Raw genomic sequence first — 72,089 nt, 5'->3', positions numbered from 1 at the left:
ATCGCCCCCAATGCCTCCACTGCGGACGCCACCCATACGGTGTTGGCCTGGGTGGCAGGCATTGTCGGCACCACCTTCTGCTGCTGTACACAATTGGATTCATCCAACTGCACCTGCAGATACTGATTGTTCGCCGAAAACCCCTCATGTGGTCTCTGACTCTGGCTGCATCTCCACAATCGATAGGACTATCTGTTGCAAAACACTGAGACCCATCTGGACAGCAGCTAGTTCCTCGAGTCAGCCTGCCCTTCGACCGTCCGTACCCTTGGGAGTTCCTACCTCCACCTGCTGGTCAACTGTGTTGTGAGCACCCGAGAGTGTCCCAGGAGCCTCTCCACCAACATGGCCAACTGAGGTGAGTGTCTCTGGGATGGTGGTGAGTGTTGGAGACAGCTGTGATGGAAAGTCTGTGTCATCCGCTGGCCCAAGCTCCGAGGCGACCTGAGTCTCGGGCAAAGGGCTACTGTCCGAGCTGCTCCCATCGCTGCTCGGCTCACGGGGGGTACTCCCGCTGTGGCACTGGCTGAGGGAGGGGATGTGATGGACCCGCCCCATCTCCAGCAGAACCTGCAAGACGCACAACAAAACCTATGATTAGACCGCGGGCCGGGAGGAGTGGGGGTGGGCATGGTGGCGGGTGAGGGTATGGGTGGGGGTTGTGTTGGAGGTGGGGTTGTTACACTTGTCACAGGGAACCGCAATCATGCGGGGTCTCACTTCCTTGCCCATGGCCAATCTTGACCCGGGACCTCCATAAGACCATAAGACATAGGAGCAGGATTAGACCACTCGGTCCATTGAGTCTGCTCCACCATTCAATCATGGCTGATATATTTCTCATCCCCATTCTCCTGCCTTCTTCCCATAACCCCTGATCCCCTTATTAGCCAAGAACTTATTTATCTCTGTCTTAAAGACACTCAGTGATTTTGCCTCCACAGCCGTCTGCGGCAAAGAGTTCCACAGATTCACCACTCTCTGGCTGAAGAAATTCCTCCTCATCGCTGTTTTAAAGGATCATCCATTTAGTCTGAAATTGTGTCCTCTGCTTCTAATTTTTCCTACAAGTGAAAACATCCTCCCCACATCCACTCTGTCCAGGCCTCGCAGTATCCTGTAAGTTTCAATAAGATCCCCCTCATCCTTCCAAACTCCAACGAGTACAGACCCAGAGTCCTCAACCGTTCCTTATACGACAAGCTCTTCATTCCAGGGATCATTCTTGTGAACCTCCTCTGGACCTTTTCCAAGGCCAGCACATCCTTCCTTTGATACGGGGTCCATAACTGCTCACAATACTCTAAATGGGGTCTGACCAGAGCCTTATAGAGCCTCAGAAGTACATCCCTGGCCTTGTATTCTCTCGACATGAATGCTAACATTGCATGTGCCTTCCTAACTGCCGACTGAACCTGCACGTTAACCTTAAGAGAATCATGAACAAGGACTCCCAAGTCCCTTTGTGCTTCTGATTTCCTAGGCATCTCCCCATTTAGAAAATAGTCTATGCCTCCATTTCTCCTTCCAAAGTGCACAACATCACACTTTTCCACATTGCATTCCATCTGCCACTTCTTTGTCCACTCTCCTAGCCTGTCCAAGTCTTTCTGCAGCCCACCTGCTTCCTCAATACTACCTGCCCCTCTTTGTATCACCAGCAAACTTAGCAACAGTGCCTTCAGTTCCTTCTTCCAGATCATTAATGTATATTGTGAAAAGTTGTGGTTGCAGCACCGACCCCTGAGCCACAACGCTAGTCACTGGCTGTCATCCTGAAAAAGACCCCTTTATCCCCTGATGCACCATCGATTGCACGTGAGGCGAGTGATTTACCAATGTCAGGCTTTAATTAACTAGAACACAGCCTGGCGATCGTCTACAGTGGAAAGGGACGATCGTCAGGCTTCTGAGCATTTATACCTCGTTGATAGAGGCGTGGTTAACTCAGCCTCTCGGCCAATCGGTCGGGGGGGGGTGAACGAGACCCGGGGTGGGGGGGGTGGGGAAGAACTGATGATATGAGTAGCCGTCGGGAGAATAATTTTCTCTCCGTACCCTTGTCGAATTTGGGGGCTTGCCACTGGCCCAGACATAACAATATTTACAAAAGGAAGTCCATGGGACCGTACAACTCTAGAAGGATTCGATCAGTCGTTTGGTGGTCCTTGACGTCCTGGCCGAGCGCCGTAGTGGAGGAGGTGTCGTCGGATCGGCTGATGGTCCTGCTGATGTCCTGGAGTCCGGGAGCGATAGACCTCGAGTAGTCTCCGTCACCTGAGCTGGCCGCGGAGACGCCATGGATGAGGGATGGGGAAGCTGAGTGGGGTGCTGGGGTGAAAAAGGGGAGGGGGGGTCTGTGGTGGGGGGGGGCTGCACGCCGGCAGGTGCCAGGTCCCGGAGGGAGACCGTGTCCTGCCGACCGTCGGGGTACTCCACATACGCGTACTGCGGGTTAGCGTGGAGTAACTGGACATGCTCCACCAACGGGTCGGACTTGTGCACCCGCACATGCTTCCGGAGCAAGATGGGTCCGGGGGCGGCCAGCCACGTCGGGAGAGGGGATCCGGAGGACAACTTCCTGGGAAAAACAAGAAGACGTTCATGAGGTGTCTGATTAGTAGCAGTACAGAGCAGTGAGCGGATAGAGTGCAGCGCATCGGGGATCACCTCTTGCCATCGGGAAATAGGGAGATTTCTAGACCAGTAGTATGGTCTTCCAGATGGTACCATTCTCCCGCTCGACCTGTCCGTTACCCCGAGGGTTATAGCTGGTCGTCCTGCTAGAGGCGATGCCCCTGTCGAGCAGGAATTGACGCAGCTCGTCGCTCATAAATGAGGACCCCCGGTCGCTGTGAATGTACTCGGGGTAGCCAAACAGCGAGAAGATGGAGAGTAGGCCCTTAATGACGGTCGATGTGGTCATGTCGGGACAGGGAATGGCAAAAGGGAAGCGGGAGTGTTCGTCGACAACCGCCAGGAAGTAAATGTTGCGGTTGTTAGAGGGAAGGGGCCCCTTGAAGTCAATGCTGAGACGTTCAAAGGGGCGGGATGCTTTGATCAGGTAGAAGTGCGGTTTGCACTCGGCGCAGATGTGGCAGTCACGGGTTACTGTCCTGACTTCCTCGATAGAGTAGGGCAGGTTGCGGGCCTTAATGAAGTGGTATAGGCGGGTCACCCCTGGATGGCAGAGGTCCGCGTGGAGGAGGCGGAGGCGGTCTATCTGCGCGCTGGCGCAGGTACCGCGGGACAGGGCATCAGGAGGCTCATTGAGCTTCCCAGGACGATACAAGATATCGTAGTTGCACGTGGACAACTCGATCCGTCACCGTAAAATCTTGTCATTTTTGATCTTGCCGCTTTGTGCTTTATCAAACATGAAGGCTACTGACCGTTGGTCTGTGAGGAGGGTAAACCTCCTGCCGGCCAAATAGTGCCTCCAATGTCGCACGGCTTCGACTATGGCCTGGGCTTCCTTTTCCACAGCGGGGTGGCGGAGTTCGGAAGCCTGGAGGGTTCTGGAGAAGAAGGCCACGGGTCTGCCCGCTTGGTTCAGGGTGGCCGCCAGAGCTACTTCAGATGCGTCACTCTCGACCTGGAAGGGGAGGGCCTCGTCAATGGCGCGCATCGTGGCCTTTGCGATGTCCGCTTTGATGCGGCTAAAGGCCTGACAGGCCTCCGTCGACGGCGGGAAGGTCGTGGTTTGCATGAGGGGACGGGCCTTGTCCGCGTAGTTGGGAACCCATTGGGCATAGTATGCGAAAAACCCCAGGCAGCGTTTGAGAGATTTGGGGGTATTGGGGAGAGGGAGTTCCATCAGGGGGCGCATGCGTTCGGGATCGGGGCCTATCACTCCGTTACGCACTACGTAGCCGAGGATGGCTAGGCGGTCGGTGCTGAACACGCATTTATCCTTATTGTACGTGAGGTTAAGGAGTTTTGCGGTTTGGAGGAATTTCTGGAGGTTGGCGTCATGGTCCTCCTGGTCGTGGCCGCAGATGGTGACATTATCAAGGTACGGGAAGGTAGCCTGTAATCCGTACTTGTCGACCATTCGGTCCATCTCCCGTTGGAAGACCGAGACCCCATTCGTGACACCAAACGGAACCCTAAGGAAGTGGTAGAGGCGCCCGTCAGCCTCGAACGCGGTGTACAGTCGGTCACTCGCGCGGATGGGGAGCTGGTGGTAAGCGGACTTAAGGTCCACCGTTGAGAAGACCTTGTATCTCGCGATCTCGTTTACCATGGTAGAGATACGGGGGAGAGGATACGCGTCCAGTTGCGTAAACCGATTGATGGTTTGGCTATAATCGATGACCATCCGGTTTTTCTCCCCCGTCCGGACCACCAGCACTTGGGCTCGCCAGGGACTGTTGCTGGCCTCGATGACCCCTTCCGTCAGCAACCTCTGGACCTCGGACCTGATGAAGGATCGGTCCTGGGCGCTGTACCGTCTGCTCCGTGTGGCGACGGGTTTGCAATCGGGGGTGAGGTTAGCAAACAGGGAGGGAGGGTCTACTTTGAGGGACGCGAGGCTGCAGACAGTGAGTGGGGGTATAGGGCCGCCGAATTGAAAAGTCAAGCTCTGCAGGTTGCACTGGAAGTCCAGTCCTAGGAGTGCCGGTGCGCAAAGGTCAGGGAGGACAAGGAATTTATAATTTTTTAAAACCTTCCCTTGGACCGTGAGGTCCGCGACGCAGCACCCGGTGATGTGGACGGAGTGCGAACCTGAGGCTAAACCGATTTTGCGTGTTACGGGATGGACAGGGAGCGCGCAGCGTCTTACCGTGTCAGGGTGAACGAAGCTTTCCGTGCTCCCGGAGTCCAGCAGGCAGTCCGTCTTGTGGCCGTTGAGGTGGATCAGCGTAGTTGTTTTGGCGAGCGTGCGTGGATGAGACTGGTCGAGCTGAACGGCCGCGAGCCGTGGAGAAAATTCGTCGTCGCTGTCCGATTCGATGCTGGAGGGACCTTGCGTGGCAGATGTGGAAGCCGGTGGCCAGGATCCCCAGGTGAGGTCTGTTCCCCAAGATGGCGGTGACCAGGACCCGCACGTGGGGTCGGGGCCCCAAGATGACGGCGCCCAGGACCCGCACGTGGGGTCGACACCCCAAGAAGCCCACGTGGCCGCTGGAGGCGGAGCTAGCGTTGCCGGCGCTGTAAGCGGAGAGGCGCGCAGGCCGGCTCCAGGAGGTGAGTAACAAGCATCAGCGGTGGGGATGCACAAGCCGGCTCCAGGACGCCGGCTAGGTGCATCAGCTGTGGGGATGCGGAAGCCGGCTCCAGGACGCCGGCTAGGTGCATCAGCTGTGGGAGGAGGTAAGGCGCGCGGGCCGGGTGCAGGGGGCCGGGGGCGGGTTGAGCCGAGTCGCGCTGCGGGCAGGCAGGGACCGGGGGGCCCCGGAGAGGCGAGCCGGTCGGGCGCCGGGGCCCGGGGGTGGGGGGAGCCGGGGTCCGGGAGCGGGGGAAGCAGGGCCGCTGCGGGCAGGCAGGGACCAGGGGGGCCCGGAGAGGCGAGCCGGTCGGGCGCCGGGGCCCGGGGGCGGGGGGGAGAAACGTGCGCGGCGGGCAGGCAGAGGCCTGGAGGGGCCGGGGAGGTGCGCATGTCGGCCGGCGGGGCGCGAGTCGGGAGCGGCTGGAGGGGCCCTGGGGGAGAGAGAGAGGCACACAGGCCGTTCGCAGAGGCCTGGGGGAGGGGGGGGAGAGTGCTGCGCAGCTTCCAGAAACGCTGCAGCCAGCGTTTTGGCCTGGCAGACCGTGGAGTAGTGGCCCTTCTTCCCGCAGCTCTTACAGAGGGCGGAGCGGGCTGGGCAGCGCGAGCGAGGGTGCTTAGCGTACCCACAAAAGTAGCAGCGGGGCCCCGCGGATTTATCGGGGCGCCCCGCGGCACAAGCCTGAGGGAGGCCGGGAGCGGTGGGTAGCTGGTGGGAAGCGTGCCAGGAGGCGCCCTGGCCAGGGTCATAGGTGCGAGCGCTTAGATCTGCGACCTCCAGGGAGGCGGTGAGAGTCAGCGTCTCCGTTAAACTGAGTTCGTCTCTTTCCAGCATCCGCTGGCGGATCACGGGAGACAGCATCCCAGCCACGTAAGCGTCTCTGACGAGTAGCTCCATGTGCTCTGTAGCGGACACCGCTTCACAGGCGCAACCTCTCCCCAGGGCACAGAGGGCCCGGGCGTATTGGTCTAGAGACTCACCGGGGACCTGCTTTCTGGTGGCCAGCAGATGTCGAGCGAATACCCTGTTAATCGGTTTGATGAATTGTCCTTTTAGCTTCCGTATAGCGTCATCATAATCTGTTTCGTCTTCGATTATTGAGTAAGCGTCAATACCCACGCTGGAGTGGAGGACGTGCAGCTTCTGTGCCCCGGTGGGGTGGGGTGGTTGTAGATGCCAGGAACCCTTCGAGGCAAGTCAGCCAGAGTTTGAAAAGTTCTGTAGAGTTCGGAGTTTGCGGGCTGATGCGGAGGCATTCGGGCTTGATGCGGAACTCCATCTTCAAAGTTGTAGTTAATTAAATTGATGCACCATCGATTGCACGTGAGGCGAGTGATTTACCAATGTCAGGCTTTAATTAACTAGAACACAGCCTGGCGATCGTCTACAGTGGAAAGGGACGATCGTCAGGCTTCTGAGCATTTATACCTCGTTGATAGAGGCGTGGTTAACTCAGCCTCTCGGCCAATCGGTCGAGAGGCACATGACCGACCAGGGCCAATGGTAAGCCGACGTTCTTACCCAATGGCAGACGAGTATGCAGATCATATCATCACATCCCCACTCTCTGCTTTTTGCCAGTCAGCCAATCCTCGATTCATGCCAGGATTTTACCCTTAACACCATGGGTTCTTAACTTATTTAAGTCTCCTATGCGGCACCTTGTCAAAGGCCTTCTAGAAATCTAAATAAATCATGTCTACTGGTTATCCTTTGTCTAAATTCCTTGTTACTTCCTCAAAGAACTTTAACAGATTTGTCAGATATGATCTCCCATTGACGAAGCCGTGCTGGCTCAGTCCTATTTTTAAAAAAATAATTTTTATTGAAATTTTTACAAAATACAAAATATAGACATCTTAGCTCTATTATCATACAACCGCGGTAACACCCCATGAACAATACCCCCCAGCTTCAAGAGCAACTTCAAACAAAAAGAAAGAACAACAACAAAGAAAAAGAACAAAAAAAAAACAAACAAGAGAGAGATAGCACCCTCCACAAACCCATGTGCACAGTTCTCCCTCCCCCCAATCCTTACCCCCCCCCCTCCTCCTCTCCCCCCCCCCCCCCCGGGCTGCTGCTGCTGTCGGCCTATTTCCCTACCGTTCAGCCAAGAAGTCCAGAAAGGGCTGCCACCGCCTGAAAAACCCTTGTACTGATCCCCTCAGGGCAAATTTCACCCTCTCCAATTTAATGAACCCCGCCATATCCGAGATCCAGGCCTCCACACTTGGGGGCCTCGCATCCTTCCATTGGAGCAAGATCCTCCGCCGGGCTACTAGGGACGCAAAGGCCAGGACCCCGGCCTCTATCGCCTCCTGCACTCCCGGCTCCACTGCAACCCCAAAAATTGCGAGTCCCCAGCCTGGCTCGACCCTGGACCCCACCACCCTCGACACCATCTTTGCTACCCCCTTCCAAAACTCCCCTAACGTTGGGCATGCCCAAAGCATATGGGCATGGTTCGCTGGGCTCCCCGAGCACCCAGCACACCTGTCCTCGCCCCCGAAAAACCTACTCATTCTCGTCCCAGTCATGTGGGCCCTTTGCAGCACCTTGAACTGTACGAGGCTAAGCCTCGCACAGGAAGAGGAGGAATTCACTCTCTCCAGGGCATCCGCCCACGTCCCCTCCTCAATCTCATCCCCCAGCTCCTCTTCCCACTTCCCCTTCAGTTCCTCCACCAAGGCCTCGTCTACCTCCTGCATTACCCGGTATTTGTCCGAGATCCTCCCTCCTCCGACCCACACCCCCGAGAGCACCCTATCCCGCACCCCTCGTACGGGTAGAAAGGGGAACCCCTCCACCTGCTGCCTGGCAAACGCCCTCACCTGGATGTACCTAAACATGTTCCCGGGGGGAGCCCAAACTTCCCCTCCAACTCCCCCAGGCTCGCAAACCTCCCCTCCACAAACAGGTCCCTCAACCTCCTAACCCCTGCCCTGTGCCAGCCCAGAAATCAGCCATCAATCCTCCCTGGGACAAACCGATGGTTCCCCCGTATCGGGGCCTCCATCGAGCCCCCCATTTCTCCCCTGTGCCGTCTCCATTGCCCCCAAATTTTGAGGGTAGCCGCCATCACCGGGCTCGTGGTATACCTCATTGGAGGGAGCGGCAACGGCGCCGTTACTAGCGCTTCCAGGCTCGCGCCCACACAAGACGCCGCCTCCATCCTCTTCAATGCTGCCCCCTCCTCGTCCATTACCCACTTACGCACCATCACTGCGTTGGCCGCCCAGTAGTACCCACAGAGATTGGGCAACGCCAGCCCCCCCCATCCCTGCCTCGCTCCAGGAACACTCTTCGAACCCTCGGAGTCCCATGCGCCCACACAAATCCCGCGATACTGCTGTTGACCCTCCTGAAAAAGGCCTTCGGGATAAGGATGGAGAGGCACTGGAAAAAGAACAAAAACCTCGGGAGCACCGTCATCTTGACGGACTGCACCCTCCCCGCCAGTGACAGCGGTAACATATCCCATCTCTTAAACTCCTCCTCCATCTGCTCCACCAATCTTGTGAGGTTGAGCTTGTGCAGGGCCCCCAAGCTCCCCGCCACCTGGACCCCTAGGTACCTAAAACTCTTCCCTGCCTGTTTCAATGGGAGCCTACCAATCCCCTCCTCTTGATCCCCCGGATGCACCACAAACACCTCACTCTTGCCCAGGTTCAGCTTATACCCCGAGAAACCCCCGAATTCCCCAAGAATCCTCATCACCTCCGGCATCCCCCCCCCCACCGTTCCGCCACATACAGCAACAGGTCGTCCGCGTACAGTGACACTCGATGCTCCTCCCCACCCCGCACCAGGCCCCTCCAGTTCCCTGACTCCCTCAGTGCCATGGCCAGTGGCTCAATCGCCAACGCGAAGAGCAAGGGGGACGGGGGCACCCCTGTCTCGTCCCCCGATGCAGCCGAAAGTACTCCGACCTCCTCCTATTCGTGGCTACACTTGCCATCGGGGCCTCGTAGAGCAGCCTCACCCACCGGATAAACCCCTCCCCAAACCCAAACTTCTCCAACACCTCCCACAAGTACTCCCACTCCACCCTATCGAAGGCCTTCTCCGTGTCCAACGCCACCACTATCTCCGCCTCCCTTTCCACCGCCGGCATCATAATGACATTGAGGAGTCTTCGCACGTTTGTGTTCAGCTGCCTTCCCTTCACAAACCCCGTCTGGTCCTCATGTATGACCCCCGGCACACAATCCTCTATTCTAGTGGCCAGGATCTTTGCCAGCAGCTTAGCATCGGCGTTCAGCAGCGAAATCGGCCTATATGATCCACACTGCAGAGGGTCCTTGTCCCGCTTCAGGATCAAGGAAATCAGCGCCCGTGACATAGTTGGGGGCAGAGCCCCCCCCCCCCCCCCCCTGCCTCGTTAAAGGTCCGGACCAACAGGGGGCCCAACAGGTCCAAATACTTTTTATAGAATTCAGCCAGAAACCCGTCCGGCCCCAGCGCCTTCCCCGACTGCATGCTCCCTATCCCTTTGACCACCTCCTCCAACTCGATCGGCGCCCCGACTCAGTCCTATTTTATCATGCACTTCCAAGTACTCCACAAACTCATCTTTAATAATGGACTCTACGGCAGCACGGTGGTGCAGTGGTTAGCCCTGCTGCCTCACGGCGCCGAGGTCTCAGGTTTGATCCCGGCTCTAGGTCACTGTCCATGTGGAGTTTGCACATTCTCCCCGTGTTTGCGTGGGTTTTGCCTCCACAAGACAAAAATGTGCAGGCTAGGTGGATTGGCCACTCTAAATTGCCCCTTAATTGGAAAAAAATTGATTAAAAAAAAATAATAATGGTATCTAAAATCTTACCAATGACGAAGTCAGGCTAACCAGCCTATAATTTCCCGACTTCTGCCTCCCTCCCTTCTTAAACAGTGGTGTTACATTAGCCACTTTCCAGTCCTCTGGGGCCCTTCCTGCCTCCAGTGGTTCTTGAAAGATCATCACCAATGCCTCCAAAATCCCCTCAGCTATCTCTTTTAGAACCCTGGGGTGTAGTCCATCCGGTCCAGGTGATTTGTCCACCTTCAGACCTCGCGGCATCCCCAGAACCTTCTCCTTAGTGATGGCCATGACACTCATCTCTGGCCCCTGGTTCTCTTGGAGCTTTGGCATCCCACTGGTGTCTTCCACCGTGACGACTGAAAGTAACTATTCAGTTCCTCTGCCATTTCTTTGTTTCCTATTATTACTTCTCCAGCCACATTTTCCAGTGGTCCAATGTCTATTTTTGCCTCTCTCTCATCTTTTATATATTGAAAAAGAAACTCTTCCTATCTTCCTTTATATTACTAGCTGGCTTGCACTCGTATTTCATCTTCTCCCCCTTTATTGCTTTTTTAGTTGTCCTCTGCTCACTTTTAAGGGCTTCCCAATCCTCTGGCTTCCCACTAACCCTCGCCACTTTGTATGTTTTTTTTTTGCTTTTATGCTGTCCTTGACTTCCTTCGTCAACCATGGATTCCTTGTCCTCCCCTTAGCATGTTTTCTCCTCCTTGGGATGAATTTCTCTTGTGCCTCCCGAAAAACCTCCAAAAACCACTGCCATTGCTGTTCCACTGTCTTCCCTGGTAGGTTCCTTTTCCAATCAACATGGCCAGCTCCTCCCTTATTTAATTGTAATACCGTTACATCTGATTACAGCTTCTCCCTCTCAAACTGCAGGGTAAATTCAATCATATTATGGCCACTGCTCCCTCAGGGTTCCTTAACCTTAAGTTCCCTAATCAAGTCTGCCTCATTACACATCACCAAATCCAGAATTGCCTGTTCCCTAGTAGGCTCTATCACAAGCTGCTCCAAAAAACCATCTCTTAGACATTCCACAAATACCTTTTCTTGGGATCCACTACCAACCTCATTTTCCCAGTCCACCTGCAAAATGTAGTCCCCCATGATTATTATAATATTGCCTTGACCACCTCCCTTCTCACACTCGTAACCTTTTTTGCTCTGCCCGAGGGTGATGTTGTTCTTTTATTTTGGTTCTCTATTTCTCCTTCAGTTATTACACCATCTAAGCTCACATTCTGGTTCCCACCCCCCTGCCATACTAGTTTAAATCCTCCCGAGTGACTCTAGCAAACCTCCCAGCCAGGTTATCAGTGCCCCTCCAGTTTAGATGCAACACAACCTTCTTGTACCGGTCCCAGCTGCCCCGGAGGAGATCCCAATGGTCCAAAAATCTGAAACTCTCCCTCCTACACCACCAGTTTAGCCACGTGTTTAGCTGCACTATCCTCCTATTTCTAGCCTCATTCGCACGTGGCACAGGGAGTAATCCTGAGATTGCAACCCCAGAGGTCCTGCTTTTTAGCTCACTGCCTAACTCCCTGAACTCCTTCGGCAGCATCTCCCAGCATATTACCAGTTAAAAAGCCAGGAGAAAGAAAACAACACGAAAAGGGGAAAAGCACCTCGTTCCACTCTGCACTGAATTATCAGTGTTCCAAATTAGCAAGTCCCAATCCCCACATGGCTGTCTCACTCACTCAGGCTGTCTTGAACTTCACCTGCGCAAAGCTTATTGAGTGTGCGCTAGCCCCTTAATGGTAGGGGAATTGATCCGGGTGCGGTACCAGTTTTTCTGTCTCGAACTTCACCTGCTCAAGCTTACTGAGAGTGCACTTTATACCTCCCTTTCTCTCGGGCTGGCAACCATGTCCTGGGTCTTCTGCTCTGCCACAGTGAGGGGCCACAGGCCTGGCTGTCCCTCTTCTGCCTTCTCCCGCTCCCGGTGGTTGTGCGCCGCCTTCTCCTGGGGGAAGGGGGAGTAGACAATCCGACGCATGCACCCCAGGGGGTGGGTAAGTGATGGCCTCAGTGGCCAGGTCATCCGGCCATGGCATCTGGTATGGGTGCCTGAATGTGGTGCAGGGTGAGGGTTTTGCCTTCCTCCGGGGGGGGTGGAGTTGGGTCACGGGTGTATTGGACGGGGTTTAGTGCCAGGGGCACAGTGCTGCCTACTCACCCTGTCTGACCTGAGGAGGTTGTGCAGTTTTTTCCGGCACTGCTGTCCCATCCGGACGGTGTTGCTGGTGGCGCTCACGGCCTTTGCCACCTGCGCCCAAGCACGACGCACAGCGTCAGCTGGCAGCCTCCTTCCAGGACCAGGGTACATTGTTGTCATCCACTGCTCCTCCATCGCATCCCACAGAGTCTCCAGCTCGGCGTCTGTGAACCTCAGGGCTGCTGTCCCCGCTGCCATCTTGTTGGCTGGGATGGTGTGTGTGGGGGGGGGGGGGGGGGGGGGGGGGGGAGAGAGAGAGAGAATTGTTTATATGCGGCTACAGCTTGTCAGCCTTTGGCTTTCAATTGCAAAACTGGAAAATCCGGCACCGTTTCCCATTAGTGTTCCATGTGGAGCCGCTGCTAGCCCCTTATTGGTAAGGGAATTGGTCCAGATGCGGTGCCGAAGTTTCTGTCGTAAAAGTCCACGGATTCTGCGCTTGCGTCAACACTTAGTCTCAGAAACAGAGAATCCCGCCCAGTGTCTTTCTTGATTGTATCTGAGGTACAAATTTGCTGCGAGATTAGGAATAAATTTTCCAACAAAATTTATCATTGCTAACACTCTAAGTATACCTTTTTTGTTATTGGGACGTGGAATATTCAAGATTGCCTTTATTTTTTCTTGATCAGGCTGTATACCTTTTGTAGAAGGCTTATCTCCCAGGAATGTGATATTGTCAACACCCAAATTGGCATTTGGTTTTATTCAACTTTTAGCCATTCTTTTTAATGCTCTTCAGCACTTTGAGAACCCTTTTGTCATGTTCTTCTCGTGTTGAACCCCAGACGATTATATCGTCAACATACACTCTGACTCCTGGAATTCCTTCCACGATGTGTTCCATTGCCCGATGGAAAATTTCTGGTGCAAAAATTACACCGAATGGCATCCTGAAAAAACAATATCACCCGAATGGAATATTAAAAGTACACAGCTTTGTGCTCTCCTTATCCAATCCCAGCTGGCAACAATCTTGAGATGCATCTAATTTGCTCCTGACATCTCACATGTGATTTCTTCCCTCTTTGGAATCGGATAATGTTCTCTTTTAATGTTGAGGTACAGATCTTTGGGGTCCATACAGATTCTTAGGTCATTATTTCTCTTCTTAACACAGACCATAGCGTTGACCCAATCTGTCGGTTCTTCAATGTGTTTGATTATGCCTAAAGCCGTCATCCTTTCTAGCTCAAACTTCAATCTGTCTTTTAATGGAGCTGATGCTTGTCTTGGTGCGTGTATGACTGGTGGCACATTCTCTTTTAACTTGATTATATATGTGAAAGGTAAATGTGCCAAAGCCTTAAAGTATCCCATGACATTCCTTAATAAGGTATCTACTGATGCATATTGTCTGGTTACAGCAGAGTCTGCACTGTCAACTCGCTTAACTAGCTCACGTGCTTCACATGGTTCCACTCCCAGTAGAGATTCACGTTCGGCCTCTATAATGGAGAATTTTACTGTGCAAACTTTGTTCTTAACATTTACATCGAGCTTGCATGTTCCTAGCATAGCAATTTCATTTCTGTTATAGTATTTCAGTAGTACTGCTTTATAAACAATTGAGGTTTAATTCTCAACTTTTTTAAATCTGAAAAACTGATAAGATTGATCCCGTGTCAAGTTTGAAGTTAGTTAATGCTTCATTAATCATCAAAGGAACTGTCCATTTGTCTTTTGGAGTATTTGCATTTACTTCACTGTTGCTGCAGATCGTGAATAAAATGGTGTCTTTCTGCATGCCTTCACTATCGGTGTCCTCACTAGGAACCCACGTCTATGAAGAACGTGTCTCCGAGGCTTACTTCATCAACCATGTTGACTGATTTTGTTTGTTCCGCTTTTTTACCGGTAAAGCATTGCTTAGCAAAATGATTGTTGCCTTTACATTTGGAGCATATCTTACCGAATGCTGGACATTGCCGTGGCAAATGTCTATTGCTGCATCGCTTGCATGAAATGGAGGTTTCGGTCGATAACTTAAATTGGTCACCGGTATGGGACCACATTTTGCACTCAAGTGCGTCACAACATTAATGGTGCCGGCTGCCTCAATCTTTGCGCAAAATGCTTGAAAATGAAAGTGCTAATTTGCTGTACAGCTAGCTTGCTGGCATGACATATTTTAATAGCATCATCAAGCTGAAGCTAGTTTTCTCTTTACAGCTTCCCGTATACCTTGTCATTACAAATCCCAAACACGATTTGGTTGCGTATCATTGACGCTTGTAGGACAGCAAAATTACATGACTGAGCCTTCAATCGCAAATTGGTCAGAAAACTATCAAACTATTCGCTTGTCTTCTGAGTGTAATGCCGATCAAATTGCTTCACAACTTCCTCAAAGTTCTTGCTATCCGTCTCACTATCGAAAGAAAATGTATTAAATATTTCTATCGCTTGTGGACCTGCTGCAGTGAGCAGCAACGCTATACGCCTCTCATCCAGTTGTGCCTGCAGACCAAGAGCTGCAACGTAGAGTGTGAATTGCTGTTTGAATACACACCAATTCTCATCTACATTATCAGTGATTCAAAGCTAACGTGGTGCCTTCAGACCTTACAGCCTAGATTTTGAAGTCCAGAAGTGCGTTGAGTACGATTTGGCAGTAGTTCATGAGGTTAGTAGAAGATTTTTTCTTTTTTTCTTGTTCCTCTTTGGAGTTATCTTTAGTAGTTCAGATCTTCAAAGAAGCTTAGTAGCTTTCTGAGTAGATCTTCAAACCTGGTACCATTTTACATTCTGGTGCTTGGCCGGCAGGAATGATGCACAGTAGAACGCCTAGTTCTTGACTAGTTAAAGTGTTTTATTATAAAATAAATGCGTGGTTAAGGTAACTATGAGAAATATATTCCAACTACTAATACTGATAAATTATCCTAGAGCTACTGCAAATATGACTATCCACTGACACGACTATCTCCAGACTCCTCGAGGTACAGAGTCACATGGTAGATTTACCCTGCAACCTGCTGGTCGGAGGTTGTTTACATCATTATATACATAATTGCTTATGCATATCATCAACCTTTTGTCAGAACTGGTCAAAACCATTTGCTCATTTTACCCATCTATGTACTCCTGAAGTCTGGTACTATCCTTCTTAGTGTTTACTAAGTTTTGCATTATCTGACAACTTTGAAATTATTCCCACATATATGCAAGCCCAAGTCATTCTGAGGACCCATGTGGTTTTTGGGGAAATGGCTATATTTAATATTAGGAGTATGGTCCCTTTAAGAGCTAGGCTTTTTTGAAAGTCTATGTGCAAAGCACCTTGTTTCTCAGAAATGATCATGTGACCAAGCTGCCAGGGGGAAAATCAATAGAAATAATGTCAACAATAAGTTAATTATAGGGGTAAGCAGGTCCCTGGAGTATCTCCCATCTCAAGCAGGGTTTCAGTTTCAGCTTAGAATAATCCAGCTTCAGAGTGGGGAACATCTCTTCCCAGCAGGATTCAGTTAAAATTCTGGATGTTGGCTAAAAGAGTTTAAAACTTTTGTTAACTCAAAGACTGCTAATAAGTGAGTGTGACTTTTGGGATAGCTGAGCTGAGAAAAGAGAGTTTGTGATGCAAAAGTAAAAAGTTCAAAAATATTAGAACCAGGTAAGTTCTGACCCAAGGTGGTTACGCTTAGGATTCCTGTTGCGATGCCTGTGTTGAATTGCAAGTTTACAACCATGGGACAATTGGAGGAGATTTGAAGGGAAAGCGTTTCTGGACGTTAGTGAAGGCCCACAAAATCCCACCCCTCTTTGATACTTTGAAACTGTACCTCAGACTTGATGGATAATCTTCCAATTTTTGACAGATACCTGGAGGAGGAAATTTGAGTTGAATAGTTCAGTTCCGAGAACAAGTAACTGTGTTCATTGTACTTTAATTATATTTAATTTAACTGACTATTTAAGATAGTGTAGTTATTGGTATCCATCTCTTTTGATGTTTGTATAGCTGAATCCTTTTGATTTAAAGCCTGGACTTCTTGGCTTTATTCTTGTGGCAAACCCCTGGGTTTTGAGGTTCTAAAATAATAAATAAACACATTAATGGTCTCTACCAACATAACATCATTAATATATCAAACGATAGTGGACCTCATATCGATTCCGAGAGAACATCACTTCCCTCTCATTTGAAAATCCATTTTATCACTGTTGTCTACTTTCTGACCCACTGTCCCTTTAATCACATTGTTTTCAATTTTTACAAAAGGTCCAATATGTGGGTGACATTTGATCAAACAACCTTTCAAAGTCCAGACACACAACATGAAACAGACTGGATGGGATTTACCATGTAACCCGCTGCGTGTTTCATGGCAATGGGACGTAGCCCTCCATTGGCCATTGTCAACGGGATCTCCCATTGAACGCATCCCTTGCCACCATGGAACTCATGGTGGGGCTGCACCATCATTCGGACCAGAAGATCCCGCCAGTATGAATGGACAGAAAGGTCTGGCCATTATCTTCATTAACTGTCTTTGTTACTTCACATTATAACTTGAGTAAGTTTACAAGAATGGTTGCAGGGATGAGAAACCTCAGTTGTGAGAATTGTCTGGAGAGGTTGGAACTGTTCTCCTTGGAGAGAAGGAGACTAAGAGGAGATGTCATAAGAGATGTTCTTAATCATGAGGGGGATGGACAGAGTAGATAGGGAATTGCAGTCCCATCCACGATTAGGCCTGTGCACGGGTTTCCCCTCCAATGCGATGGCCGTTTGATTAATGGGACTCATTAATTCATAACTGCAAATGCAGGTAGCCAGGGGTCTTCATACCTACCTCCTGGCTCAGCAGTGCCAATCTCATCTGGTGGGGGTGGTGGCCTGAGATCGCTGCAGGCCCTTTGTTTGGGTCTGAAACATCAGGAGGGAGCCCACTTCCTATCCTTAACTAGGAGTCTGCTAGGAGTGTTATGCTGCAGGACGCACTGATGACATGAACATAGAACATAGAACATAGAACAGTACAGCACAGAACAGGCCCTTCAGCCCTCGATGTTGTGCCGAGCAATGATCACCCTACAAGCCAACGTATCCATCCCATACCAGTAACCCAACAACCCCCCCATTAACCTTATTTTTTAGGACACTAAGGGCAATTTAGCATGGCCAATCCACCTAACCCGCACATCTTTGGACTGTGGGAGGAAACCGGAGCACCCGGAGGAAACCCACGCACACACGGGGAGGACGTGCAGACTCCGCACAGACAGTGACCCAGCCGGGAATCGAACCTGGGACCTTGGAGCTGTGAAGCATTTATGCTAACCACCATGCTACCGTACTGCCCACGCTTGGAACGCTAATAAGAGCCCGGCCTCTGGGTCCTGAGCACACCGGAATATCCAGTCCTTGTCTCTAAATAATTTCCTCCCCACATGTCTTTGCCAGGACAATCCTTGCCCCTTTTTTAAAAAAAACCGAGGTGTAATGTTTTCAATCCTCTGGCACTATTTCCTTTCCAAGGAGGATTCAGGATTGTGGATGGAGCCTCTGCAATGTCCAGCCTTACTTTCTTCACTAACCTGGTATGCATCCAGTCTGCAAGGGTGAGGCACTGCCATGAAGAAAGCACCTGTCGAACAATCCTGAGTGCGCTGATAGCTACACTAACAGCTAATGTAAGATAACCAGTCAATATCGTATTGTGGCTAATTTGTGCTTGCCAGAAGTGACATACATTCATCTGTAGGGATCCATTCTCTGCAAACATAAGGAATATGTTCAAGCCTTGCGTCTTTTTTCAATTATGCAGGAGCTTGGTTCCCTGCTTCTTTCCTCATGGCAATGGTTTGACCAATGGTTTGACCAATCAGAGTCGACTTGCCCACCAATCAATGCTCCTTTCTCCTATAATAGAAATTGCTGTGATTGCTTAAAATTTGATATTCTTGTTTGTTCTGATGAGTGCAAGATGAAAAGCTTCAACAACACATCTTTTCAGCAATATTCAAGCTCCGTACTACAAAGTGATCGATCTTTATCCTAACTGATATTTGTACTTCTTTTTCCTTTACTGCTACATTGGTAGAATCCTCTTTTCAAACAAAACATTTGGAAAGACTTCAGACACAATTGATGATAGGCTTAGACCAGTACTCTAGTCGAAGTATTGAGTCGATACTTGCAAATCAAGGCGACCATCATGGTCAGACTTTGACAGCTCTTGAGGTGTTACATTAAATTCAGACCTTTGCATTCTAGGCCAACAGCTTTCAATAGATCTAAGGATTAAGAAAGAAAAAAGTTCAAGAATTTATTGTAGTGCAGAATGGCAATGTAAAACCAGAGACACTCACCCCACAAATATCTTTTCACATTCTTACCTTGGCCCTCCTCTCATCCTTTTGGTGGCTGGATGTGGAAATGTTCCAAACCATAACTCACAAAACTAAAACTCTTTGTCTTTCCTCAAGTCCCATGTGCTTAAGACTAATTAGTTCAGGATGATCAATTTCTGCCATCTTTCTGGCTCATGTAATTGCAACTCACATTTGTGCCATAACTTGTTCATTAATCATTTTGGGAGAGGTCGCAAGGATAGTGCTTGTTGGGATAGCTTTTCAAAGTCAAAGTTCAGCACCCATATAAATGTAATAAACGCACGAGCTATGTAAGTAGATGGTTTGGAATGAGAATGTTGTGGTTCTGAAAATCGAAGCTGACACTCCAGTACTGTATTGAAGAGGTGTTGGTGTTGCCTTTTGGGCGAGATGTTAACCTGAGCCCCCATCTTGACTTCTCAGACTGTTTTATTCATTCATGGGATGTGGACATCGCTGACAAGGCCAGCATGTGTTACCCATTCAAATTCTCTTGATAAAGTGGTGGCGAGCTGCCTTCTTGAAATGCAGCAGTCCATGTGGTATAGGTACACCCACAGTTCTGTTAGGGAGTTCCAGGACTTTGACCCAGTGACAGTGAAGGAACAGTAGTATAATTTTGACGAAGGCCTATCTATATGTTCACAAAATCCCTTGTCCTTCTAGATGGTAGTGGTTGTGAGTTTGGAAGGTGCTGTCTGAGGAACTTTGGTGAGTTCCTGCTGTGTATCTTGTAGATGGTACACACTGTTAGTATTGCGTGTCGATGGTGGAGGAAGTGAATGTTTGTGGACGGTTTACCGATCAAGTGGGCTGCTTTGTCCTGGATGGTATCAAGCTTCTTGAGTGTTGTTGGAGCTGCATTCACCCAAGTAAAGGGAGAGTATTCTATCTCACTCCAGGTCGATGTGAAATACCCCATGACACTATTTCAAAGAAGGACAGGGGAAATAGCCAAGGTGACCTTGACAATTTACCACTCAATTAACATAATTATCTTCAATTATCAAGATTTTTGGTCATTATCACATTGCTGTGTGTGGGAGCTTCCTGTGTGCAAATTGGCTACCATGTTTCCTACATTCAACAGTGACAACTGTTGTGAAAATCTAATTCATATTTCTTGGGCGGATTCTCCATCGCCCGATGCTGGAATCACGGAACGCGATTCGGCGGTGAATCGGTTTTGACACCAGAATCGTGGCAGGCGCCAGGTTCATGCCAAATCACAATTTTCCGGTGCCTAGATAGCGGCATCAGTGCATTCTACGCCGCACGTAAAGTAAACTCCGCTTGCATATCATTAGCGAGCCTGGCCCAGTATTCTCCGGGGCCTCCATTATTCTCCGCTGCCACTGGGGGGAATTCCCGATGGTGAAGTTCGCTTATGCATTTAAAAATCGGGAAACAGGCATCGTGGCTGGTGATGGAGAGAGAAGAGGTAGGACATGCAGCGGCGCGACCGTGGGCTGCCAGTGCTGACACTGGCTGTGATGCTGGGGGTGGGGGGGGGGGGGGCTGCCAGTGCTGGGGTCATGGGGGGGTACTGACAGGTGTGTGGAATGGTGGTTGGTGCTAGTGGCACAGTGCTGCCTACTCATCCTGGCCGCCCAAGGGTGTGCATTATTTTTTGTACTGCTGGCTTGTCTGGATGATGTTGCCCACGGTGATGAGCAGCTCTGCCACCTGCACTCAGGCCCGGTAAATGGCGGCAGCTGGCAGCCCCCTTTTTGGGCCGGAGTACAGGATTGCCTGCCTTCCTCCATGCGTCTATCGGGATCTCAAGCTTGGCGTCCATGCAACGGTGTGCCGCTCTCCTCGCTGTAACCTTGTTGGCTGGGATGGTGTGTGTGGGAGTGCAGTGTGTAAATGCGGTTACAGCTTGTCCGCCTCCTGAGTGTCTATCGCGAAACCAGAGAATCACGCACCATTTCCCACTGGAATCAATTGTGTTCCATGTGGCGCTGGTTCTTGGCCATCAACAGTCGTTGAATCAAGCGATGCTGGTTTTTCTGTCCTGGAAGTCTTTGAATCCTGCCCTGGTGTCAGCACTTAGTCTCAGAAACAGAGAATCTGGCCACATATGTTTTAGAATATATATATTTTTTTGTAAATTTAGAGTACCCAATTATGTTTTTATCCAATTAAGGGGCAATTTAGCATGGGCAATCCACCTATCCTGCGCATCTTTTTAGTTGTGGGGTGAGACTCACGCAGACATGGGGAGAATGTGCAAACTCCACATAGACAGTGACCCGGGACCATGATCGAACCCGGGTCCTTAGCACCGTGATGCAGCAGTGCTAACCACTGTGCCACCATGCTGCCTATGTTTTCAAGTATAACATTACTTTTTAGGAATTGCAGTTTAAAGTATAGGAAAATGGGTGCATCAGTTTGAGAAACTGATAAGCAACTCTGAAACAAATGGAATTCAAACAAACTTGGAGTTAATTACAATAAACTGTGTTTATCCAACAAGGTCACAGTTGATAGAAACAAACTTAAGTGATACAGAATTTCATTTGCACCTCCTTCAATTTGGTTTACTGTATTCACTGTTCTCAATGCGGTTTCCTCCATGTTGGGGAGACTAAACGGAGACCGGATGCTGCTTTGCAGACTGGATGACTGCTTTGCAGAATACATTAGCTCGATCCATAAATCTGACCCCAAAATTCTGGTTGCTTGTCATTTCAGTTCAGCATTTTGTTCTCATGCCCACATGTCTGTCCTCGAACTGCGGTTTATGTGATGCCCAACACAAACTGGAAAAATAACACCTCATCTTCCAATTAGGCACATTGTGGTTTTTTGGACTCAACATTGAATTCAGCAGCTTTAATCTGCAAACTTTCCCCTCCTATCTTGACTCCTCCCTTTTTGTTTTCTGTCTTTCAATTCATCCTGGTTGTTACAACACAACCCATCCGTCACTCACATGGCCGCTGTCCCTTGTTCAGTTTTTCTCTCACTGAGCACTTATCTCTGTTCTCTTGGTAACACATCCTGCTGTCCAACATTTTCAATGATTAATACTCTTCAGCCCCTAATGGCATCATTAACAGCCGTCTTTGTCTCATGTCCAGGACATCTTTGCCAATCTCCCCTTCGCTCCGACCTATCACTAGCTTTCCGTTCTGCCCCACCCCTCCTGTCCAAGTATATAATTCATCACATTTCTATCCCTTTTCAGACCTATGGAAGAGTAATATAGATGCAAAACATTAATGCTGTTTCTCTCTCCACAGATGCTGCCACACCTGCTGGGTTTATCCGGCATTTCTGTTTTATTTAAGCAATGGGTGATCCTTGTCTTGACCTGAGCCGGGCTGTCTATTGTTATCTCCATAAAACCTACCAATCCTGGGGAAGGTCACAAAACTCAATTAGAGATAGAAATTATTCATTTGTATAACAGAATCAAAGAGTTGTGTTGAAGAGAAAATAAGCTGTTTGCACTTCTCTTTGAATCATCCCAAAGCATGCCACAGTGAAATACAGACAGTGATTTGGTTAATTTCCTTTGTTTAATTTATCTGTGTGTGTTCTGACAAAAGTAGACAGTTCATTTTGGAGACCAGAGGCAGTTATAGTTTTGCTGTGGTGTAGGCTGCATGTCATCAGATTGAGGGAGCCAACTGGAAATGATAGTCAAACCTGTATGTCAAGCAGAGAAAATGCTAACTTTGTTGTTCACTGTGTGGAAGGTGGGTGAAGCTCAATCTCAGTTTCAGTTTTCTGAGGAAAAGCAGCTGGAAGTTTTGCTTAGATTTGCTTGAATACCAGAAGCTAGTGGAAGAAACAGTGATCCTCACAGAGCATTGTGGAATGAAGCAGTCAGTTTGATTAGTTACCATGGAAAGAGCTGTATGCACGCTGTGGGAGGAGACTGAGAGAAAGTGGGGCAACCTGGAGCCAGAGGGTCCACTGGCATGAAGTGTTGAAAGGAAATGGAGGATGACTTATCCAAAAGCCAATTGAAGGATGCCCATGAAAATTGTACCTCGAGGAAAAGTTGGACTAGAAAGGAGAATTAAAGTAAATTCTGGAGGGCTGCGGCATACGTTTGAGTTGGTCCCAGAAAAAGTGAACCAACCCTCAAGATTTCAAAAGATAGGGCAGGTAAAACAGAGTTAATAATATATGTAGTTGTAGTTAATCATGCTTACTTTGTTTAATTTTTTACGTATATTAAAATTTGTTTATTTTTAAAATTGTGAAATTTAGTGGCAGAATTCTTTTGGTTAATTGCTTGGTGTTCCACTTTCTTCTTTTAAAGATAATGGTCCCGAACTGACCATAACTTTACGTTACTGGGCAGCATGGTGGCGCATTGGTAGCACTGCAGTCTCACGGCGCCGAGGTCCCAGGTTCAATCCCGGCTCTGGGTCACTGTCCGTGTGGAGTTTGCACATTCTCCCCGTGTTTGCGTGGGTTTCGCCCCCACAACCCAAAGATATGCAGGGTAGGTGAATTGAACACTCTAAATTGCCCCTTAATTGGAAAAATGAATTGGGTACTCCAAATTTAAAAAAAAAACAAAACTTTACATTTCCAAGAAACAACATCATTGGTTGTCAAATGCTTTGGCGCAACCTATGGTAATAAAAGGCACTACATAAATGCAGGTCTTTTTGAAATAAATAATGTGCACACTAGTACTCAGTAAGTTAGATATTTCTTGTGGTTGGTGTCTGAAATAAAGTCTTCTCAAAGATGGACATCATTAATAGCTCAAAGTGAGAGTGGATAAACATTATTGTTACTAAAATGAATGAGCTGTGTTTGCTACTTTTAGGATTGCAAATCTTGAACACCTTCATGGAAAACTAATTCTTTCCTGCTGTAACCCAAAATGGGCTGACTTAGTGGAGTTTTTCACATTACATAATGAATATGAAATACGTTTATTTTAGATTCAGTCACACAGGGCTTCTGGTGTTCATGATTTCCCTGCACCAGCAGAGCTTGACAAGCATAATGTCATGAGATGGATCTTATAAAAGTATCAAGAGCTAACACTGGGGAATGAAGCTTAAGACATACAGAAACGTCAATTTATACTTGTAAAAATGTTCTGCCGTGCTTCATACACAAAGACTCATTCTTGAAGTACAGTGACTTTCGCTATTGAAGCAAATGCTGGAGCCACTCTGTGCCAGCAACATTTCCCAGAAAGCAATCAGATGATGCCCAGCCAATCATATTTTTGTTGGTACCAAAGCAAAATGCTGCGGCTGCTGGAACATCGAAATCAAAACAGAAAAGGCTGGAAAATCTCAGCAGGCCAGGCAGAACGTGTGGAGCGAAAAAAACAGAGTTAGTGTTTCAGGGGGATTGGATTGTATTGGATTGGATTTTGTTTATTGTCATGTGTACCGAGGTACAGTGAAAAGTATTTTTCAGCGAGCAGCTCAACAGATCATTAAGTACATGAAAAGCAAAGGAAATAAAAGAAAATATTAACAAGGCAACACAAGGCACACAATGTAACTACATAACACCGGCTACAGGTGAAGCATACAGGGGTTTCGTGTTAATGAGGTCAATCCATAAAAGGGTCATTTAGGAGTCTGGTAACAGTGGGGAAGAAGCTGTTTTTGAGTCTGTTCGTACGTGTTCTCAGGCTTCTGCATCTCCTGCCCGGTGGAAGAAGTTGAAAGAGTGAGTAAGCCGGGTGGGAGGGGCCTTTGATTATGCTGCCCGCTTTCCCCAGGCAGCAAGGGGTGTAGATGAATGGGACGTAGGTTCGTGTGATGGACTGGGCTGTGTTCACGACTCTCTGAAGTTGCTTGCGGTCTTGGGCCGAGCAGTTGCCATACCAGGCTGTGATGCAGCCAGATAGGATGCTTTCTATGGTGCATCTGTAAAAGTTGGTAAGAGTTAATGTGGACATGCCGAATTTCTTTAGTATCCTGAGTAAGTATAGGCACTGTTGTGCTTTCTTGGTGGTAGAGTCGACGTGGGTGGACCAGGACAGATTTTTGGTGATGTGCACCCCGAGGAATTTGAAACTGCTAACCATCCCCACCTCGGCCCCGTTGATGCAGACAGGGGTGTACAGTACTTGATCTTTCATCTGGGTTTTTGGTGACATTGGAAAGTGGAGCAACATTGGCCACTGCACTGCTTTACCTTCAACAAATAAGATAAATTAATTTTTGATGATACTCTTCAACATCTGCTTCAATGGCCAGAATAGGCAAACAAAGAACGTCATTCAGCCCCACATTTGAGAGGCACCATCTCTGACAATGAAGTGCTCCTTCAACACTGCACAGGTGTATCATCCCAAAACCTAGATCCTTATATGGTACACAATATTCTGACTCAGATGCATAGTATTTGATGAGCTGGACAATGATCTAATGGACAGAAGAATCTGCCTAGCCTAACTGAATGCTGTCATAATGTAGAGGAAAATTAGCCCCTGCAATACACGGATCTATGAGTGGTTTTTTTTAAGAGTTTGGTGCAAAATGTGTTATAACAGCTCACGACTGCAATTTTAAAAATACTTTTATGGGATGTTTGCATTGCTGGCTAGGCCATCATATATTGCCCATCCCTAATTGCCCTTGGGAAGGTGGTGATGAGCTGCCTTCCTGAATCACCGCAATCCATGTGGTGCAGGGTACACCCATAGTTCTATTAGGACGAGAGTCCGAGGTTTTAACCTAATGACTGTGAAGTAACACCAATATATTTCCTAGTCAGGATAGTGAGTGACTTGGAGGGAACCTCCAGGTGGCAGCGTTCCTATGGGTGGGATCCTCCACCCCACCTACGGTATGTGCTGTGGCGGCAGAGACAACCCGCCATTGGCCGGCAGCTGGATCTTCCAGTCCCTCCGCTGTCAACGGTGTTGTGTTAGGTACAATGGTATAACACTGGCTGCAACTGGATGCAGCATAGATCAAAACGATACTCCAGGCCTTGAAGTTAGTTCAATCAGGTTTATTGAACTAATAGCACAGTTAGCACAGTCTCTGTGAGTTCGACGCTCTGCTAACTTAAATGTGGTTACTCTGTCTGACTGAACCAGACTAGCTCTTAGCCACGTGCTGGAGGTGTGAGATTGTAACAACACCCTTGACTGACTGTCTAGATGTTCATCAGTGGAAAGAGGCGGAGTGTGAGTGCCTCATGTCTTTTACAGTCAGATCCCTGAGTGTCCTGCCTACTTATTGGTTATGTCCTGTTCTCTGTGTCCATTAGCTGCTTGTCTGTATATCATTATGTGTGTGTCTGCATATCATGAAAAATGGGGTTTCCTGTTGTTCACACCCTCCACTGCCAGGGAAAATCCCACCCCTTGTGTCTGCTGCCCTTATCTCTTGAAAGACCCTTAAAGAAGTATACCACGATACTAATGTGGTATCACTAAAGACGTTTGTTCGACTGGCGTTGATGCACCTAGCTAGAAGAGAATCATTGTAACTCTTTGATGAAGCGTGCAGCACCACAATGTGGCTTGTGTAGCCTCCTCCAGTGAATTGACCTTTACCCTCATGCCGACTCCCATCAGACAAATCTCCCTCTACCCATGATGTTCCGTCTCAGTTTCACAAGGAATCGTTTCCCAGGGATGTTTAACTGCTGAGCCTCTCTGCCTGTTGAAGTGTGCAATTAGTGGTAATTGTTTCAATCCTTGTGTAAAATGTACTAGATGTCAATGTGGCTGGAATTTCCTCAGCGACAGCATTATATCAAAATAAAATCCTGAATTCCACAATTACATTCCGACTAGAACACACATATTGTCAACTGGTTTGAGCACTAGCGGTGAAAGATGACTTTTGATAGGGATAATGTTTACCCTTGCTAGATTTCCTGTCTGCTTTAAAAACATCCTTCATTTTCAATGTAAAATTGGATGAGTGTAGTTCTACAAAGGGCACCCAGTTCACCAGCCTACCCCATGCACTGAAGGTGAAGTTTACCCCAAAAAATCTTGGGCTGGATTCTCCGCAGCCCTGCGTCGAACGTGGAGAATCCAATTTCTCACCAAAATTGGGCCCGCCGCCGATCCAGCGATTCTCTGGGACCCGAAAATCAGTGTGATCGTGGAGTACTCCACGCAGTTGGGGGCCTATCGTCAGAGGCCAGCCTAGCGATTCTCCGCTTCCGACTGGCTAAGTTCCCAATGGCGTGGAACTAAACTGCTATTGCCTGTTAGGATGCTCCCTGGCGGCTGCGGACTCAGTCTGCGGCCGTTCTGATGGGGGACGGGGGGGATTGGACACCGGGTGGGGACTTATAGGAAGATCTGCACGGTCAGATGCTCAGGCGCTGTCATAATATACATCCAGGTATATGATGGAGTGCAGACAGGCAGTGATTAACACACAGGATGACCAGTGAGAACACAGCAGCCAATCACCAGACAGGACACGATCACTATAAAGCCAGAGGGCACCAGTTTTACCACTCTCTCGGGATCCAGCCTCTGAGACAGTCAGAGCTCATGAGCAGCAGCTAGTACAAACACCATGTGGTAGTCAGTTAGTCTGGTCATGTTAGTCTCAGGTCTCCAGTCAAGTCAGCATAGTGTCAACCCACAGTTAAGCATGTATTATAGTTAGTTGTTCAATAAAATCGTGTTGCATCTCTTCAAGTGTTGGAAGCCTGTCTCTCTCTACACTGCATCAAACGCAGTCCACATAGACCCAGCTTACCCAACACATCATGGTACCAGTGAGTAATGCTGAAGTTTGACGGACCTACCTTGAGATAATCTGCCTTTGACCAGCGATCAGCCATCCGGTAACATGGACAGCGTCCGCCCTCCTCCACAGCTCCTCATCGCCGGCAACCTCAGTGCAAACTGGAAGATTTTCAAACAGAAGTTCCAGCTCTATCTTGCAGCCACCGACCTTGAGGCCGCATCAGATGCCAGGAAGATCGCACTCTTCCTTTCTACAGCCAGGGACCACGCTATCCACATCTACAACTCCCTCACATTTGCTGAAGGCGAAGGCAAGACGAAGTTTAAAACAGTCCTGCTGAAGTTCGACAGCCATTGCGACATTGAGGTGAATGAGAGCTTTGAACGGTACGTTTTCCAGCAGAGGCTTCAGGGTAAAGATGAACCTTTTCAGTCCTTTTTAACCCATCTCCGCATCCTCACGCAGTCATGCAACTATGACTCGACAACTGATTCCATGATCCGGGATCAGATCGTTTTTGGGGTCCACTCTGATTCCCTTCGCCAGCAGCTCCTAAAAGTTAAGCAGCTCACCCTGACCATCTCTATCGAAACCTGCGTTCTGCACGAGCACACTAACAACTGGTACTCCCACATCAGGACAGCAGAAACGGCAGGGCTAAACCCCCACGAGGCAGAACGGGTACAGGCCATCAAACAAATGCAGGGCCTGATTCTGGATGAGAGTGCCCATTTCGCGCGCTTTTTCCCGGGTTCCAGCGCATGCGCGCCACGACTGAGGGGACGGCGAGACCGACGACTAACTGCGCATGTCATTCGGCTGTACTGCACATGTGCAGTGGCGCATGGAATGTCCTGACGTCGCCGTCATGACGTGTTCCAATTGTGGCTCCGTCCATTTAAAGCGGCAATGTCCGGCAAAATCTCGACGTTGTCTCCAGTGTGGCAAGCTTGGCCACTATGCAGCCCTTTGCAGATCTGCTCCACTGCCCAGCACACAGCGATCCCAGCCACAGCGCAGGAGCGTCCAATCAGTACAGCAGCCCGTGACAGACTCCAACCCCGACAGTCTACCAGATCCCGACGCTGAGGACCTCAAATCCCCATTCCGGTGGGCATCACCACTAAGCATGCGCTGCCTCTCTCAACGATGGTGAAACAACTCCCAATCCTGAGCATGTTCCGGACGATGAGTGGTGTGCCACCCTTACGGTTAACAAGGCTCGCATACGTTTCAAGCTGGACACCGGCACTTCAGCAAACCTCATTTCAAAGTCTGACCTCAACACCATCCGCGTCAGACCAAGCATTCTTCCACCGGCCTGCCAGCTCCTCGACTACAATGGCAATGGCATTGCTGCCAGTGGCTCATGCCAGCTTGCGGTGTCCAATAGGTCATTAAAAGCAACGCTGCGATTTGAAATCATAGGAACCAACAGAGCTGCCCTGCTCAGTGCTCGGGCCTGCAAACTCCTGAACCTAGTGCAGCGGGTTCACACCATGTCATCCGCACAGGCACCAGCTTCGCCAGATGATAACTTCCAGGCTCAACTCAATGACATCATAGCGCAATACCACAGCGTGCTCGAAGGTATGGGCACACTCCCATACCGATCCAAAATCCTATTGAAGCCAAATGCCACCCCTGTGGTTCACGCACCACGTCGGATTCCGGCACCCCTCAAGGACCGCCTCAAGCAGCAGCTGCAAGACCTCCAGGACCAGGGCATTAGTTCAAAGGTCACGGAACCCACGGACTGGGTTAGCTCCATGGTTTGCGTCAAGATGCCGTTAGGGGAACTTTGAATCTGTATCGACCTCAAAGATTTGAACCGCAACATCATGAGGGAACACTACCCAATACTTAAATGAGAAGAACTAACCAGCGAGATGGCTCATGCCAAATTCTTCACGAAGCTGGATGCCTCCAAGGGGTTTTGGCAAATACAGCTGGACACGTCCAGTCGCAAGCTGTGCACATTCAATACCCCGTTTGGTTGCTACTGCTACAACCGAATGCCCTTTGGCATCATCTCCGCCTCAGAGGTGTTCCACCGCATAATGGAACAAATGATGGAGGGCATCGAGGGGGTGCGAGTGTACGTCGACGATGTCATAATCTGGTCCACAACTCCTCAAGAACACATCGATCGCCTCAAGCGGGTGTTATACAGGATCCACGAGCATGGCCTCCGACTCAACAGAGCCAAATGCACGTTCGGTCAATCAGAAATCAAATTCCTTGGCGGCCACATTTCGCAGCATAGCGTGCAGCCAGATGCGGAAAAGGTTTCGGCGATCAATGCCATGAAGACCCCGGTGGACAAGAAGGCGGTCCTCCGCTTTCTAGGGATGGTCAACTTCCTTGGGAAGTTCAACCCCAACTTGGCGTCACACACCACAGCCCTCTGCCATCTCATTAAAAAACCAACGGACTTCCAGTGGCTTCTCGCTCATGAGCAAGAGTGGCGTGAGCTAAGGGCGAAACTCACCAAGGCCCCGGTGCATGGCGTTTTTCGACCCCACAAAGGAAACAAAAATACCCAGCGATGCAAGCCAGGCTGGCATTGGGGCAGTGGTCCTCCAACGGGATGACTCCTCCTCTTGGGCCCCAGTTGCATATGCTTCTAGAGCCATGACGCCCACTGAGCAACGAAACGCTCAGATTGAAAAGGAATGCCTGGGCCTCCTTACAGGGATCGACAAGTTCCGTGATTATGTGTATGGCCTCCCCAAATTCACGGTCGAGACGGACCACAGGCCATTGGTTCACATCATCCAAAAAGACCTCAATGACATGATGCCACGTGTACAACGCATCCTCCTCAAGCTACGCTGCTACGATTTTGACATGGTATACACCCCGAGCAAAGAGCTCATTGTGGCCGATGCACTCTCCAGATCTATCACCACACGGTGTGAGCAGATTGACTTTGTCTGTCAAATAGACGTGCAGGTGCAATTCTGTGCCTCCAACTTTCCGGCCTCTGATGAGAGGGTCATGCAAATTCGTGAGGAACACTCTCCACTTGCCTGGTTGTGTGCAGCATCAACAACTCTCAAGAAGCTCAACACAGTCCGGGACAAAGCAGCCTGCTTGATTACTACCCAGTCCACCACCTTCAGCATTTACTCCCTCCACCACCGACTCACACTGACAGCAGTATGTACCTTCTAAATGAGGCACTATAGCATCTCACCAAGGTTCCTTCAACAAAACTTACCTCTACCACCTAGAAGGACAAGGGCAAGAGGTGCACCACCACCTGCAGTCTCCCCTCCAAGCTACACACCATCCAGACTTGGTGCTATATTGCCACTCTTTCACTGTTACTGGGTCAAAGTTCTTTCAGCACTGTGGGTGGACCCACAGAACATGGACTGCAGTGGTTCAAGAAGCTGGCACACCACCAACTTTTCACAGGCCAGACCTACTGTGCTTGGTTTTGTCCTTCAATCAGGGGCGCCACGGTGGCACAGTGGTTAGCACTGCTGCCTCACAGCTCCAGGGACCCAGGTTCAATTCCGGCCTTGTGTGGAATTTGCACTTTCTCACCACATCTGTGTGGGTTTCCTCCGGGTGCTCTGGTTTCCTCCCACAGTCCAAAGATGGATCGGCCATGCTAAATTGCCCCTTAGTGTCCAAAAGATTAAGTAGGGTTACTGGGTTATGGTGATAGAGTGGAGGCATGGGCCTAAGTAGGGTGCTCTTTCCAAAGGCCGCTGCAGACTCAATGGGCACTGTAAATTTTATGACTCTATGTATTAGGGATGAGCAATAAATGTTGGACTGATACCCACATCTTACAAAGGAACAAATAACAATAAATAAATAATTTCTCATTTGGCCCAAACCAAAATCATCTGTTGAGGAATAAACCCATAAGAACTGATCCTGAAATAAACAAAATACTGCAGATGCTGGAATCGGAAACAAGAACAGGGGACACTGGAAAACCTCAGCAGGTGTGCCAGCATCTATTAGGGGAGAAACAGAATCCTTAAATCTGGTTCTCTCCCAATGGATACTGGAAAACCTGCCAAGTTTTCCCTGTGTCCTATGAACTAAAGGCAGTCGGCACATTGAACTTCCACATTCTTGTCTCCAATCAACCCTACCACTAACCCCCACCCAACCCCACACCCTTGGTTAAACGTTTGATCTTCAGCGTCTTGTGTTCTGTCCTGGGTTTCTTCATCTATATTGTAATCTGGAGATCTTCTATATGTGACGCTGCTTGATGCGAATGACTGGTGAGCTCATAATTGTTCCTGTGAGTACATGCTGAATTCCAGAGGGGAGATTCTTAACATATAAGCACACTTGTCCATTCAAATGTTATATTGTCATGGTACAAACAATTCAGCACATGCACAGCCAGTGCATACAGGCAAATCAATACAATGTAAGATGCAGATCAGAAAGAACCTGATTCATATGGTAGATAGCAATGGGTCTGGGCACTTGTCCAACCTGAGAAAATCCCAATAATTCCTCATTTTTAACTTCACATTCAGTGAAAGGTTTCTCCCACTGCCTGTTTGACTCTTGGCCAACTTTACCTTTAGACATCAGCATAGTAGCGAATAAATCATGATAATTTGGCTCATGGAAATTCTTTCCTGCAGTGCAATAATACTCCTTGCCATATGGCATGTGCAAATTGACCGACGTTAATCTTCTATTTTCACTTGCAGTACATCACTTGTTTCAGCCTTCTCAACACGTCTCTCCGGATTTCTTTTGCGAATGTTCAAACGGACTACTGATATCTGTGCTGTGTTGGAAAGCTCCCTCCTTACCTTGCTGTTCTTTCTTGGATTGTGAAACATCTTCCAATCTCCTTTCAACAACTCACAGTAATGGACCCTGAGTTCACATCATCTGTTACGTATTGCCTTACAGCTTGCCTCTGGAATATGTTTGTGGGCTGCTCTCCCAGACCACAAACATCTTCCACTTTCTCCATTACGCAGTCTAAAAGGTTTGGTCATGAAACAAGCTTTAAGAATGTGCCACTGAGTTTTTCTGTACAGTCTTGTGTTCTTCGCAGCTCGATCCATAAACTTTTCATTATTTATATTGGTTGAGCGGCTCATTAGCTGCTTGAGGAGTGTTAAAGGACTATTGTTAAATGTTAGCCTTGGCTCAATAGGAGTACATTTGCTGCTGAGTCAAAAGGTCATGGGTTTAAGTTCCACATCATTGGAACATAGAATCCAGATGAACACTGCAGTGCACCACTGAGGGAGCACTACACTGTCAGGGGTGCTATCCGTCAGATGCTAGGCCTTTTAAGCTGAGGCCTTTGTCTTCCTTTGCAGCTGGAGACCACATGGTACTATTCAAGGAAGGGCAGGGAAGTTCTCTGTAAGTCATGACCAACATTAGGAGGTCTTGTGGCGCAGTGGGTAGCCTGCCTGCCTCTAAACCAGAAGCTCTGGGTTTGAGTCCCATTCCAGGGCTTGATGACCAAGGAAGGTACGATCATAATGCGGCCACACAGGTTGAGTGTGACAACCTGAAAAATCCTTCTGAACATGCCAATGGCTGACGGTAAGAGCGAGAGAAATTCCTAGCCAGCCATGCTTGATGTGGAGTGGTGTCACTCATCCTATCAGCCCCTAGCCCCAGGCGAGGGACCTGCTCCATGGAGTGGCTATGTTTCCATAGCTGTCTTAGCTACAGAACAAACAATAATGTGCCTTAGTGCTCCACTAGTTGCAGAAAGAGAATTGGAGTTAGAATAGCCAACATTACTTCCTCAGCCAGCACCACTTAAAACAGCAAAGTGCTGTAAATGTTGGATTCTGAACAAGAATAAAGGACGCTGGAAAAACTCAGCTGGTCTGCCAGCAGCTATCAGAGTTAATGTTTCAAGTCCTTTGACTCTTCATCAGACCTGATTTAAAACAGATTAAAACAGGTTTTTCCTCACTGGAGCAAAGAAGGAAGAGAGGTGCCTTGATAGAAGTGTATAAGGTGATGAGAGGCATGGAGAGAGTGGATAGCCAGAGAATTTCCCCCAGGACAAAATGGCTGTCATGAGCAGACATAATTTTAAGGTGATTGGAGGAAGGTATAGGGGAGATGTCAGAGGTATGTTCTTTACACAGAGAGTGGTGGGTGTATGGAATGCACTGCCAGCGGAGATGGTGGAGTCAGAGTCATTCGGGACATTTAAGCGACTCTTGGACAGGCACATGGACAGCAGTAAATTGAAGGGGTGTAGGTTAGGTTGTTCTTAGATTCGGATAAATGGTCGGCACAACATCGTGGGCTGAAGGGCCTGTACTGTGCTGTACTGTTCTACGTTCTATTAGCTGACCATTTATTTCACTGCTGTTCATGGGACCTTGCTGCAAGTAACTTGAATGCTGCTTGCCTTTATTAAAATGGTAATTGTGCTTTCCAAAACAAGCTTAATTCACTCTAAAGCACTTTGGAGTACCATCCGGACATGCAAGTCATCTTATAAATACAAATATGTTAGTGCAGGAGGTGAAAGAGGCCGGTGTTTTGGCCTTTGCGTCCCTAGTAGCCCGGCGAAGGATTTTGCTACAGTGGAAGGACGCGAGGCCCCCAAGCGTGGAGACCTGGATCAATGACATGGCGGGCTTTATTAAGCTAGAGAAGGTCAAATTCGCCCTGAGAGGATCGGTGCAAGGGTTCTTTAAACGGTGGCAACCTTTCCTCGACTTTCTGGCTCAACGATAGGGTACTGGGACAGTAGCAGCAGCAACCCGGGGGGTGGGGGGGGGGGGGGGGGGGGGGGGGGACGTTGATTATGTTGGCTTATTTTATTTAAATTTGATTTATCTAATTTTAATTTATGGTTAAGTTCTCTTGTTTGGGGGGGGGTGGGGGAATGTGATACATGTGATGTTACGGTATGGGGGGAATTGTGGGTGTTATGGGGCTGTTAGTTGCATATTACTGCTTTTTGCTATACTTGTTGTTATATTTTCTGTAAAAAATTCCAATAAAAATTATTTAAAAAAAAATAAAAAAATAAAAAAAATAAATAAATACAAATATGTTCTCTTTGGCTTGGATACTGCCAATCTACTCATTGTATCACATTAGATCAAATCACCATTGGTAAAATGACAGTGCGATAAATATCTGTGGGATGAAGGGAATTTAATTTCAGAGGCCTGGTCAGGACAGGCTGTAGTTGTATGTCTTTCCGCAAATTCAATCATTCACCAACATTTAAACAGCCACGATCAAAACTCACACCTGAGTAATGACCACTGAAGTACCATTCTGTTGGATAAAGCCTGGCCATCAGCAAGGAGTCAAAAGCTATAGAACCACCCACAAGGATTTCCTGATTGCCCAGATGCCTTCAACAGAAAACCCAGGAGAAATAGGAGAATCGAGAATACTCTCCCAATGGAAATTTCTGGCAAACTCCTTCATCAGTTGCTTTGTTTGTCCACATTAGAATGGTGACGACCTCTCAATGGTAATTCTGCAGCTGTGAAACGTTTTGAAATGGGCTAAGGACATGGGAGGCCCTTCTAGAAATGGAAGTTAATTCTTCCTATAACTTATTTGATGTTCCCATCCCCATTGCATTGATGAAAAAATGAAAAAAATGAAAATCGCTTATTGTCACGAGTAGGCTTCAATGAAGTTACTGTGAAAAGCCCCTAGTCGCCACATTCCGGCACCTGTTCGGGGAGGCTGGGAATTGAACCGTGCTGCTGGCCTGCCTTGGTCTGCTTTAAAAGCCAGCGATTTAGCCCAGTGTGCTAAACCAGCCCCTGATGTGAGTGACGATGCAACATGCCTGCTGCAAGTGACCCTGCTTTCAGCTGCCAATGCTCTTAGCTCTGGAATTTGCTTCCGTTACTTCTCTCTAAAACCTACATCTTTATCCAAGCTTCTGGCTAGCTGTCCAAAGAGCTCCTTTTTGTGGCTCTTGCTTTAAAGGCTCCAGATAAATGCGTTTTGGTTGCTTTATTACTTTAAAGGTGCAATGTAGAAATGCAAGTTCTAACATCTCCCTGTTCCTATTGACAGCGCACATTTATGCAGGATACCAAGTACTATGTGTCAAGTCCTGTACCTGTAAAAAAATAGGAAGGAAGAACAAAAAGGCAAACACATTCTGACACACCTAGTGTATGTACCGTTAGTACATACACAAAGAGTTAACAAATACTCTCTGGTAATCGGCCATTTGCTCGTGCAGAATTTGAGTATTACTGGTGAGGCTCAATCAGGACTCATCAGGACATTTTGCAAGAATAGAAATTCAAGTAAGGCAACAAATTTATACGCTATGAGCAGAGAATGCTGATTGAGTGATGAATGGACACTGATAGGTAGAGGCATTACCATGGAGAATGCACCAGTTGAAAGCGAGTGACAGTTAACTGCCAACTATTGCTTGAAATTTCAACCAGGTAGCTTGATATTCAACTTTTTGCCTTTTGTTCAGCAATAGTCTCTACTAAATTAAAAAAGTCATTGGTGGTTAGCATTGCTGCCTACGGTGCTGAGGACCCGGGTTCGAATCCCGGCCCTGGTCACTGTCCGTGTGGAGTTTGCACATTCTCCCCGTGTCTGCATGGGTTTTGCCCCCACAACCCAAAAAGATGTGCAGGTTAGGTGAATTGGCCACGCTAAATTGGCCCTTAATTGGAAAAAATAATTGGGTACTCTAAATTTATTTTTTTTAAAGTCATTGGTGTGAATCTTAGTTCCTCAGTTACTTATATTCTGTAAATGCTGTTACTTGGGGATATAGTTAACTGATCAGATATCTATGAGGCACTGAAACATGGGATAAAAACAGAAAAGCCGAGAGGAAAAAACAATTAACATGTCATGGCGATGATTTTTCATTAATGCTTTGACATTAGGGCACAATTTATTTCAGTTAAGAGACCTGGAAAAGACAAAGTGTTTTCTGAGCTGGAATTGGAAGAGTTAGACTTAGAAGAAGGTCTGGAGACTCTATTATGTTATATGGATAAGATTTATCAAAAGGATGACTTATTAAGTGCATATGAAGCCTGGTCAGATCTTGATAGAGTCCGGAAAACAGAGGATGTCTCCATTGAAGACTATATAATGGAATTTAGCAGACTATATCAAAGGCTGCAGAAACACAGCCTGGAATTTCCACAATATGCATTAGCATTTAAATTATTGGACTGTGCTAGAGTGAGCAGCATGGATAGGCTCCTGGTTTTGACAGTTCAGTTTGCTAATAAGGATACCTTATTCAGTCAGATGGCAGATGCCTTAAAAAAGGTTTCTGGGGAAACATTCGATTCCTATGGCTCTGATGATCCAAATAGGACAGTCAGCAATAAAGCAGACTATGGAAGATACACGAGGGACGTGAATGGGCCCACCAGCAAAATTCCTTACGGACAATGGGGGAGAATTTGCTAATGATGAGTTTAGCGATATGTGTGAAAACATGAATAACACAGTTATGAATACTACTGCGGAAAGCCCCTTTAGTGATGGTGTGTGCAGAAGAAACCATGCTGTAATAGATGACATGCTCCGGAAAATTTTGGCAGATAGACCAAACTGCAAGTTAAATTCAGCTTTAGCATGGGCTTACTTGAATTTCTATTATTGCAAAATGTCTTGATGAGTCCTGATTGAGCCTCACCAGTCATACTCAAATTCTGCACGAGCAAATGGCCGATTACCAGAGAGTGTTTATTGACTCTTTGTGCATGGACTAATGGTACCACATGCAAAGAATTCAATGCAGATGGTTGGGGACTATAGTCCCTATCAATTAGTGTTTGGTAGAAATCCTAAAATTCCGTCTATTTTGGATGACCGGCCTCCAGCTTGGGAAGGGACTATGATTATATCTGCCTTTGCTGAGCATGGCAGGGTAGCAGGGTAGCATGGTGGTTAGCATAAATGCTTCACAGCTCCAGGGTCCCAGGTTCGATCCCTGGCTGGGGCACTGTCTGTGTGGAGTCTGCACGTCCTCCCCCTGTGTGCGTGGGTTTCCTCCGGGTGCTCCGGTTTCCTCCCACAGTCCAAAGATGTGCGGGTTAGGTGGATTGGCCATGCTAAATTGCCCGTAGTGTCCTAATAAAAGTAAGGTTAAGGGGGTGGGGTTGTTGGGTTACGGGTATAGGGTGGATACGTGGGTTTGAGTAGGGTGATCATGGCTCGGCACAACATTGAGGGTCGAAGGGCTTGTTCTGTGCTGTACTGTTCTATGTTCTATGTTCTATTTAAATGCATTACACAGCAGTAGAAAAGTTTTTTTGGAAGCAAAGAATTTGCAGAGATTTAAGGCATAATGTATGGCACCGAATACTGATTTTCAGCAAGGAGACATAGTATACTAGAAGAGAAACAATTTTAATGAATGGAAAGGCCCAGTGAAGATCATAGGCATAGATGGCAAAACAATTATTTTGCAACATGGCAATCAAACTGTTATGGTACATTCATCAAGGATAATGGGTACAGATTACAAATTTTCAAATTTAGACAGAGCAGACAGACATGACGAGGAACCAGGGTCAGCTGGTACGCATGTGTTACAGAACTATGAGGATCTGTTCACTGATATAGACAGGGAGCCGGATTCTCCGACCCCCCACCGGGTCGGAGAATCGCCGGGGGACGGTGCGAATCCCGCCCCTGCCGGCTGTCGAATTCTCTGGCACCAGAGATTTGGCAGGGACGGGAATTGTGCCGCGCCGGTCGGCGGGCTCCCCCCCCCCCCCCGGCGATTCTCCGGCCCGCGACGGGCCGAAGTTCCACCCGTTCTATGCAGGTTCCGCCGGTGTAAATTGGAGTAGGTCTCTTACTGGCGGGACCTGGCAGCGTGAGCGGGCTCCGGGGTCCTCGGAGGGTCGCGGGGCAATCTGGTCCCGGGGGGGTGCCCCCACGATGGCCTGGCCCGCGATCGGGGCCCACCGATCCGCGGGCAGGCCTGTGCCGTGGGGGCACTCTATTCCTACGCGCCGGCCATGTAAGCCTCCGCGATGGCCGGCGCAAAGGTGAACCCCTCCCTGCGCATGCGCGGGGATGACATCAGCAGCTGCTGATGCTCCCGCGCATGCGCAGACCCGCGCCAGCCAGCAAAGCCCCTTCAGCGGGGCTCAAACCACTCCGGCGCCGGCCTCACCCCTGAAGGTACGGAGGATTCCGCACCTTTGGGTCAGCCTGACGCCGGAATGGTTCCTGCCACTCCACTGCAGCATTTCTGCCCACCCCGCCAATTCCTGGAGAATCCCGCCCAGGGTTTCTGTAGAGGAACACAGTACTTCCGATGAATTAGAACAGGGCATTTGTCCGAAAGGACAACTGCCAAAAGTTGGTACAAAAGTACTATATTTGCCTGAAGGGTCTAGTCAATGGAAGGATGCAACTGTTATTAGTAGAGCAGGGAAGGCCACTGGAAAGTATAAATATTGGTTGAATGTACAGCATTCAGGGGAGGGTGTCAAGACAATGGATTGGGAACATGACGTTCAAAAATGGAGGGCACAGAAACGCAGTGTCAGTTCAGATAGTACATCAGATAGTGAACAGGTTCGCAGGAAAAGGTCGAGAACTATTGAAAGGACATCCCATAGCAGAAGGGAAAGATCAAGCAGTAGCAGTACAGATCAAGATACCAGGCGGGATAGGGGACGTAGTTTATCAACATCGCGGAACATGAGTAAGACGATAAATACTACTAGGAGTAGAAGCTCACATGCGCGTGAGATTTTGTTGGCTTCCAGTAAATTAGATGACAAAGTTATAAAAGATGCCAAACCGCAAGAACTGCATAGTTGGAGTGAATTTGGGGTGTACACAGAAGTATCGGATAGGGTACAAAGAGCTCTATCCCACAGATAGATTTTTCACGGAAAAGGTACTTCCAGATGGAACTTATAAGGCAAAGGCCAGGCTTGTGGCAAGGGGATTTGAAGAAAACTTAGAAGATCAGGATATAAGGGTAGATTCATCTAAGGCAGGAAAGGTTATTTTAAAGATCTTCTTGGCTCTATTAGGCACAAAGGCATGGGACTGCAAATCTATAGATATAAAAGCTGCCTTTTTGCAGGGGCATCAGCTTCAGAGAGACATTTTTCTCCATCCTCCTAAAGAGGCAGCTAACCCAGAAGGGCTACTCTGGAAGGTGAACAAATGTGTATATGGATTAAATGATGTGTCTAGAGTCTGGTATTTTTCGGTAAGGTCAGTTTTTATTAAAGTTAGGCTGTTGCCAGTTGAAAGCAGATCCGCAAAGTTTTACTGGCAGTATAAAGGAAATCTTTATGACATATTTATGATGCATGTTGATGATTTTTTGTGGGGTGGGACTAGTGATTTCAAAGCTATTGTAATCTCTGGTTTGAGGAAAGAATTCAGGGTTGGAAGTCAGGCTCCGGGAGCATTTAAATATATTGGACTGGAAATCAGACAGACTAAGTTAGGAGAAACTTTACATCAGCAATCTTGTTGGAGAACATCAGCCCAATAGCTATTAGTCATGGTCGGGTTTCACAAAAAGACGCAGTGGTTTCAAAGATGGAAAAAGAGCAACTACAAAGTTTAATTGGGCAACTGAATTGGTTAGTCAGACAGACGAGACTGGATGTTAGTTTTGATGTCTTAGAGTTGAGTACAAAAATGAATGGTCCCAAAGTGGAAGACATAATAAGAGCAAGTAAATTGTTAGTCAAACTAAAAATGCAGGAGTGTTTTTTGAGGTTCCCGGTTTTAGGTGAACTTAGGCAAATGAAACTCATAGTTCATAGTGATGCGTCCTACGCAAATTTACGTGATGGGGTTTCAAGCGCAGGAGATTTTATAATTTTCCTTTTGGGGAACAATGGTAAATGTTGCCCTCTTGTGTGGGAAACAAAGAAAATAAGGAGAGTGGTGTTGCACGTTTTACTATGGGCGTAAAACGCGTTTATTGGAGTGTATTAACACGCCTCCGAGTTCGACGTGTGCTTAACACTGCTAGGCTCTGTTCTATGTAATTATTTAGCTCTGGAGTCGCCAGTTGCCGTATAGGCAACGTCACAAGTATTCCAAGGTCAAGTTCAAAGTAATAAAGACGATACACCGATTAGTAAAGTTCAAACGATCAATATTTATTATACAGTTATAATAAATACTCATGCACACACTAAGAGACTAAGCTACAACTAAACTTAAGCAAACAGAATACTTATCTAACAGGAACAGGCAAGGTCAGAGAACGAGGCCTTCGTCCTGGTTTTGTCTGCAGCCTTCAGCAAGCGTTCTGGTACTTGGGAGTCTAGTGGGCTTGGATCGCGTAGCGAGCGTTGAACTTACGGTTTCGGCGGCTGGTGCTCAACGGCTGGAGTCAGGATGCGCGATGTCAGTCGGAGCCGGAGCACGGGTTTAACAGACCGGACAACACGAGGTCCCTATCTTTTATAGGGGTTCCATTGTCCTTCCCTCTTCTCGGGCGGGCTCTACCTATTGGATCAATTTCTTATCGATACTGGATTAATTCCCCAATGCGAGGGGGTCTCCGTGATGGAGGGGGCGTTTCTTATGTCCTTTTGTTTGGAGGTTTCTGGTGCCTCGATGTCTGGGTCTTGATTAGAATGTGTCCATTCAGAACCAAATGTATCTATTGTGTGGGTGTTCAAGTCTGATGGCCTCATTAGCATGCAAAGCGTTTTGCCATTTGCACCTAGCTAAGGTCTTTTCACCTGAGCCCAAACTGGTTTCTGCTGCTGCAGAATGCAAACTGCTCTTTGCAGACTGCTGTTCTGGCTGAACTGTCTGTTTCCCAGCAGCCTTCCATTTTAGTTTGGCTCAGTGTCCATTTTGCGTGGCCAGCATGGCTACATTCCCTCCTTGTGATCCTCACAATCATACTATTGTGAAGGATCACCTATGTACTTTGCCTTCCTTGTGTTCTGACCTCTTGCCAGTTCCTGTTCTACTCTGTTCTAAACTATGGGAAGAAGAGAAAAAAAATTTTAACTAACATCTCTACTTGGCCCTATGTCAAAGGGACATGCATTACTACAATTGGGAACCTCTACCTATCACTATTAACCTTAACCTTAACTTAAACATTTAATCACTCTAAAATCTTAACCATTCACACCACAACATCACACTTCCCAACTCGGCAGTCGAGTATGGAACAATATAATACATGGCTGAATTTTATTTACAGAGTGTTGTAATCAGTGAGGGGTTGAGGGGTTTGGTGGAATCCGAAGATGGGGGATTGCACTCTATAGATGGGTGAGGTGCTGGAACGAGAGGCTCTCCTCTTCCATTTCCTCAACCTGAGGGTCTGCACTAGGACGATGAGGATCGCGATCACCAACAGTGATTCGATTATGTAGGACATGGAGTACCACGTCATGAATTTAGTACACCAGGTCTGAACCTCGCTGATCAGAGCTGAGCACTGGGGGTTTGTTGTACTAACATTTACGGTGGGGGTTGTGGGGGAAACGTGTCTTGTTTCCACACATATACATATGACATTAAACAGTAATAAGTGGGCTTCCATCATCTTTTGTTGTTCTTCTTCTTTCTCTTCCTTCTTCCTCCGGTATTGACAATCCTGGCTTCGACCTCTGTCTCGTCCTTTGAAACCTTTGGGATCAAGCACAGTATCTGTCAATACACAGTTTAAGACCTTTACTTGTTAGTGCATCTGTCTTTCAAAACCCAATTGACCCTTTAAAATGACTGGCTAAGTCACACCCTGTGACTCCCCTCATTTTTTTTTTCAAAAAGCGAATTTAAAGACCAGCATACACCTAACAATCCTTCCTTCTGCGAGCCGTCTCGCAGGCTTTGCTGATTTACCATCCGAATGTTTCCGGATGTAAATAGCATGTGGGATGGTGGCCGAAGGGCTACCTAACGTAAAATGAAAACAAACTTGGAAATAAACATCCGAATGAGTTGCGTATGGGCCGCTACGGGTACGAGTTGGATGGGATCCCCGGGTAGGGCGTGCTGTGCCATACCCGAGCTTGGCTGACCAAGGGTTGGTTCTCAGACAGGGCGGGTCCTCAGTGCCGTTTGTCCACTGCCTGAGTAACCTGGAAAGAAACGGGTACGAATGTGTTGACCATGACTTGCAGCCTCTATTTCGCCGAATAGAGGGGCACCAAAAAAACCAAGGGGGCCAAGATGCTCCAACTGAGGACATCACTGAAGTTCTCAGAGATATCTGCGGACAAGCTATTTGGCGTGTGGCCTTACAACTTTGGAAAAGATCTCCAATCAAACCGAAGTTCTCAAAAGTATCTGCGGACAAACTAACGTGTATGTGAGGTGGTCACAATCTTTTCAGCTGAAAAGAAGATGTCCATCCTCCAACTGAAACATTTACATTGCTGAAAACAAACAAACATAAAACGAAGACAAACATACGTGCAGGTTCCATCAGAAAGGACATCGTTTCCCTCAAACGATTCCTATCTTACATCATCTGGACACCTCACTTTGATTCTGCCTCTGTGAACAGGGTCACAAAGGGGTTGCCGTGTCGGGAGTCAGACACCGTGTCGTCCTGCTCTCCCGGATCCCACACCCTTGTGTGGATCAGGCATGCTATTTTGGAGTTGTGTGACCGGGGGTCACTTTCATCATTGCGGACAAGTCTGTAGGAATTGTCCCTGTGCCATTGTGTGGCGTCGAGTGTGTTGTCGGGGTAGTCGGGGTCGGGTGGTGGTTCTGGATATTTGAGGTAAGTGACTTCCATGGGGTCACTGGAGTCGGGGTCGTAGTTGGTGCAGTGTGGGCTGTATGGCTGTGTGGTGTCGCTGTCTTCAGAGTCAGTGTCAGTCCTGCTGTCTCTGCTGTGGCAGCTTGTGGGCGTGTCGGGGCGTGGTCTGTTGTGGTCTGTGGGCGGAGTCGTGGGCGAGTCCGTTGATGAACTGGTCTGTGAGGGGGATGGTGGAAAAGTGTCTCTGGTGGGCGGGGTGAAGTGTTCTGCTGCATCCAGCAGGACATGGTGAGCATGGTTGGCCTGTGTTCCATATGCCTTTAACTGGTTTATATGAAACCACGCGGTCTTCCCATTAGGATACTTTATCCTGTAAACGGAGGGGCTAATTTTGTCCGAAATTGAGTAGGGACCGGAGTATTTTGGAGCCAAAAAACTGCTGGGGTTATAAACAGATAACATTACCTGTTGCCCAACCTGGAATTCTGTGGTGTGTACGGTCTTATTGAAACAGGCAGTCCGTTGCTGTCGGCGTTTCCCTAGCTGGACTGCGGCTGCGAGCTGTGCAGACCTCACAGTCTCAACTAGATCTTTAACTGCCTTTTCATGTGTGAGGGCCGTCACTTCGGGGCTTGTCATGTCCAGTCCTAAAAGGAATTCTGTACCTTTCATAGGGCGTCCGGTCATGAGTGTGTGTGGTGTGTATCCTGTAGATGTGGAGACAGTGTTCCTTATGAACATAAGTGCAAAGGGGAGCACTGAATCCCATGTGGAATTGTTCTGTTGAACCATTTTCCTAAGGGTAGTTTTTAGGGTCCGATTCATGCGCTCCACAATCCCGCTGGACTGTGGATGATACGCAATATGGAAGTTCTGTTTGATTCCGAATATTGTCAGGACGTTCCTCATGACCCGTCCTGTAAAGTGAGATCCCTGGTCCGAATCGATACTTCGGGGTAAACCCCATCTCGTGAAGATGTGGTGGGTCAGGATCTTTGCAGCTGTCTTAGCTGTGTTTGTTCGCGAGGGAAATGCCTCTACCCATTTGGTAAAGGTATCTATCACCACCAGAACGTATTTATAGCCATTCCTACAAGGGGGCAATGGACCTATAAAGTCGATCTGGAGGTTTGTCCAAGGGCCGTTAACTGGGCGAGTATGCCGAAGTTGTGCCTTCTTAGAATACCGCTCCGGGTTATTCTGTGCACAAATCAGGCAATTCTCTATGTAGTGCGTTACATCATTCCTGAGATTAGGCCACCAACAGAGTTGCCTGAGGTGCCTCGTTGTTGCATCAATTCCCTGATGCCCGTGTCCGTCGTGGAACAAGGCAATCATCTGATTCCTGTCCTGCTGTGGGACCACATAAAGTTGGTCCTTAATGATCACACCCTCATGTGTGGTCAGTGCGTGTTTAAAGTGCTCGTAAGCAGGCACAAAGTTTCCCTTGAAAACCTCCCTGAGGTCTCCGTCCTGTTGCTGTGCTGCCACGAGATCTTTAATATCAGTCTGTGAGACTTGGACTGCGCTCACAGGGGCGCTAGCTGGTGCGCTAGCTGGGGGGGTCCATAAATGTCCTCTCCTGGAACCTGCCTTAGCCAACGCGTCGGCTTTTACATTCCCAGGGGGTGATGACCTATGGTGGCTTCGAACTTTTATAATGCCGAAGGTCCTGTCCTTCGCTTTCTCTAGGATATGCTGGAGTAAGGGGGCTGATGGAAGGGGTTTTCCGTCTGTGGAGACAAAACCTCGTGTCCTCCACAGGGGCAGAAAATCTGTTAGGCTATTGCAGACATATAAGCTGTCTGAATATATGTCTGCTGGGCTGGGGAAAGAATCGGGGTGGTCCACTATATACGCTATGGCTGCTAGCTCTGCTGCCTGCGCGCCTAAGTGACCTGGTAACTTAAGAGCTATCTCTTCGAGAGCGCGCCCCTGCGCGTCCTCTACATAGATGCCGCATCCTGTGATACGCTCACCATTTAAAACTGTGGAGGAACCGTCTACATAAATCCTCAAGGGTCCACACGTGTCTGTGGGCTGGGGGCTTTGTTTCGGGTTCCCTATCTTCCTGGGGGGTGTTTTTGCTAAAAAGGGTCCTGTGTTATGCAGGGGAGCTACAATTTCACAGTCATGGGGCTGTCCGGGGTATTGGAGGTTGTCTGCTAAGTATGTGTGTGTGCGTGTCCGTTTTACTGTAATGTCCCGTCCTTGTAAAAGTAGGGTCCACCTGGCTGCCCTAATCTGGCTAACTGAACCGTCCTTCAGTCGACCGTCTAGTAGTAGCTGTGTGGGTGTATGTTCGGTCAGAATAGTAATGGGGTTGAGTCCGGTGATGTATGAGAAATACTGTACTGCCCAGAAGACAGCAAGGAGGTGCCTCTCACAGGCTGAAAATCCTTGTTCTACCGGGTCTAACAGTCGGGAGGCATAAGCCACTGGTCTTAGCTGCTCGTGCCGTTCCTGAAGCAACACGGCCGAGAGGGTCAGATCTGTGCTAGCTACCTCGATTGCGTACGGTGAAAGTTGGTCGGGGACTAGCAGCGCGGGTGCTGCACTAAGGGCTCGTTTCAACTCTTCCACAGCGCCTGTATGCTGCGGAAGCCATTCCCAGGGGGCTCCTTTCTTAAGGAGGTCTGAAAGTGGGGCGGCTTTTGTCGCGAATCCGTCTATGTGGTTCCGACAATAGCCAACCAGTCCTAAAAACGACCGGAGGGCTGAAACATTCTGGGGAAGGGGCAATTTGACGATCGAATCAATTCTTTTGAATTCGATCTCGCGTTTGCCGTGCGTGATGACTGATCCCAAATACATCACTTTACTTTCCAATATTTGGGCCTTTTTCGGGTTAACTTTACAGCCAATTTCAGTTAAGAGTTCCAGGAGTTCGGCCAGAAGCGAAATGTGCTCTGCCTTTGTGTCTGTCTGCAGTAGTAGGTCGTCTACATACTGTACCAGACATTCGGGTCGGGAAAATTTTCCTAATCCACTTGCCAGCTGTCGGTGGAAAATGGAGGGTGAATTGTGGAATCCTTGTGGGAGGCATGTCCACGTGTACTGCTGTGTTTTAAAAGTGAATGCGAATTTGTATTGGCACGCTTTTGCCAATGGTATTGACCAGAATCCATTACTGATGTCCAATACCGTGAAGTACTTGGCGTTGAGACCCTGCTTGAGCATGGTCTCGGGACTAGTAGCTACCGTTGGGGCTACTGCGGGGGTTACTTTGTTGAGTTCCCGGTAATCGATGGTCAGACGCCATGATACATCGGGCTTCCTCACTGGCCAAATAGGGGCATTGTTGGTGGAGGCTACCGTTCTCAGTACACCTTGGTCCAACAAGCTGCCTATAACTTTTTCTATTTCCACCTCTGCTTCAAGGGGAAATCTATACTGCTTTTGCGGTCGGGGGTCCTGTCCGGTAACATGAACTTGTCCAGTCATTCTGCCACAGTCATGACGGTGACTTGCAAATGCTGTCCTGTGTTTGTTTAGTAGGGCCTTAATTTGTCGGTCGGTGTGGAGTGTAGTCAGGTCGAATGAGTACTCTCCCACTGCGCTAATCCGATTAGCGTAGTCTCCTACTGTGAGGGTGGCTGGGGCTCTGTCTGATCTAGCCATTCGCCAGACACACTGGTTCACTGGGTCGAACGACAAGCTGTGAGCGTTCATAAAATCTATCCCCAGGATGTGCTCTGCTGTCCGGGGAAGATTTACTAAAACTACGGGGTGCCTTGTGCTAATGTTCCCTAGCTGGATCGCTACGGGTGCTGTGATATGTCCCTGCTGCGAGTGTCCGGTGAACCCGCTAAGTGTGATGGTGGAGGTGGTCGGCCACGTGTCTGAGTGTGCCGTGGTTGTGGAGTTAATGGTGGTGCGGGATCCTCCTGTGTCCCACAGTAACTCTATGGGCTTCCCTTTGACTTTTGCCGTGACTACGGGCCTCCCTGATGAGTCCCATAGTGTGTCACAGACCCAAGTGGGGGAGCCCGAACACCGTCAGTTCGTCTCGTCCACATTGGTGGGTCCTGACTGTACTGCTACATTGTGGATGGGTTTTGCTTTGTTGCGGTTCAGAGTGCCTGTCTGCTGGCCTCTCTGAGATCGCTGGGGTGCATTACACTCTTTTGCCCAATGCCCTAACTGTCCACAGTTATAGCATTCCTGTCCTTTCTGTTGAGGGCTGCTCTTGCCTTCATTTACCCATGCGGGCTTCTGGTGCTCTCTGACTGCTTGGATATCTGCAGCAGCCTGAGCCTCTTCTGGGGATCTAACTTTTCCTTTTGCCTGAAGCGATTGCTCCCAAGCGCGGGACAATCTTTTGAGGACCCATTTTTCGTTATGGGCCTCTTCTGAGGGGTCGTAACTATTGCAAGCGCTCTGTCCTGCTTCTGTTGCGTGTGAGATAATTGTGCGCGTCCACTTAACCATGTTTTCGCGGGTTAAATGCGCTCTATCTAGCTGTCCGAAAACTGCGCTGAAATGAATCCACAGCCTTCCTGCGAATGCTGTGGGGTGTTCGGATCTCTTCTGCCTGCACTTATTCAATCCTTCTACGGGGTCACCTCTATTGTACCCGATGGCATCTAAAATGGCGGTGTGCATCTCCTCTAGGCTGCCTCCTGCCACGTTTTGTGGGTCGGGGAGGGCTGCTACTACGCTCTGGTCTAAGCTCAGCACGGTGAGCTTAACCTGCTCTCTCTCATCCAGGCCGTACATGGTAGCCTGCTGTTTTACTTTAGCGAAAAACTGGTGGGGGTCTGCGGTAGGGAGGAACGGAGTGATCTTTTCACAAGCGTCCCTTAGCTGGGTTACTGTTAAAGGGGTGGTGTAAGTTATGTCTGGGGCGCCTTCGGATTCGGCTTTTCTCTGTGTGGTTACGGGATTCATGGGTGCGGTTATGGTCTGAGCTGTGGGGGGTTGGGGTGCCTGTCGTTTCTGCTGAGCTGCGGGCGCACATGTTCCCTGAACATAACGCTGCGCTGTCTCGCTTAATTCCTGCCAATCTGGGGCGTTTTCCCCATCTAACTGTGCTCCAAAGGTGCTTTGGAAGCCATTCTGCACCGAAAGCAGAGATTGCAGTTCCGCAATCTGTTTCCTGCATTTCGCGTGGTCAACTGTGCTTTGTCTTTGTTCGGTCGTTGCAGCGTGGAGTGCTCTCAAAGCTGCTTTGAGATCGGAACATTGCCTCTGCAATGCCTCCACCTGCTTTTCCGATTCCTGTCTTATCAGAACGGCACGTTGCACGTCCTGATAGGCTTTCTCATACTGGGTCTGGGAACTGCTCAGATGAGCTAGACAAGACTGGTGAGCCCTCTTGGCATCATCCACCTCTCTACCCTTCTCTGCCAACTTCCCTTTTAATTCCAGGTTTTCTTTCTCGATGTCCCTGACATCGACCTTACTCATTCGGTTCCTTTCCTCTAAATCTGCCCGGAGCGTCCTGATGACCTCCTCTGCGCCTCGCAACTGTGCCAAGCAGGACACAATCGCCATCGGCTTGCGTGCTTTACCTAAACTCTTTTTGTGTATTTGAGAGAGGTTCTCCCACCAAGTATGACCTATACTCCCGGGACCTGTCTCCTCATTTGCACAAAACTCTTTCCAAAGGGGCCATCCCTTTCCCTGCAGATATTTGCGGAGTTCCAGCTCCCACGTGGGACACTGGCCTACCCTGCTACTGCTGCTGGTCGCTGCGACCACAAACTTTGCTGGATCCATCAGACGTTCCATTGCCTGCATGGCCATTTCCTCTGACTCTCTTTTTATAATTTGGAACAGGGGGTTGCTGGGGTGGTGTTTCGAGAAAAGGGTACGGCTTACGCTATTTTCCGATCACAAAACTACCGAAAGTTTGTCGCAACAAAAAGCTTCCAGTTTTACCTTACAGCCCTGTTAGTACGCATGCACTAAACACACTTCCGAATTTCGCTTATTATTTTGAACACCTTGAATACTTGTGATCTCTTTCTTTCTCTGCAATTTGGAGTTCTAATTCAAATTTCAGGGTCCTGGACACTGTGGTGTTTCCACTTACAACAGGGTCCCGGCGGATGTCGCCACTAAATGTTGCACGTTTTACTATGGGCGTAAAACGCGTTTATTGGAGTGTATTAACACGCCTCCGAGTTCGACGTGTGCTTAACACTGCTAGGCTCTGTTCTATGTAATTATTTAGCTCTGGAGTCGCCAGTTGCCGTATAGGCAACGTCACAAGTATTCCAAGGTCAAGTTCAAAGTAATAAAGACGATACACCGATTAGTAAAGTTCAAACGATCAATATTTATTATACAGTTATAATAAATACTCATGCACACACTAAGAGACTAAGCTACAACTAAACTTAAGCAAACAGAATACTTATCTAACAGGAACAGGCAAGGTCAGAGAACGAGGCCTTCGTCCTGGTTTTGTCTGCAGCCTTCAGCAAGCGTTCTGGTACTTGGGAGTCTAGTGGGCTTGGATCGCGTAGCGAGCGTTGAACTTACGGTTTCGGCGGCTGGTGCTCAACGGCTGGAGTCAGGATGCGCGATGTCAGTCGGAGCCGGAGCACGGGTTTAACAGACCGGACAACACGAGGTCCCTATCTTTTATAGGGGTTCCATTGTCCTTCCCTCTTCTCGGGCGGGCTCTACCTATTGGATCAATTTCTTATCGATACTGGATTAATTCCCCAATGCGAGGGGGTCTCCGTGATGGAGGGGGCGTTTCTTATGTCCTTTTGTTTGGAGGTTTCTGGTGCCTCGATGTCTGGGTCTTGATTAGAATGTGTCCATTCAGAACCAAATGTATCTATTGTGTGGGTGTTCAAGTCTGATGGCCTCATTAGCATGCAAAGCGTTTTGCCATTTGCACCTAGCTAAGGTCTTTTCACCTGAGCCCAAACTGGTTTCTGCTGCTGCAGAATGCAAACTGCTCTTTGCAGACTGCTGTTCTGGCTGAACTGTCTGTTTCCCAGCAGCCTTCCATTTTAGTTTGGCTCAGTGTCCATTTTGCGTGGCCAGCATGGCTACAGTGGTCAAAAGCATTTTGGCTGCTGAGACGTTAAACCTTGTCGAGGGGGTGGATATGGCATTTTATATATCTCAGATATTGACAGAAATTTTGGGATTAGGGGATTTGGGTAACATACCCATTGAGTGTAACATTGATAATCAATCCCTGTGGGAAAATATGCACTCTACAACAAGTGTCAATGAGAAAAGGTTAAGGATAGACATCGCAAGTTTGAAGCAGATGTTGGGCAGAGGGGAGATAGCAAAAATGAAATGGGTCGACCGTAGCTATCAATTGTCAGACTGTTTTACGAAAAGAGGGGCGAATTCACTGAAACTTTTATTGTTAATGAAGGGCATCTGTTTCTGTGGCTTTGTTTTTTCCTTCCAAAACTAAAAAAAAAGAAGGGGGGAAATTGCGTGTGCTTTTGAGTTTCTTGTAATTTTGTTTTCACAAAATTATTTTTTTTCTCCAAGGAAGGGGAGACTGTTAAGGAATGGGTTAAGAGACATTCCAATTAAATGTCTCATTTATGTTAAGTATCCAGGAATTGACACTGATATGTAAAGAAGCTTCAGGTGGCCTTTGGGGCATGTGATGTGATGATAGATTTTTTGTACAGAGTTGTGTTAAAGGAAAATAAAGGTGTTTGCGAGAAGGGGTAGAACTTTTGTCTCTTTATACAACAGCAGCTAAACGGCTAACAGTCATTGATGAAGCAACTGAAGATGATTGGGCCGAGGACACTATGGTTTGAGCTCATAAAAAGTGCTCACCATGCAGCATTGGCCTTACAGTTGCTGCTTGAGCACTAACCTGTATTTTTTGAAAAACAGTTTTAACTTTTACCAAGAAGCCAAGTGCAAGAGTTGGGATAGTCAGCATGCAGTTTATTCCCCACAAACATATATCCAGGCAGAGACTCATCACCCATGGTTTGACTGTGATTTGAATGACATAGCCCACTATTCAAACTCACTGCGGCCAAGTGAAGTTCTGACTTCATTCAGAACTTCATGTACAGCCAACGAGGAGAAGGCTTTGAGGCAAATTGATCAGCATATGGCAATGGTAGGTCCCATGTGAAGAGTCAGAAGCAGGCCCTCTTTCTCTTTAGTTGCATGAGAGGGCTTTGGGGAACAGGTACACGGTAACCTCTAGCAAATAAGCTCAACTAAGAAGATTAATGTGTGCTGACTGGGAGTGATGCCTGGGTTCAAGGTGTAGGTCTTAGATGTACTGAGTGTGATTCTATGAGGAGTTTGATGCAGGGCAATGGCTTGTACTTGAATGTGGAAATAGATATTGGCCGTGATTTGCCATTCCCAATTCGCCCAGCTACCGCTGCCAGTGTGAATGGAGAATTTGGCACTCGGCCAAAACTCAATTCACTGCAGTGGGATTCAATCCCGCCGGCTTGAATAGATGAAAAATCCCACCTTAAATTTGTAATATAAAAAGACAGTTGCTTGGACTGGTTAAGGAAAATTGGGCACCTGTTGACTGACCATTGTCCCATTCCTCAAATGTTGAACACATGTTGTAATCAAAAACAGTGTTTTTCAAACTTTTTTTCCTGCGACCCATTTCTACCATCCAGCCAACCTTCACGACCCATACCAGTCGACCTTCGTGACCCACGCTGCCTGAACTTTGTGACACACCATTATTGCTTACCTTTAATGCGACAGGTGAGCCTACTTGATCCGCACAACCTCACTTGCTTTGTCATTTGTTACATTTCTGCTAAGGACTTCAGCTGATTATTTAAGTTCTCGCCGCAGCCAATGAAAAAAATCAAGAGGTTTATCTTTGGACTTGCCATGCTTAGTCTTTAAATGTTTTTGAAGTTTTGAGGGTTTAATCTTTCATTTGCCAGTACTTTCATGCACATAACATACACTGGCTTTGCATCCTGATTTGCATTGGCACAATTAATAAAGCCATACCTCAATAAATTATCTTTATACTGCTCAGTTTCTGATTTCAGCTTCTTAAAGGATTCTTCATCAGAGGCCCTGGAGCTCACACCAGCACTGCTTTCTCCTGCCTGCGAGTCTCTCCAGAAGGTTCAGTTGTCAGATCCAGGCCTGTTTGTTTCTCTCACACTCTCTTCCTTATTACAAACTGATCCATCTTCAGTTCTTCACACACTCCTGTTGCTTGCTTGCTGGCAGCTACAAAATGGAGGAATCTCTCCTCCAGGATATTTTGGCCAAAGCATGGATCGTGTGACGTCAGTGTGCATGCCCTGCTTTCTCTCAACACTTCTGGTGCGAAGACTCTTCCGTTTTTAAAAAGAAATTTGGTCCTGGGCAGCACCCTGAATTCAAAAGGAGACGGAACTGGGACAACGCGCTGACGTTAGGACGAGACAGAACTGGGAGAGCTCGTTGAAGTCAGGAGGTGGCAGTCTGCTCCGCTGGGCACCGGGCCTGTGCACTGCCAGATCTGCCTGAGGGGGCATGCATGTGGATGTCACTTTCTTTTTTTAAACAGCGCATGACACCCCAAGGGCGCGATTCTCCCAAAACGGGAGAAATTGTAAGGCTGGCGTCAAACCCGGGCGGGTTTGACGCCAGCGCGCCCCTTCCCAACCTGGAACCGATTCTGGTCCCCGGTCGGGGCTAGCAGCCCGACGCCGCAAGCTCCGGCATCACGGGCTTAACGAATTTCGTTAAGCCCGCTTGCCGGAGTTAGCGCCGGCTGACGCGTCATATGACGTCAGCCGCGCATGCGCGGATTGGAAGACTCCAACCCGCGCATGCGCGGATGACGTCATCGCGTATTTGCGCGAAACCCGCGCATGCGCGGGCCGGGATGCCCCTCAGCCGCCCCGCGATTGGATACTGCGGGGCGGCGGAAGGACAAATAGTGCGCGGGCATCGGGCCCGCTGCCCGCGATCGGTGCCCACCGATCGCGGGCCCATGGCACCCTTGGCACGGCCGTGGTACTGCCGTGCCAATCGGTGCCATGGTTATAAAAAGCGAGTTGTTCCCGCCGTTTTTACGAACGGCCAGACCAGGTGTGTTTGCCGTTCGTAAAAACAGCGTAAAGGGCTGGGACTTCGGCCCATCGAACAGCTGTGAATCGCTGCCGGCCGTAAAAAAACGGTGGCAGCGATTCGTGTCGGGAGTTGGGCGGGGGGGGGGGGGAGAATAGCGGGAGGGCGGGAAAAATGTCAGGAAGGCCCTCCCGCTATTCTCCGACCCGTCGTGGGGGGCGGAGAATCGGGCCCCATGTGTTTTATTTGTGAAGACTGATAACCATTATTGTGACATGAATGCAGAGGTTTCAAAGATTCACACAGATTTCACATGCTGGCGCTTAAATTCCACTTGCCCTGCCCCAGAGGAGAACCACACATAATTTATTTCCTGAGATTGCTGCTGGGGCCTTCTTGGATTTCAAGTTTGAAGAAACAAATTGCTGTAAAATTCCTATATATGTAGCTATCACATAATTCCTCCCTGTGATGGCGTTGGCATTGAAGTACTTGTGGAAGCCAGTGAACTGGTTTTAACTGCCAGCATCGTGACCCACCATTCTCACCCCTCACACAAACTTCACTCGGCCGCTCACCGTGTCCTTCACAGGCCCCGAGCTCCAACAGTCCTACCACCGAAAGTACCGCCCCCGCCTCCTCCTATTGGTCAGCGGAACAATGGGACGCCGGCTGTGACATTCAAAAGCTAATCACCCATTGGATAATCTGAGTGTCAATTGGATGGAGCAAGACAAAATGGTGCGGCTGCTGGCAGGGAGAGGGGGCGATATTCTGAACCTAAAAGCCGGTTGCGGCTGTTGGGTGCTTCTCCTGTGATTGAGAGCGCCACGATCGATTCTTCCGGGACTCCCCCAACACCCTGATGCAACCCACCCACAGGCCCCAAGCTTGAGTTTGAAAAACCCTGAAAAAATGCATGTTATATTCTAGCGAGGTGACCGTGCAGTGTTGGCACGTTGTAGGAAAGTATACACAGGTTTGCTGTGATTTCTCACCTGGCTATTCAAATACTGGGAGGTGGAGGGAGGGTGATGGGAGTCTGGATAAATGAAAAATGGCCTCTTGGGACTGAGAATCTTTAGTTGGATCATTACACTTTGTGAGGTTTTGGCTCAGAAAACCATAAAAAGTAAACGTGAATAATAAAAACAGTGTCCTGAAAAACAAAAAGCAAAAGTTGGACATGTAGCAGCATTAACAATGCTACTTTAAAAAATTTCAGCCCTGTTAAGATCTGCTTTCAGTGAAGTGGTTGCTTGTTTTTATAGTGTTAATGGGGTCCCAGACACCATCCAATAGAGTTTTCCAAATCATAATCAAGTTATTGAAGTATTCTGTGAAAATATATACATATAAAGTCTATATATATCGCATTTCTGTTTATTATTCAATCTATTTTATTATTTGGGAATTCTCTGTCTCAAAGACTGGGGTATTTTCAATAGCTCTGAACTCTGACATCATTAATGACAACCAGTTACATGCTCGGGATCAGCATGCAGGAGTTTGGTTCACACGAGAATAATTCAATCCTCCAGTTCTTACAAACCAACATAACTGGACTGTAACTGCCAATGGAGGTCGGAGCTTGGGAATTTTGCGGCGAGTGTTACGATCCCGGCCAATGGTATAACTGGACAGGAAGGTCCCAGAATGGAACCTGGCTGATAAGACCGTAACGTTTACCTTTTTTTAATCAAACGTGGAAAAACAGTCACAGGACCGCTAATTAGTTTTAACAACAAAGAGGAAAAAAACCTTTAGTAAACATGCAAACATGGATTAAAATACAATGCTCCTTTACTCCCCTTTAGGTTAACATTCGCACATAAATTTTCAGATTAACAGAAATGGCACAGTACATTTGAAGCTACAATGGTCTCATTAACACGCACAGTCCTTTTATGTTTCACACAGATTGGCTGTGGTCAAATACACACTCTACTCTGAACCCAAGTTCATGTGGATTTCTCCTCAGAATCTCCCAGATGATTGTCACACGAGAATTCGAAACTCCACTCACAAAATCACCTGTCAAAACCTTCTCACGTTACCATGCTTTCCATTAGCAGGTTACATACCAAAATCCACTCCTTGTTTTCCAAAGGACTCATTTGAACCAAAGTTCCGCTCCACTTCTACCAGTGAATCTGTCCCAGGTTTTACACCAACCCCTTTTCGGATTTATTTGTCTTGATTGCTTTTAAACATACAAATTCCGATATCCAGCCACCGAACATGGCTCCACAATTATATCAGTTAACATCTCACAAACTGTAGTAAGATATCACAAACCTTAGAACAGTTTACAGTTCAGTGATTTGAAATGAGCAGTTCTTCTCTGATCCTTTAACTTCAGGTTTCCTAGAAACTCCTCTTCATTTCTCTAGTTTCCTTAAAGAACTGTCCTTTAGATTTCTGACACTGGCTTTCTTAACCATTACTCCATTGTATGTTTTTTTTAGCAAAGCTAAGAAAGATGTTTCCTGTCCAGCTACCTATCACCAATTTCTGTAGCTTCCAGGTAAATCTAAAGACTAGAGGAAAGTTTTTTCCCTTACAAGCAACTATATTTACTCTTCATGCTGGAGCTTCCTGTTTCACAGCTGGAAGCTAACCAACTCCACCCTCACTCCCCCTGCACCACACAGAGACATCTTAGTCCAGCATGAACCTAACTATCAGTCCCTTCCAGACATAGAAACATTATATTAACACCCCCCCCCCCCGCAAACTATACCTTATCTCCAGTATTTCCAAATATAAATCCTGAAAACTACCTTTGTTTTCCTAACACGAGCAACTCACCTTTTTCCTCCCCAAAGACTGCCCACTACCTTCAGGCATAAGTCAGGAGTATGATGCAATATTCTCCACTTGCCTGGATGAGGGAAGCTGCAACACACAAAAAGTTCAACACCTTACGTGACAATATATATCAGCACCCCATCCACCACCTTAAACACTTATTTCACTCCCTCCATCACTGGTGCAACAATGGCAGCAAGATGCACTGCAGCAACTCGCCAAAGGTTCCTTCGCAGGCACATTCGAAATCCGTGATTTCTACCACCTACGAGATTAGAACAAATGCAGGGGGAAATGCCACCACCTGTAAATTCCCCTCCAAGACATACAGCATCTTGACTTGCAACCATACCACAAATCCATCACTGTCACTGGGTCCAAATTCTGGGACTCCCTTCCCAACAGCACTTTGGGTGTATCTACACAACCACAAAGACTCAACAGTTCAAGAAGAGGGCTCGCCACCAACTTTTCAAGAGCAATTAGAGATGGGCAACAAATGTTGACCGGTGATGTCCATATTCCATAAATGAATGAAAACAAGGACTCACCTTGGACCTAAAAATCACTCTTGTGAAAATGAAAGATTGTTTGCCACAGAAGATTAGAATTCTAAGTTTCCTTAGATGTTGTAAGATGGGAAAATACCGTTGAATTTTTAAAAATACATAATCTGTATGTTTTTTCTGTGTATGTGTGTGCATGTAGTATGTGCGTCAGTGTGTGTGTGTATGCATGTGTGCACATCGGTGTGTGTGTGTGTGCAGCATGTATGTTTGTGTGCGTGTGTATGTATGTGCCTGTATGTGTGTTTTTGTGCCTATGCTCGTGTTTCAATATTCCAATATTCACTTCCTGACAACTGCATTGTGTCAAATGAGGGAATCAATCTGCTTTGGGAAAGTCAAACTCACCCAGGTCACTCAGGCAGGGAACATGAGTTGAGAAAAGACACAAACAGGCTTTCGGCAAAAGGAAATGACAGGCTTGTTCAAACAACTTCTGATCCCATTTCATGAAGGCCCAGGGATTTCCAGACACAAAAATATATATGTCACACGTGACAAGTTTATTTTAAACTTTCACCCTCCAAATGGGCCATCTCAGTCTCATTTATGAGTGTTAGAGCATTCCTTTAGTGCTTCCATGTGGATTACGAGACCTTTAATGACTTCAGTTGTGCTCAGATTGTGTACATAGTTTTAGCAGATTCTTTGTTTTCTCAGTGGCACGTCTGACTTTCACGCAGACACAGCTTTTGTCATAATATACACCAGTATATCATGCTGCAGACACACACACTGATGGACATACAGTAGGACCAATTAACATGCATAACACCGCAGCCAATCACCAGTTAGAGCACAATCACTATAAAGACAGAGGGCATCAGTTTTCCCGCTCATTTCGAGATGCAGCTTTTCAGAAGTACAAGAGCTTACAGTTTACAGCACAGATTCTCACCATGTGCTGAGTGATTAGACTGGTTAGGATAGGCACAGGTCTTTAGTTAATCTAACATTGTGTTAACCCACAGTAAGAGTATGTTCAACAGTTTATAGTTTAATAAAATAGTGTTGTACTATTTTAAGTGTTGGCCTGTATGTGTTCCATGGATCCAGAGCACCCAACACATCAGCTTTCACCTGGAATCTTATTTCTAGTTGGAGTTTTGGGGCATCCCTCCTCCAATCGGAATTCCCGTTAACAGTGATGAGAGGAGTTGGGGGTGGTTGCTGGTGGAAAGAAACGCAGTCGATGGGCTGTTCATCTGAGCATCTGGTGATTTGGTTCTGATCTTGTCCCAGGGAAAGTCCTGTATACAGACAGCTACCTTTTAATCTGCCTTTTATCAGTGTTATATTATAGAGGACAGCTGACTGAGAGGAGCGGCTGTCAGTTCAAGCCTATGAAGGATATCAGTTCATTGCCCTGCATTCTGTTAACTCCTTTAGTTGTGGGGCACTCAAAGAACAAGGAAAATTACAGCACAGGAAGAGGCCCTTCGGCCCTCCAAGCCTGCACCGACCATGCTGCCCATCTGAACTAAAACCGCCTAACCCTTCCTGGGTTCCTATTCCCTCGAGTCCCATCCTATTTATGTATTTGTTAAGATGCTCCTTAAAAGTCACTGTTGTATCTGCTTCCACTACCTCCCTCGGTGGCGAGCTCCCACCACATTCTGTGGAAATAAACTTCCTTCGTACATCTCCTTTAAACCTTGCCCCTCTCACCTTAAACCTATGCCCCCTAGTAATTGACTCTTCCACCCTGGGAAAATGTTTTTGACTATCCACTCTATCCATGCCCCTCATAATTTTGTAGACCTCTATCAGGTTGCCCCTCAACCTCCGTCGCTCCAGTGAGAACAAATCAAGTTTCTCCAACCTCTCTTCATAGCTAATGCTCTCCATACCAGGCAACATCCTGGTAAATCATTTCTGCACCTTCTCCAAAGCCTCCATATCCTCCTGGTAGTGTGGTAACCAGAATTGAACACTTTATTCCAAGTGTGGCCAAACTAAGGTTCTAAAGCTACAACGTGACGTCCCAATTTTTAAACTCAATGCCCCGGCCGACGAAGGCAAGCATGCCATTTGCCTTCTTGACTACCTCCTTCATCTGTGTTGCCACTTTCAGTGACCTTTGTACCTGTACAGACAGATCCCTCTGCCTATCAATACTCTTAAGGGTTCTGCCATTTGCTGTATATTTCCCATCTGCATTAGACGTTCCAAAATGCATTACTTCACATTTGTCCGGATTAAACTCCATCTGCCATCTCTGCGTCCAAGTCTCCAACTGATCTTTACCCTGTTGTATCCTCTGATGGTCCTCATCGCTATCCGCAATTCCACCAACCTTTGTGTCGTCGCAAACATACTAATCAAACCAGTTACATTTTCCTCCAAATCATTTATATATATTACAAACAGCAAAAGTTCCAGCACTGATCAGTGAGGAACACCATTCGCTGAACTATACTGCACTCAGGCTTGGTCCAGTGCTTCAGCAACAATGGTACTTCCTAAGGCAATTTCAGCTTGAACCTCCTGCACGTATAAACAAAGACTGACATTTCTATAGCACTTTTAGGAACTACATTCTCCAGCCAAAAAGGACTCTAGTATTGTCATTGTCCCATTCGCCCCACTCATTTATCAAACTTTTCACAGAACATGGGGCTTCACTGAGCCTTCATTGCCCACCGTTTGTTGCCTTGAGAAGGCAGTGGGGTGAGCAGTCTTCTTGAACCGTTGCAGTCCATGTGGTGTCAGAACACTTGGTGTTGTTCCGGAGTTCCTGGACTTTAACCCAGCGACGGTGAAGGAACAGTGATATAGTTCCAAGTCAGGATGGTGTGTAGCTTGAAATTTACAGGTTGGAGTGTTCCTATCCATCTGCTGACCTTATCCTTCCAGCTGCTCCACCAGAGCACAAGCCAGTAAGCTGCCAGGATCTATAAGAGTCTCTGGTTCTATATCGGATTGAGGAGTGTTTGCATTGTCCTTTCTGCAATTATGTGTCCCCTCTCTTCCTTATCTGTGTAGTGCACATTCCAGAATGATAGCTGAGGTTCCTGCAAAGTTGCAGTCTAGACATTACTAATGCAAGACTTCATAATAATTAACTAAACCATTTCCTGAGCCGCCTGTTAACTTAATGGGTGCATCAAATAAAAATAATGCAGTCGATTATTCCTTGTGCATGTGGCATGGTCTTTTTTGCATGATTTGTGCTCACATATCAGTAATACTCTGAGCAGAATTGAATAAAATACCAATAATAATCCGGAGATTTTGTTGCTTCCATGGCCAATTTACACTGGAGTATCCGGAGGTTACCATTGAGCAGAAATTGAACAGGGCTAGCCAAATAAATACTGTGGCTACAAGAGCGGGTCAGGGGCTAGGAAACCTGCAGCAAGTAACTCACCTCCTGACATAGCAAGGCATTAGGCAGGAGTGTAATGGAATACTCTCCATTTGGCTGGATGAGTGCAGCTCCATAAACACTCAAGAAGCTCGACACCATCCAGGACACAGCAGTCTATTTGAGTGGCACCCTTCCACAAACATCCACCTACTCCACCACACGCACAGTAGCAACAGTGTGTTCCATCTACAAGATGCACAGCAGAAACTCACCAAGGCTCGTTAGGCAGCACGTTTCACAACTAATGACCACTACCATCTAGAAGGACAAGGGAAGCACCCAATTGAGATTACCACCACCTGAAAGTTCCCCTCCAAGCCATTTACTATCCTGACTTGGAAATATTGGATTAGATTTGTTTATTTTCACGTGTACTGAGGTACAGTGAACAGTTTTGTTCTGCGTACAGTCCAGATAGATCATTCTATTCATGAAAAACAACATGGGGCAAATATATCGCTGTTATTTTACTGTCATTGGGATAATATCCTGGAACTCACTCCCTAACAGCACCATGGGTGTACCTGCACCTCAGAGACTAGCGATCCAGGAAGGCAACTCACCACCACCTTCTCAAGAGCAATTAGGGTTGGGGCAGGAAATGCTGGCCTGGCCAGTGATGCCCACATTCCCAATAATTAATAATAATAAAGAAAATCCGGAACCTTTTGTGCTGGTTGAAAAGTCCGTTTGTCTCAAGAAGTCTTTGCCCGCAGAGTGGCCATGGCCCGAGTTTGGAATAGTGATATTTCACCCATTAGTTCTGTTCAGGAGTGGTCATCAGATGCTCGGGTGCAGAGGCACCAGTGGTTGTATAAATCCAGTACCATTCACCTTTGTCTGCACAAACAAGTGGTCCAGTGAAGCCTCAGTCAGGCCTGCTTCTACTGCTGACACCGCAATCACTTTGAATGATTTAATTCCAGTTAAAATGAAATGCATTTCAGTCAATTATAGCAGGGCTGGACATGCCTGGGTGGCTTTAAATGGTGGCAGGTCAAACATCTTATGCATCAAGGGCCGTTCAAAGCAGTCAATTGTAACCAATTAAAAAGTTCGAGGATCGTTAACTCATTCAAGAAACTGTGGGTCTGACTTCTAACCCTCCCTCCCTGGCCTCTTGGGACAGATAAGCACCTGAGCTGTAATCCAAGTAGTTTGGATACCAGCCACCTTTATTTAAATTGAATGGATGCCCTCCACCCTCCCCATTCAGCAAATTAGACTTCCTCAAAGTGGCAATTAGGCCCTCCATGGCACTGCTGAGAGTATTATTTACAAAGGATAAATGTCGGGTATAAACAGTTCACAGGAATTACATGTTTTTGCATGTTCCTTTGAAGTATTCCATATATTTACAGAATGTTAAACGAATAGTTTGACCAACAAGCCTCCATTCTAAACCTGAAGCTTTTGCCATAGCAAGGAGCATAACCAGATTCCTAGTCCTGCAGCAGAGGTCCATCGGGCAGCAAAGCTGCCAGAGAAACTTTGCAGGAAGTGGCAGAGTGGCAATACTTGGCTGTTGAGGAGGATATCTTGGAGACTAGAAGGTGCAGGAGTTCACCTTCAATTAGTCCTTGGGCCTTCCCTGCTTCTGCTGTTCCTCTCCCTCCCAGTCAGCATACATGATTGAACCTCACCACTCCAATGCCTAACGTGCACTGAGATTACTTCCTTGGCTCCTTGACGAGATCTGGTTCACACTTCAATTCTCAATCCCGCCTCCAATGGTATCATTCCTGATGGATTTAGGGAAGGTTTTTAGAAATGAGGCCTGGCAGTTAAAATCATAGAATGGTTACAGCACAGAAGACGGCCAGGGAGCCCTTCATATCTGTGCTGGCTCTCTGAAGGAAGAATTCACACACAACCACTCCCCTGCCTTCTCTCCCTTAAAGCATGGGGGAGAATAGCTCCATGGTGCATTCTCCATTGCAACACCACAACCAATCAGAGCCAACTTACCAACCACTCAGCACCCTTTTCTCATGCTCCCTTTGAAATTTGGCATTTTTGCAGTTGTCCTAATGGGTGAGAGACGGAAATCTTCAACATCATGGTTAGGATATTTCTCCCCCCCACCTCCTCCCCGTGCACCCATGGCATATTTTGCGGTAGTGGAGGTAGCCCGTCATTGGCTAATACCGGGATCTTCCAGTCTTGCCACTTCCAATTGTCCACACCCTCTGCTGCGGGGGAACCAGTTGAGGGGGGATCAGTATCTGCGGGACCAGAAAGTCCCGCCATCGAAGCCGCTGGAAAATCCCATCCATCATCCCTTTTTTCAGCAATACTACAATTACGTGGAACAGGCTGGATGGAGTAGAGTCTCTTTCCCAGTACATTATTGCTTGTGTGCTTGTAACCTGCTGCCCGAATCTCACCGCCCCTTCCCCATTTCAGTTTCCCAAGAGCCAGAAGTGCTCTGTCTATTCAGTTAGCCCATGGTGCTGAATTAACAGCTTCAAACTCTGACAGATTTGTGGCAAACCCTAAATACACCGAATATTATAACACCCTCAAGGGAATCTGCATATATTTGAAGAGCCATTGGGTTTTACACAGCCTCAAAACCTGAAGATTTAAGCACTTGAACCTTACCTGAATTGGCATGAGTTTGGAGTGAAACACTGTTGCTGCTAAAATTACCAGGCGCAACTTTTAGTGGGTTTGCTGCAAGTTCAATAAAGATTTCAGATGCCGTGCGATTTGAAAGGCCAGTGTTCCCGTCTGAGGAAGGGGGAAAATGGAACAATTCTATCCCACTCCTTTCTGCAATCCAATTTCTGTCTGCCTGTTTTTACATTCCGAAGACGGATCACATTAGTGCATCAAATGCTTCAAGACTACTTTGCCATCAGAGGAGTTGGACTTATTTATTGAATGCAACAGAATTAGCTCAAAAGTTGAATATGGAGTACAGATCCTGAATTTTAAAAAAGGAAGCAGATTTTAAAGTGCTTGTTCTGGTAGAAAATGGGTAATGTGGGAGTTAAAATCTATAGAGTAGAGAAAGAGTGAGATCAGAAATGGAAGCCTTCAAAAGTAAAGAAAAAACAAAAACTCTTCTGGACCACACCAGGATATTTCTATCTCTTCAATCGTCTTGAGGCCTTTCTGAGCCCAGCCTCCCCTGGTTGACTTACCTTGCTGCCAAACTGGGCAGTTTACCAGCAAGTCCTATACTGCGTCGACCTGCGGCTAGACTCTTCGTTCTGAGTGGAACCACTCGCCAGCTCCATTGAAATGAAGGTCAGTCATCTCGTGATGCTGCGCCTCTTTGTAGATCTGCCCATCTGCACCGCCTGCCGACCTGTCAGAAATTAAAAGTCCCTCTTACCAACTTGGCATTTGTTTGCTAATCAGCAAGATAAGAACTTCAGCTAAAAAAAGGAAGAGATGGTGTTGAAATCTGAGCTGCAGATATGAATATTGCCTGCACACTTTGTTACTGCCTCTGTTTCAGCTCTTAGAAAGTAAGTTAGCCATAGTTATTTTTTTATAAATGTTTTTTATTCAGTTTTCATGTTTTATATTGAACAAATTACAAATTGTTAGAGAGAGAGAGAAAAGAAAAAGAACACGCAAAATTTAACATGTATATTTACAGGTAAGCATCTTCGTAATAATAACTGTGGCCTCCCCCCTTTAACCGGCATACATATTTTACATTCCCCAATATGGCCGAGGCACATGTTTATTGGCATTTATTTACAGTTTGGTTTTGGGCCTTAGCTAGCCATAAAACCCCCATAACTAACCCGTAGCCCCCCCCCCCCTCCCCGGCCACCTTCCCCCGATTCCCATCCATTTTCCCCTGATTCTTGGCCGCCCGACTATTCTTCCTCTTGTTCGTTGGCCACAAACAGGACCCGGAACAATTGCATGAATGGCTCCCACGTTCTGTGGAAGCCGTCGTCCGACCCTCGGATGGCAAATTTGATTTTCTCCATTTGGAGAAATTCCGAGAGGTCGGACAGCCAGTCTGCAGCTCTGGGCGGTGCTGCTGACCGCCAGCCAAACAGGATTCTACGGCGGGCGATCAGGGAGGCAAAGGCAAGGGCCTCCGACCTCCTCCCCAGGAATAGATCTGGCTGGTCTGAAACCCCGAAGACCGCCACTATCGGGCATGGCTCCACCCTTACCCCCACCACTTTGGACATAGCCTCGAAGAAGGCTGTCCAGTACTCCACAAGTCTGGGGCAAGACCAGAACATGTGGGCATGGTTGGCCGGGCCTCTTTGGCACCGTTCACATCTGTCCTCCACCTCCGGGAAGAACCTACTCATACGGTTTCTCGTTAAGTGGGCTCTATGTACCACTTTTAGTTGCGTCAGGCTGAGCCTTGCGCACGTGGAGGTAGAGTTGACCCTATGCAGTGCAAGTTAGCCATAGTTGACTCACAGGTTGATGCACTATCAATTACGCAAAAACGAGAGGTGGATGTAATCGAGGCTTTATTACACTGAGATGTGTGGCCTCCTACAGCAGCTGATGAAATGGCTGCTGTATGGGGAGCACACATATTTATACTCCACCTATTGGGTGGAGCCAGCAGGCAGGGATCTACCCCCATACCTGTTGTACAGGGGCCTTACCGTAAAGCACCTATAACAACATCCTCTATATACAAGATATGCATCAGTGGTGACTACCACATTCACCCCCCAGTTAAAAATGAGTCCGGCATGGGTGGTGGAGAACTATATACAGGAAATTGTGTTTTAAAAGTACAGATAAAATTATAAATTCAGGCGGTCCGGCGCCTTCAAAGGTTGTAGAGAATGCCGTAGTGCTGGTGGCGACTCCGGCGGCGGCTTGGTCTTCGGAGACTCCGGGAGCATGTCAAAATCCTCTTCATCCCCGGGTGTGGGCAAGGGGAGGGCGGAATGTCCCGGAGCGGGGGCTATGGTGGGGTGCGCCGGGGGAAGGGAGGGTGGTGCCGGGTTGGAGGGGTGTGTGTGTGGGGAACCAGCTGGTGCCAGGTCCCTGAGGGAGACCGTGTCTTGGCGGCTGTCAGGGTAAGCTATGTAAGCGTACTGCGGGTTGGCGTGATGTAGCTGTACCCTCTCAACCAACGGGTCCGCCTTGTGGAGTCGTACGTGTCTACGGAGGAGAACGGGTCCTGGAGCAGCCAGCCACTTTGGGAGCGATACGCCAGAGGTGGACATCCTGGGGAAGGCAAAGAGTTGTTCATGGGGGCTTTTATTGGTCGCGATGCACAGGAGCAACCGAATGGAGAGAAGTGCATCGGGGAGGCCGGGAAATTTCTGGACCATAGGGCCAGCTGGAAGGCACCTCGAGACGGTCCCATTCTCCCTCTCTACATGCCCGTTTCTCCTGGGGTTGTAGCTGGTCGTCCTGCTCGAGGCAATGCCCCTGTGGAGCAGGTGCAGGTGCAGCTCATCGCTCATGAAGGAGGATCCCCGGTCACTGTGGAGGTAGGCGGAGAAACCGAACAGAGCGTGGATGGTGTCGACGGCTTTGATGGCGGTGGCAGACGTCATGTCGGGGCATGGGACGGCAAAGGGGAATTGGGAATATTCATCGACCACACTGAGAAAGTACGTGTTGCGGTCGGTGGAGGGGAGGGGCTTTTGAAGTCTATGCTGAGGCCTTCACCAGGGGCGCACGGTCTGGCGTAGAAGTGCGGTTTACACTCCGCGCAGACCTGGCAGTCTCTGGTGATAGCCCTGACTTCCTCGATGGAGTAGAGCAGATTGCGGGTCCCAATGAAGTGGTAAAAATGGGTGACTCTTGGGTGACAGAGGTTGTCGTGCAGGGTGCGGAGTCGGTCCACTTGTGCACTGGCACATGTACCTCAGGATAGGGCATCGGGGGGCTCGTTGACCTTAGCGGGGCGATACAAAATGTCATAGTTGTAGGTGGAGAGCTCGATCCTCCACCTCAAGATTTGATCATTTTTGATCTTGCCCCGCTGTGTGTTGTTAAACATGAAGGCAACCGACCGTTGGTCAGTGAGGGGAGTGAATCTCCTGCCGGCCAGGTAACGCCTCCAATGCCGCACAGCTTCAGTGATTGCCTGGGCCTCCTTTTCATCGGAGGAGTGGCGAATTTGGAGGCATGGAGGGTGCGGGAAAAGAATGCCACGGGCCTGCCTTCCTGGTTGAGGGTGGCGGTCAGAGCGATGTCTGATACTCGCTCTCCATTTGGAATGGTAACGTCTTGTCAACCGCATGTATCGTGGCCTTGGCAATGTTGGCCTTGATCCGGTTGAAGGCCTGGTGTGACTCGGCCGTCAGTGGGAGAACGGAGGATTGGATGAGTGGGCAGGCCTTGTCCGCATAGTTTGGGACCCATTGGGCGTAATACGAAAAAACCCCAGGCACCGTTTGAGGGCCTTAGGGCAGCGGGGAAGTGGGAGTTCCTTAGGGGGTGCATGCGATCAGGGTCGGGCCCCATAACTACGTTCTGGACCACATAGCCGAGGATGGCTATGCGGTTCGTGCTGAACATGCACTTCTCCTTGTTATACGTGAGGTTGAGGAGTGTGGCGGAGCGGAGAAATTTGGCAAGGTTGGTGTCATGGTCCTGCTGATCGTGGCCGCAGATGGTGACATTGTCCAGGTACAGGAAGGTGGCCCGCAGTCCGTACCGGTCAACCATTCGGTCCATCTCCCGTTGGAAGACCAAGACCCCGTTGGTGATGCTGAAAGGGACCCTAGGAAAGTGGTAAAGGCGGAAATCTGCTTCGAACGCAGTGTATGGACGGTCCGCCTTACGGATGGGGAGCTGGTGGTAGGCAGATTTTAGGTCCACTGTCGAAAAGACCCATGCAATCTGATTGACCATATCAGAAATGCGTGGGAGGGGGTACGCACCTGTTCCAATTGATGGTCTAACTGTAGTCAATGACCATCCTATTTTTCTCCCCAGTTTTGACTACTACCACTTGGGCTCTCCAGGGGCTGTTGCTGGCTTCGATGATGCCTTCCCAAAGCAGCCGCTGGACTTCAGACCTGATGAAGGTCCTGTCCTGGGCGCTGTACCGTCTGCTCCTGGTGGCGACAGGTTTGCAATCCGGGGTTAGGTTTGCAAAAAGGGAAGGTGGGTCGACCTTGAGGGGCGCGAGGCCGCACACAGTAAGGGGTGGTAGGGGCCCGCCAAATTTCAGGGTTAGGCTCTGGAGGTTGCACTGGAAGTCCAGGCCGAGGAGCAAGGCAGCACAGAGGTTGGGGAGGACGTAGAGGCGGAAGCCGCTGAACTCCACGCCCTGGACTATGAGAGTGGCGATGCAGTACCCCTGGATCGCCATGGAGTGTGATCCGGAGGCCAGGGAGATTCCCTCATTGGCAGGGTGTACCGCGAGGGAGCAGCGCCTTACCGTATTGGGGTGAATGAAGCTTTCGGTGTTCCCAGAGTCCAGCAGGCAGGAGATCTCATGTCCGTTGACCTTCACTTTAGTTGAAGCAGTCGCGAGGTTGTGTGGTCGAGACTGGTCAATCGTGACCGAGGTGAGATGGTCGACGGTGGTTGCAGGTGATGAGCGGCCTGATGAGGTGCCCAACGGGCAGGGGTCCCGAGTCGGGAAAGATGGCGGTGTCTGTTGGTCTTGGGAGGAACAAGATGGCGGCGCCCATCGGCCGCACGTGTTGCGAGTCGAGCAAGATGGCGGCACCCACTGGCCGAACGGGGTCTGAGGAGGGGAAGACGGCAGCACCCACTGGTCACGCGTGGGGGGTGCCGGAACAATAGCGGTGATTGAGCGGGCCTGGCACACTGCAGCGAAATGTCCCTTCTTGCCACAGGCCTTGCAGAGGGTGCTCCGCGCCGGGCAGTGCTGTCGGGGGTGTTTTGGCTGCCTACAGATGTAGCATTTGGGCCCCCCGGGAATGGTTGGTTGCTGCGCGGCACAAGCGTGGGGCTGGCTAAGGGCGGTTGCTGATGGGGTCCACGATGGTGCGGTCGTCTGCGGAGTCCACGGTGCACAGGAGGGGTGGACCGCACGGTCGGGGACATAGGCCTGAATGTTGCGTGATGCGACTGCAAGTGAGACCGCTAGCTTTTTGGTCACCGTGAGGTCGAGCGTGGCCCCTTCTAGGAGGCGCTGGCGGATGTAGTCAGACCATATGCCTGTAACAAATGCGTCTCTCATCAGCAAATTTGAGTGTTCCATGGCCGAAACGGTCTCACAGTCACAGTCTCTAACTAGGGCGAGAAGGGCGCACCAGAATTCTTTCACTGACTCACCGGGAAGCTGGCGCCATGTGGAGAGGAGGTGTCTGGCATAGATGTTGTTAGTCCGCTGAGCGTAGTTTTCCTTCAGTAGCGCCATGGCCTCTGCATAGGTTGCTGCATCCTGGACGAGTGGAAAGACGTTGGAGCTCAGCTACGTGTAAAGGATCTGGAGATTGTGCTTCTGGAATTGTGTCTGGTGCAGACCCGATGTACGTTTCAAAACAGGCTAGCCAATGTTCAAAGACCTTTTTGGCGTTGTCTGCTTGAGGATGCAGCTGCAGGCGATCCAGCTTGATGCGGAGGTCCATCTCTGAAAACTCAGTGTAATAAATTGATGCACTATCAATTACGCAAAGACGAAAGTAGGATATAATTGAGGCTTTATTACATTGAGATGTGTGGCCTCCTACAGCGGCTGTCGAAATGGGGAACACACATATTTATACTCCGCCTATTGGGTGGAGCCAGCAGGCAGGTATCTACCCCCGTACCTGTAGTACAGGGGCCTTACCGTAAAGCACCGATAACAACATCCTCTATATACAATATATACATCAGTGGTGACTACCACACAGGTTAAGTCAGGGATTCCTACACTGTGGGTTGTGTCCCCACTGGGGTTGCAAGATAAGGTTTTGGGGTCACGAACTGTGCAGCAACAATGGCTGCCATGGAGCCTAGACTGATTTCTGACAGTTCGGAGGCCTCTTTCAAGGCTTGTGTTTTATTTTGTTGGTAGGCATGGCCTAATGGACAGCTCTATGACATCCCATTGCTACTGCAATAAAAAACCTGCGAATCGGGAGGTGCTCATTTTTTTTGGAGAAGCCTTTTCATCAACAGCCTCCATGCCCAATTCTTGTCCCACAACGTTGCTCAATAACAGAAGCAGCCCTCCCCCGCCAATTCAACAAGTAAAGCTTCCCCCTCCCTGTTCAAGCACTTTTGTAAGCCCCCAAATTTTCACTCTGGTGTCACACCAGAAGTCGGAGGCCTTCATAAGACCCCATTTTAGGACCACGCCTAGAAAATGTGGAAAGCACTGGGTTAAGAGATCCAAGCACTGCTCCCATGGCACTGTCTTGAAGGAGACCAGAGGAGTTACCCCTTGTCTCCTGGCTAATACCGATCCCTCGATCAACCTCACTAACAAAAAGAACAGATTATCATATTATTATTTCATTGCTGTTTGTAGAATTGCAGTGTGCCAATTGGTTGTCATTTCCTACATTACAAGAGAGATTCCACACTTCAAAAGTATTTCACTGGCTTTAAAGCTTTGGGGACGGTATTGCAAAAGAAGTCACAATGTAAATGCAAGTCTTTCCTTCATTGTAGCATAAACGTTGGTCCAGAACACCAGGAATCCTGGATGGAGGGAATTTCTAAAGAATAAAGAGACTAAAAAAGACAAATCAATGTTGATCTACTCGGACAAATTTTGTGAGATACTTCAATGCTAATGGCTGCAGTGTGTGTGCAAGTGGTTTGACAAGCTGAGGATCGGCTGGGCAACTGATAGATGTGGGAGGAATTTATTTCCTGAGTCCCCGACCACTGTCTGCTGCAGATGCATATGCGGAAATCATGAGTGCACTGCCTGACTGTGGGCTGGTAATGACTTGTAATGCAGACCAAGGCCAGCAGCGCGGGTTCAATTCCCGTACCGGCCTCCCCGAATAGGTGCTGGAATGTGGCGACTAGGAGCTTTTCACAGTAACTTCATTGAAGCCTACTTGTGACAATAAGCGATTATTATTATCTTCAGTGTACTGATCTCAATAGATCAAAACTGCGGACAGAATGTCCATGATTTTTTAATATGTTCCCAAATCATGTGAGGACTTCGCAAATCTGCTCTCAGGTCCATCTTATGATAACGTTAATTTATATTGTGGAACCTGGAGGAATGATGACCTTGGACAATTATGTAACCCAGTCAATGAAGAATTTACCATTTAACAAATGGAACATTTATTCACTTCAACAAGTTTCAAGCACATCAGAGTCATGTGTACCATTGAGCTGCATTTACGTGCGCGTCTTTGACAGGAGGGTGCATGTAAAATAGCACGGGTGCTAATGCAACAACCTCCCCCTCTCGCCCATCCCTCGAGCTCACCCTCATAATACGGGGATGTGTGCTGGTGCCAGATTGGGCAGCTCGGCATATATTTTTTAATAATCAAGGGTCAATTGGGCATGTTACCAAGCCTATTGACCCCAGTAATACAATGCCCATAGCATAAAATGGTTGGTGTGGCCAATCGGGTGAGAGTGGGGCTGGGAGCTTTCTTTAAAAAATTCAAAGGCTGGGAAGGAAGGGAGGGAGCTACTATCTTTGGGGGCTGCCCTTTGTAGAATCGGGGGGCCCACATTCCATTAATCTGCCAAACCCTACCTGCGCAAGACCCCAGATTTACCTATCCCCAGGATCCACTTTGCCTTCACCTTCATCCTGGTCATTGATTGAGGTGGGGGCGAGCTGTCCTCCTTATAATATTGTTTCACTATGGGGCAAATCTTGTTTCCTGTGCTTCAAACAAAAAAGCATCTTTATCACTGAACTTTGAAAAGCTTTCCCTGTTCCAGCAGAGTATATTTTTGACAGCCAAAACACAAGAACCATAATAAATGGATAAGTATACATTAAAGCTTGTCTTCATTGACTTACTCACTCTCCTTGAATAAATTTGTCTTGTGTTGTCCCATTCCACATTTAGTTTGAATCCACTTTCCACCAATCTTCTGAAAGGGAGATGAGCTTGACAAACTTAGTTGTTGCTTTTTCAACCACTAGCCATGTTTCATTTGTAAAGATACACATTTTCCCCCACTTTGTTGACTAATGTCAACACCTGTGGGTTGTCATGGTTTTGATTGTGAAGCTAAGTGACCTCATCCCTCAGTTGTGATGTAATCCCCGAGTCGAGTGCCTATGTCCGTCCTGCCAGCAGCTTGTGTAGTTCAAATTGGGTGAGTGTTAATACACTGTCCACAATCCAGAGGTACAGAATATAATGACAAAGGACAACAATTAAAACTCTGTGCAGCCATCTTGGATTGGGCAGCAGTTGACACTAACTTGGGCCCCAAAATAATACATGCTTTCAAACTACCCATGCTAAAATATGCAGAAACGGTCTAAGAGGATAGACAGTTCGAGTAAAATGAAAGACAGAGACATTCATTGGACAAATTCAGTTTTAATTCATTTTTAAAATAAAGCATCTGACATCTCATGGTCTTTTATTGCTTAAAATACTAAAAACTGGCCCTGGCAAAATATGGTAACATGAAGGGCTCTCCTATTACTCCTGTATAATCGCCTCAAATTATTGGAATGTCATTTGCATGTTCGTAGAAATAATAATTGAATAATTTTCAGAATAGTTTTGTCATGTGGGTAATTTTTAGCCCTCACTCTGGATTATTCAGGGAGAGCGGATCACTTGCCTTTTATAGAAAATATTCACTTTTTGTTCCATTGAAATAAAGAATGAGGTTTTCTGTTTCGGATGTTACGTTTGGATAACGCAAGTGCTAAATGGGATCCGTGCCAATAAAACACATCAGATTAAAAGTCTGGTTTAGCACTCAATTTTGGTCCTGATTACCTGACTCAAAATTTGAACTCGCCTGGCGCCCTTAAAACAGGAACCTGCGAATTTAACATCCTAGTGCTGATAAGGCACAATTTTCGTGGAGCATTATAGGAAGGCTCCGCTCATCTGATTGCCCTGAAGATTTGGGATGCTCTTGCTGAATGGTACAATTCAGGATGGTTAACAGAAAAAGGTTATTGGACATGGCCCTGGAGGTCCTGGTGGAGGAAGCCAAGTGGAGGAGGGATATCCTGTACACGAGGGGAGGAAGGAATCTACTTCATGCAGCTGTCTTCTACTCCAGCATCTGGTGCTTCCTAACGTAGCCTCATGGCCTGCTCACCTTTTCTCCAAGTAACTCTTCTAAGCTGGCCAATCATATATAGCAGCCCAATATTTATTCCCTTTAGGAGGAACTTCTTCACCCAAAGGGTTGTGAATCTCTGCAATTCCGCCCCCAGTGAAGCAGTTGAGGCTACCTCATTCAATGTTTTTAAGGCAAAGATAGATAGATTTTTGAACAGTAAAGGAATTAAGGGTTATGGTGAGCAGGTGGGTAAGTGGAGCTGAGTCCACAAAAAGATCAGCCATAATCTTAT

The 72,089-nt window shown here is 48.0% G+C and overlaps 1 long non-coding RNA gene across 2 annotated transcripts; it reads right to left on the bottom strand.

Annotated features, from left to right (window-relative positions):
* Nucleotides 1-18,373: 18,373 nt before the first annotated feature.
* LOC119977841 lies at nucleotides 18,374-70,673 on the bottom strand. Of its 2 annotated transcripts, XR_005463295.1 has the most exons (4): nucleotides 70,560-70,673; nucleotides 62,833-62,999; nucleotides 55,748-55,834; nucleotides 18,374-18,481 (listed from the first exon to the last, which is right to left on the bottom strand). It is a non-coding gene; the product is annotated as an uncharacterized LOC119977841 (long non-coding RNA). The 2 variants fall into 2 exon arrangements; XR_005463292.1 differs by lacking the exon at nucleotides 55,748-55,834.
* Nucleotides 70,674-72,089: the final 1,416 nt, after the last annotated feature.

This window comes from Scyliorhinus canicula, chromosome 1 (genome assembly GCF_902713615.1).
Source record: "Scyliorhinus canicula chromosome 1, sScyCan1.1, whole genome shotgun sequence".
NCBI lineage: Eukaryota > Metazoa > Chordata > Chondrichthyes > Carcharhiniformes > Scyliorhinidae > Scyliorhinus > Scyliorhinus canicula.
Note: the sequence above shows the minus strand (reverse complement) of the source record. Positions and strands in the feature narration are given on the sequence as shown.